General features: G+C 36.9%; 1 pseudogene; it reads left to right on the top strand.

The window, feature by feature from the left end:
• Nucleotides 1-12,118: 12,118 nt before the first annotated feature.
• Nucleotides 12,119-13,198, top strand: LOC112820968 (POU domain, class 5, transcription factor 1 pseudogene; annotated as a pseudogene).
• The last annotated feature ends 38,647 nt before the right edge of the window (nt 13,199-51,845 follow it).

Raw genomic sequence — 51,845 nt, 5'->3', positions numbered from 1 at the left:
CACACACACACACACACACACACACACACACACACACACACACACACCTGGTAAGAAAATAACTTGATGGTAGCTTGAGGGAGAGAAAGGAGGGAGAGAGACCAGCTATATCACCACTGTGAAGTCCAGGAAAGTGGATAAGCTCCTAAATAGCACATTGGTTATAGAGAGGGAAATGGGGTGGATTAATTTGAGAGAAGAATTAGATTTAGAAATAACAGGTCATAATAGTCAATCTGTTTTCAGGAATAAATGAGACAGAGGAAATTGAAGGAGTGCTTTCTGGTTGATTAATATAGAGGATAGTGGTGCTGTATAAACCAGAGTAGAAAACAAAGGCAGACGGGCTGACTGAGGGAAAGAAATTAATAAGCTCAGTTTGTGACATTTTAGGTTTGCTGTATGAACAAAACAGGCTTTTTACATTCAGAGAAATGGTTGAGGGTGTAAATCTGAAACTTAAGAGGGGCCAGGGTTTGGGTCATAGGTCTCCTGGGAACTATTTGGGAAGTGTGAGTAAAATCAGTTAGGAAAGGACTGTCAAATGGAACATCAATCAACTGTAAATCACCTAGGAACACAGTTCCACTGAGCAATCATGACTTCCTTATACTAGCTGTATTTTTTTTAATTTAACTGATAGATGAGAAAAAAGAAACATCAACAGATCCATTCAAGTGAGGTTCTAAAATATGCCCTGCTTTATTTTCAGGGACAAAATTAAAGGAAGGTTTATTTTCCCTTTCATGTATTTGTTAAGTGATGACAAGTATGTCATTGTCAATAGTTTCACTTAAATATTGAAGAATAATTGGGTGCCTTGGTGAGTAAATGCCTCAAAAACCTAAGTAGGGTCACATGTCCATTCCTGAGCTAATCATTGGCAAGGGGAATGGGGTTCCCTCTTGGACCATCATTCTCTTCCTGGAGGGAGAGTGGGATTTACCTCATCAAGATATCTAGCTGTTGGGTGTTTGGTGTGCAGTAGTAGTTACCTGAAAAAAAAAAATCAGGAAAGTAAGAAAAGAAAGGTTATCATGAATGGAAAAAGTAATGTCTGTTATATCATGATGGTATGGTTAAGTGAATAAAGAACAGTAACAGTAGTTTACATCTCAACCTTTATTGTTGAATATTATTCTAAAATGTATTACTTCTTCTTACTTGAATAAACAGAATTTATAAAGGATTTCATCCCCAGGGTTATCAATTTGCATTAGCATGAATCATCATTACAAAAAATAATGTAAAAGTGTAGAGAATTGAACTACTACAATATCACAAAATATATTGGAAGATATTTTAATGAATTTTTATGATATAATATTTTAAGAATTTAAGTCCAGAAGGGAGGGATATTGTTTGTTCAGTTCACTGGTGAATATCCAGTGCCTAAAACGATACCTTATACACAGTAGGCTCTCAATAAATACCTATGAAATGAATAAATGAGGAAAATATGTATGTCATCTTAGTTGTGATTTTTTATCCCTCTCTGAGAAAAGAGAATTCTCTCTAAATATTTTATATCAAATTATTAGGTATTTAATTTGTGCTGATTCTATTATTCCCTTTTGTAATGTTGTTTCTAAATTTAACTATGTGTGACCTTCTCAATTGCCCTTCAACTTCATCCAAAGTGCTGGGTTTAGTCATATTGGCTTGTTTCTCTGCTTGGTATTCAGATATCCTGGCATGATTTGTTTTGAATGGGCAGAAGTATATTCTTTTTGATAGTCAATTTCCTTGAACTCCACTTTCTAAGAGAAACCCAAAGATTCACTGTACTAGTCTTTAAACTTGATACAATTAGCTTCCTAAAGTTAATTTTCCTAATCTTGCTGACATTTCCATTCCCTTCCCTTAGGGAAAGGAATTCGATTTCATCAACTTGAGATTGTTTCCTTAAGGTTTCCTTCTACTATTAGAAGCCCATCTAATTTTTCCCTATGAGCAAGTATCAGACCTGATGTCTGCCCTGGAAAATGTTACCTTCATCACAGGAAACCATTCTATGGAGATCTCATTGCTTCCAAACTACTCTATCATTGAGTACTCTCATTTTGATATGTACCTGTCAACCCCTTATCTTTAAAATCACTATCAGTTGACTAAAGAAAACCTTATTAAACTTCTTTCCTTGTTTAGTGGTTTACACGTTATATTAGATTCAGAATATAGTTATTTTATGTGTTCTTACCATGTTGACTCTAATGCAATATTTTTTCCAAATAATCTCATTACTATACCTTTTTTCTGAGTTAATGAAGGCTTTAATTTCAAAAATAATTATGAATGCTCTCTCCTAAGCCAGTCCTCCAGTTCCAAGTGCTATTCTACTACTTGTCAGGTATTTTAATAGCATCTTCTCTCTGGCCCTGCTATGGTGCTCCATAGACTCATAATTAATTCCTTCATTCAAAAGTCACATCAGACAATATTTGAATAGTTGTGTGATTATTTCCTCACAAAATAATATAGAAATGTAACAGATGAAGAGATATTTTAAATGTATTATGTCATGGTCATTGCAACATATAAATGTCACTGTTCATTGAATATAAAACATTAAAGAAAGTAAGCAAATAACTGTGATAGAAAAAGAATAAAAATCTTCAATTCATTTTTATTAGAAAGAAAAAAGTTATTAAAGATTTGGTGAGAGCCAATGGAGGAGTTAAATGAATAGCTGAATTTATTTAATGGATTAAACAAGAAGATATTGGCTGACTAAAGAAGATAAGAAAATGACCATTTTATAAGCACTGAAAAATGCTTCAAATTAATTTTCATTAGTTCTTTTTATTTCATTAACTAGTACATTTTGAGTTTTACTAGGTACAGGCTCAGAGAACATAGGGATAAATAACATGTAGTCTTTGCTAAGAATGAAATTACATCTTAGAATGAGAGGTAGTTATAAGGCTTTGTTTTCTCTCTTTTACTGCATGTTTATGATGGAAATCATAATAAATACAATGGGAATGCAAAGAAAGTTTGGTTGAGAAGTAAGTTATCCTTAGGATAAGAGAAAATGATTCAGGGATAAGAATATCTATTTATATGTATTTGTAAATCAGATTGTACTGACTACACAAAAGTCATTGTATTCCACTGCTGTATAGACATCCCCAGCATAGAGTGTGCAAGAAGATGGTAAGATAGACAATCACAGGCCAGACTGTGGATATTTTCATTGAAAGTTCAGCCTCTGAAGTACAGAAATCTTTGGTTTCTTATAAAAGGATGCCAGGACACAGAGGTAGAGGGTGGTTAGCATACAACTGGGTCAATGGACCATGAGAGAGTGAAAGATGGATTTAAAGAAAGGCATTTGGAGTTGGAAGACCCCTGGGTTGACAATTGATGTCCACTTGAAGGGCCACAGGTGATAGCATGGATCAGGAGTATGTTTATGGTGGGGGGAAAAGTCAATTGATGTTTCCTTTTGGGTTATTTCCTCTGTTTATAATGCTGGTCAAGACACTTCCTCACTGGTGCTTTTGTCTACCCCAGGATGTCCTAAATGTTCTACTGGGTATCCTCAAGCTAACTGCAATGAAATGTTTTACTTGATTTTAAAGCTGCACACTAAATTTCTTAAAGGGAGAATCCGATGATATTTTTGTTTGCTTCAATCATTTTTGAAAGGTATGTGCTTGACCTTTATGGAAGTTCACTAAGAAAACTATCTTATGATAGACACACTCATACAAGCACACTCCAGTCTCTTCCAAATTAAAAATGAATGCTCAGTGCCCCTGATCCCCACCATCTTTCCACTATACTCCCATCTGTCTCTAACCCTGTTCAAAGGAAACCTTCTCAAAGGAGTTATCTATGTTTGTTGTCTCTCCTTTCTCAACCATTATTCACACACCAATCTGGCTTCATTCCCAAGTACAGCCCACACAATGCCAATTAGCCTACTCTTGCCAAGGTCAACTTACAATCTACAAAATGCTAAATCCAAAGGATATTTTCTGTCCTCATTTTATTAAGTCTCCTAGCAGCATTTGGCAAGATTTACCATTACTTCCTTCTTGAAACAGTTTTTCTTCTTGGCTTTAATGACACCCCAGTGATCATAGCACCCATAATAAATATTGTGGGTGGTAAATTTACCTTTTCTCTTTACCATCATTTTAATTTTCCTTTTCCATTTCCACTGACACCCATGCCTTGTTTGTGAAATACCTTAAGTCCTTGAGGGAAAGAGAACGTATATAATTAAGATAAAATTAAATATGCAATCAACTATATGGGCTATCTTATGGTTAAAGGATGCAATAAAGAATTCAAAGAATCCATAACCATGGACCCAGTGAAATAAAACTGTGTGTCCAAGTATGTAATCTAAAAAGATATCCACTTTCAACAACGTCAAATAGAGAGCATTTGTTTTTATATATGTACTACTTAATGCCGCACGTAATTCTTATTAAAACACACAATGAGGGCAACAATGAAAACCAGACTCAAAAAATTCTAAGGGGCTATATACAGTTGAATTCTCTCCCCAGTAAAGAGTCAATTTTCTTAGGGAAAGGCCTTCATTAACCTTGGGACCTGGCAGCAGTTGTTTTAAAACATTTCTAACCAGAATACATGGAACAGTTCATCAGGATGGGGATGTGATATAATCATAGAACCACTGGATGTGAGCCAGAGGAGGTGGATTAAAAATTATGGTGTTGCACCTTAGCTATCAAGGGGATGATTAGGCTAGGCCTCTGCAGGCAAAGGAAGCACAGCACTTACACAGTTATGCAAATAAATATCTTGCTCTTGAATATATTTCACAGAGAGATTATATTATAAACTAAATAATAAGTGATTGAGAATTGGCAAATGGAAGATTTTACCAAGAGATGTCTCTGAATTAAGGTAAATTCTACTGATTTTCCAAAAGAGTCAAAATGGAATGCTGACAGCTTTTATTATAGCATTTTATTCTTTCTGAGGAATTAGTTGTGTTCCAGTCTGAAAGAAAGGTCAGTGAAATTCTTGGTTGAGAAAAGATTTCATAGAAACCAGAGGCACCATCATGGAGTTTGAAAAACAAATATCTCTTCCTTGGATGGCTTTTCTAAGATTAAAGATAATCCCAAGGATAATAAAATTGCTGTCTTCTGAGTAAATATAGAAAAAATTTTAAGCTAAAAAATAAAAATAAGTCAATTTAGAAGAAGCATGGCAATTAGGCATGGGTATTTTTCTGTTTAACTAAAATGTACCAGGGTGCATCATGTATCAAAATCCTTGTTTTAATTTCTGGCTGTCACCTCACCAATTCTACCTGTAGCAATAAATCCAATGGAAATCATTAGGAATATGCACAAGGAATTATGGAAAGGATACTAGCTGTGCAGCCTGGCTCTCCCCACTCCCCAGGGCAGAGTCTGAGACAAGAACTTGTGTTTCTGTGGTAATACCAGCAAGCAGGAATGAAGGGCAGGAGATGCTGAAGGATGGAAGAAAAAAACCATAAAAAGTACCTGTTGTCAGGGTCACCAACTGGGGCTTCATCCCACCTGGGATCTCCTCAAGAGCCTATAACATGCCTCTCAGAGTTTTACTATTGACAATTAACTGGAAGAAGCATTCATCAATAAGGGCTCATCTCCCATTGGTTGAGGGCTACTCTGCAGGCATTATCTCTGTTCTCCATCCCCCTACACTCTGCGTGGATTAGTGCCAATTCCTGGCACTCTTGGCCTCATAGTGAGAGAAGGATATTGCTTTAGGAGAGATGATGTTGGCCTACAGTGAATTAAAGCCCAAACTGTAGTGTCTACTACGGTTGTTGCTAGAATCAATGGTGCGGTGCAGAGCATGCTGGTGGGACATCAGAAAAATTTGAGGCAATAATTATGGTGGTTATTTTTAAATAATGTTCAAAAATTGAGAAATAACCAAATAAACCAAATATTCACAAAAATGGAATTTGGTTATTATAGTGTATAGCCTATGTGACAAAATATTTTGTAGCCACTTAAATATGTTTTAGGAGAATATTTAATGTTTCAGGAAATTGTTCACAGTATTAAGTGAACAAAATAGATAATAAAAGATATTTATAGGTCTTAGTTATTTTATGTATAAAATAACTTTAAAAAATATATCATATTGGGGCGCCTGGGTGGCTCAGTCATTAAGCATCTGCCTTCGGCTCAGGTCATGATCTCAGGGTCCTGGGATTGAGCCCGCATCGGGCTTCCCACTTGGTGGGAAGCCTGCTTCTCCCTCTCCCACTCCCCCTGCTTGTGTTCCCTCTCTCGCTGTGTCTCTCTCTGTCAAATAAATAAATCTTTAAAAAAAATAAATAAAAATAAAAATAAAAAATATATCATATTAACAGTGGGTATTTGTGTGTAGTAGGATTACAGGTTATCTTCATTTTCCATTTTGTACTTTTCCATATTTTCTAAATGTTTTATAAAGAGCACAGTACTATTTTATAACTAAAAAAAAATGCAAAAAAAAAATCCCATTACACAGAATTCATTCTATAGTCCCACTGTCCAGGAGTCCATCCAGGTTTCGCTCTAAAATTTCTCCACCAAATATTAACGGTATGCCTGAAAGTCCCATTACAAATTTCACTGTCTTTGACTTGGTGATGTAGCCACAGTTCAAGCCTTCCCATCCCTCACTGACTTGCCGCTACAAAGCAACTCTATGCTTGGACTCCATCAGAAGTTTCAGTGTAGATAAAAACATATTCACTTAATTGACTTATTACTCCTTGATACAGCCAGTAGAAACAAAAAAGCCAGAAATTTCAAAAAGTGCTGAGAAAAATTAGGCAGTCGTTCAATACATTTTGTGTGCAAAAAATACTTACAGAATTACTTATTTCCTACGAAAGAACTGGTGTCCTGTCACTTAGTATTCTTTCTGTCTCTGTCTCCCTCTGCCCCTCCCCCAACCCCCTCTCTCTCTCAAATAAATAATTAAAAAAATAAAATACAAATAAATAAATAAATAGATAGATATATCTTTAAAAAGACAAAAGAATTGAGAGTTGAGAATATACACAGTTTACTGAACAGGTTATATTTAAGGCATGAATGACAATTTGGGAAGCAGATAACTTCACAGCTGAATGCAACAAAATGCCAGCTTAACCAGCTCAGAAAATAATGACAGGAAAGAAAAAAAAAAACTGGCCTGGCTTGTAGTCATTGGAAATAGAATGGCTTTTCTTCATCAGAGTTTAGACTGATGGTGAATTTAAGGGAAAAAAAAAGAATTAGAGTTTGTGCCAGACTGAAAATATAACTCAAAAAATTGTCTTCAAATATTTGATAGAAAACAGTGTTTAAATGTGGGTTCCGAAGGGGTATATGCATCCCAATGTTTATAGCAGCAATGTCCACAATAACCAAACTATGGAAAGAGCCAGGATGTCCATCAATAGATGAATGGATAAAGAAGAAGTGGTATATATATACAATGGAATATTATGCAACCATCAAAAAAACCCAAAATCTTGACATTTGCAAGGACGTGGATGGAATTGTAGGGTATTATGCTAAGCGAAATAAGTCAATCAGAGAAAGACATGTATCATATGATTTCACTGATATGAGGAATTCTTAATCTCAGGACACAAACTGAGGGTTGCTGGAGTGGTGGGGGGTGGGAGGGATCGGGTGGCTGGGTGATAGACATTGGGGAGGGTATGTGCTATGTGAGTGCTGTGAATTGTATGAGACTGTTGAATCACAGACCTGTACCTCTGAAACAAATAATACATTATATGTTAAAAAAAAAGAAGATAATAGGACTCTGAAAAACAAACTGAGGGTTCTAGAGGGGAGGGGGATGGGTTAACCTGGTGATGGGTATTAAAGAGGGCACATTCTGCGTGGAGCACTGGGTGTTATGCACAAACAATGAATCATGGAACACTACATCAAAAACTAATGATGTAATGTATGGTGATTAACATAACAATAAAAAATTATTAAAAAAAGAATGAAAAACAAAAAAAAAAGAAGATAGTAGGAAGGGAAAAATGAAGGGGGGGAAATCAGATGGGGAGACGAACCATGAGAGACTATGGACTCTGAGAAACAGGGTTCTAGAGGGGAGGGTGGTGGGGGGATAGGTTAACCTGGTGATGGGTATTAAAGAGGGCACGTACTGAATGGAACACTGGGTGTTATATGCAAACAATGGATCACGGAACACTACATCAAAAACTAATGATGTAATGTATGGTGATTAACATAACATAATAAAATAAAATTTTAAAAAATGTATAAAAAAGAAAACAGTGTTTAGAAAATTGTGTCCAGATAGCAAATGGACTTTTTTCTGCTACATTTTATTACTGTTATAGAAGGCTGACCATTAGTAAATCTCCATTGGATAAGATAGGCATTTTGAAATGTTTCAAGAATCAATACTTTATCTTGAGAGTTTTATTGTGTTGGCTAATTTCACTTCTTTATGGAAACCTTAAAAACTATGTACTTTTGACAAGAATGCCCCTTCCAGGCAAGTGAATTCATTTATTCAATGAATACTTTTGTTCATCTGCAAGGTAAAAGATGCAGTAATTGGCTCTGAAGACAAAGATGAAAAAGATGGAATCTTTTGTTGTGAACGCCAGCGAGAAGAGGAAAGCCTGATGGAAAAGTTAATACTGCAGTGCTGTATAAAACACAAGGGTCAGAAAGAAGCAGTAGAGTGTAGTAGCAAAGGGAATGGACTCTGGAGCCATTTGCCTCTGTTCAAACGCTTCTTTTACCATTCTCTTACAATTTGGGTATCTTTGGACTGATTAAACTACTTCTCAGTTTCCTCATCTATAACATGGGGACAATAATAATGCATTTGCCTTTTATAACCTAAGTGAATGTTAAATGAATTGGTATGATTCGCACATATATAACTCAAGATAGGTAAAGAAGAGTGTCTGGTGTGTGTTAGGCATTATGTAAGTGTTAGCTAAAGCCACACACACACACACACACACACACACACACACACACACACACACACAAATACCTAAGTAGCAGTGCATGAGGAAAGGAGAGAATGTTGCTTGCTGGGAGGAATTTGTCAGGCAAGGTTTAACCAAGGAGGATTTCAAAGATGATTGGGAACTGGTAAGAATGATAATCTTATCTAAAATTATTCCAGGTCAGGGAGGCCTGGGTGCCTCAGTTGGTTAGGCATCTGCCTTCAGCTCAGGTCATGTTCCGGGTCCTGGGATGGAGCCTTGCATCTGCTGAGCAGGGAGTCTGCCTTTCTCTCCTTCCCTCTCTCTCTCTCTTTCCCTCCCCACCCCTCGTTCTCTCTCTCTCAAATAAATAAAATCTTTAAAAAAATAAAATAAAATAAAATTATCCTAAGTCATAGAAGTAATTTTTCAGCATGTATGCATAAATAAACAGAAATGCATAAAAACTTAAAACTAATTTTGTTCGGGGGTGGATATTTGTGTGGGGATCAAGGTTTTTTTTTCAGTATATGTACTAATGTTTATTGCAGCTGGCTCTTATAATGGGAAAATCTAAGGCACAGACTAATTAATGTTTACTACCCCCCTATCTTTACAATAGATTTTTTACCCTTCCTCCAAACGTCAGATTTCCTAGTTAATTTAATCAGATACTTTCAGATACTGGCCAGTATCTAAGTAAATATACTAACTTTGCTTTTAAATATGCCTATGATCACCAATAAACCATTAAGAGACTAGACCGTCTTTTGTTAAATTTGTAAGAATTGGCCCCAAGAACTTCAAATGAAACTTGTTGGTTTGAAAGCTCTTTGAGGGCTACTATTGTGTTTTTCATTGTGGTAGTCCATTCAACAAATGCCCACAAGGTGCTAGTTATTATATTATATGCATTTCAGGCGAACCTGGAGCTAGATGGAGAAGAGGTGTTAGAAGAATGTAGGTCTCACCATACTGCGGTATGGAGTTACGTTGACGGGTTTTTTATTTGAGTCTTTTACTGCTGTTATCTTTCCTCAATTATTTCCAATTATTTCAGGGATCGTGGGATTGGGGCATAGAAAACTGAAAGAAAATGGACCTTAATTTAAACCAACAGCTGGTGGTTGCGCATGTAATTAACGGGGAAGACTGTTTACTGGTATTTATTTTAGAACTGATCCCGTCCCTGCCAACGAAAATGGCAGTGTTGAAACTTCACATTTCTAAACAGCGGGTTCATTTGGCTGCTGTGAACTTGCGGCCGTAACAAATTTATCTAAATTTTTCTAATTTCTTCTTCCGCATATGTAAGAGTCAGAATTTATACAGGGTAGTGAGTTTTTTCATTTGATAATAGCCCTCTGGTTTCGATACAGATTAAATGAAATCCATGGCATATACTCTGGGATATAAAATTGTATGTCTTAAAATATATTTAATTTGTGTTTTCCCATACTGTTGAGACATTTCAGTACCCTAATAGATACCACAAGTTAGTCTAATGAAGTCTGTGGGTAACTTTCATGCCATAGTCTATGGAACTCTGACATTTCATAATTAACCAAAGTCTGGGGATTCAGTTCTAAGTTGGTCTTTTGCCCAAGCATTCAATTCTTGAATATGATTAAGAAGCTGAATTTTATTTTTGAGTCTTTGGCTTCAGTTCCTTGAAGCCATGCTACTGAAATAATTTGGTCTCTGAGCATTTCCTTGTGGAGGGAATAATTTCCATAAAATAGTATGTTTTTTTTAAAGATATTTCAGTTCAGTGTTCTATATAACATGATTCTCGCTACATGACATTCCTTTGCCTTTGCACAACTGGTTCTTTGTCTTCCAGATTTCGGCTTAAGTATTACTTCATAAGAGACCTTTCCCGAAGGATCTATGTAGCTTCCATCACATTTTGCACCTCAAATTATTTTAAGTCGTAACAGATTTTCATATATGATATATAACATTAACATATTTCTAAATGCCCCAAGTACATGGAAACTGTCAACTGCTCTTATTGTTTTTGCTCTGAGGACTTCAGCTAATTGTTTATTAGCATTTTGAAGTTGTTTCCCTTTCCTGACTCTGTGGAATGTTAGGAAAGATTAATGAAAACAAAGCAAATTTGTTCCAATTTTCTTAGCTGAATATATAAGGTCAAAGGGCTTAAACAGCTAGCATTTCTTTATACTTAGTTATATATTAAACTTTATAAGAAGATTTTCAAAAGAACAAATCTTCAAATGCTCTAAGAGTGTTTTATAAGCACTGTCTTTTTTTTCCCCCTTCTCTCACCAGAAACTCAGAGCAACTGCCTACCTTCTCTGCTCCGGAACTCTGGGTCTCTGCTCTTGATTGTCACACAGACCTCTCAAATCCAGCATATTCAAAACTGAACCCCTCCTCTACTCTCCAAACCCTATGCCTACTGAGTCCTCCTCTGCTGTGCCTTATATGGATTATTGGTGCCATCTTCCACCGCTTCTGACCCAGGATCTGAGAATGGTGTGGAATTCTCTCTCAATCCACCACTCCAGAAGTCACCAGACATCTTTCTATATATTTATGTAGATGCAAATACTTAACTATCTGTAATAGCTACCATGTAAACTATCTACAGGTAATATCTATCTATCATGTATTTGTTTACCTATAGGTCTATTTTTCTCTTTAATAAAATTCGAATCAGTTCCTTCCTCTCTATACCCACCACCTTTACCACTGCCTGGGTTTGGGTCATTTTTTGGTCTGAGTTACTGAATTCAACCTCTTGCATTGCCCCTTCCAGTTCATTCTACCATGACAGAGTGATTTTTTTCTAAACGTCCATCCCTTCTGTCTAAACTCCCGCTATGGTTCTTGAATGACTTCAGGATAAAAATTAATATCTTAAGATAATATACACAACTCTTCGTGATTGTCCTTGCTCCCTGTTAGTGTTATTTTTTTTCTCCCCACTTTGAGCTTTACATACAAAAATGTAGATAGAGCAGCTTTAGCAGTTTAGGATAGCAACACCTGAATGTACCCTTCTTTTCCATGTCCCCTGAATGCTTGTTCATTCATTGCTTCCTCTCTAAAAAGACCTCAATGAGGAGGTGTTGAGCAGTTCTTTGGAGAGCCCTCATTTTTCCAGGCCCCCGGCTTGGGGCGCCTCCGTTCCCCATGGCGGGACACCTGTCTTCCGACTTGGCCTTCTTGCCCCCGCCGGGCGGTGGAGGCAATGGGCCGGGAGGGCCGGAGCCCGGCTGGGTTGACCCTCGGACCTGGCTGAGCTTCCCAGGCCCTCCCAGAGGGTCGGGAATCGGGCCGGGGGTTGGGCCGGGCGCGGAGGTGTGGGGTATTCCCCCGTGCCCCCCGCCCTACGACTTCTGCGTAGGGATGGCCTACTGTAGACCTCAGGTTGGAGTGGGGCTGGTGCCCCAAGGCGGCCTGGAGACCTCTCAGCCGGAGGGCGAGCGGGGAGCCGGGGTGGAGAGCAACTCCGAGGGGGCCTCCCCTGAGCCCTGCGCTGCCCCACCTGCGGCTGTGAAGCTGGACAAGGAGAAGCTGGAGCAAAACCCCGAGGAGTCCCAAGACATCAAAGCTCTGCAGAAAGACCTGGAACAATTTGCCAAGCTCCTTAAGCAGAAGAGGATCACCCTGGGATATACTCAGGCCGATGTGGGGCTCACTCTGGGGGTTCTCTTTGGGAAGGTGTTCAGCCAAACGACCATCTGCCGTTTTGAGGCTCAGTTTCAAGAACATGTGTAAGCTGCAGCCCCTGCTGCAGAAGTGTGTGGAGGAAGCCGACAACAACGAAAATCTACAGGAGATATGCAAAGCAGAGACCCTCGTGCAGGCCCGAAAGAGAAAGCGAACGAGTATCGAGAACCGTGTGAGGGGCAACCTGGAGAACATGTTCCTGCAGTACCCGAAGCCCACCCTGCAGCAGATCAGCCACATTGCCCAGCAGCTCGGCCTTGAGAAGGACGTGGTCCGAGTGTGGTTCTGCAATCGTCGGCAGAAGGGCAAACGATCAAGCAGTGACTATTCACAACGAGAGGATTTTGAGGCTGCTGGGGCCCCTTTCTCAGGAGCACCAGTGTCCTTTCCTCTGACACCAGGGCCCCATTTTGGTACCCCAGGCTATGGGGGCCCTCACTTCACCACACCACACTGTACTCCTCAGTCCCTTTCCCTGAGGGTGAAGGCTTTCCCTCTGTGTCTGTCACCACTCTGGGCTCTCCCATGCATTCAAACTGAGATGCTGGCCCTTCCCAGGAGTGGGGGCCCGAGGAAAGGGGAGAGTGAGGGAAAGAGAACCTGGGGTTTGTACCAGGGCTTTGGGATTAAGTTCTTCATTCACTAGGAAAGGATTTGGGAACACAAAGGGTGTGGGGGCAGGGAGTTTGGGGGGACTGATTGGAGGGAAGGTGAAGTTCAAGGATGCTCTTGTTTTTAATCCCCACATCACTTTCTTAAATAAAGAAGCCTGGGACACAGTAAAAAAATAAAATAAAAAAATAAAATAAATAAAAATAGAAAGACCTCAATGCTTTACTTATCCCAGTACCCTTCAAAATTTAGCTAAGCTATAATTTCACCTAAATTAAATTTTCAAGTCTCTCGTTTCAGGTAAGTGCTTCCTTCCTATCTAAATCTCTGGTATATAGAGTAGTGTGTGGCCCAAGATTTAACATATAACATATGTAGATGAATGAAAAAATTCTGCAGCTGGGAAAAGAGATGTAAAAGTGATTGGTACTTAAAATTTTTCCTTGGATTCTGCTTTCTGTGTGTCAGGCTATGTTCTAGGCATTTTTCATGTATGAATACATTTGGTCAGTGCAATTATCCTAAGAGATGAATACTACTAGTATCCATTTCCATGTTAAGAAATTTGAAACATAGAGAAGTTTAGGTACCTAAAATCATACATTTTCTTCATCTGGTTTCCTCTGAAAGCAGAGCCTGAGGCAAAGGGTTATGTGCTAAAATGTTATTAGAGAGTACAAAACCAAGGAAGCAGGAGTTAGGGAAAAGGGACTGAGACTAGGGAGGGGAGAGTCAATATAAGGTCGCATTACTGAGCTGATCACCACTTCGTATGAACTGTTCTGAATCTCTCAGGACCATCTTCTGAGGGGCTTTATAATGAATGCATTTCAGGACTGTCTATCTGTTGAAGAAGAGTAAATGGGAAGAATCATGCATGGGTTCATGTGTCCAATCAGTTAAATGTTTTTGCCACATTTATTTCTGGACTGGTCAAGCACAGCTGTTGAAAGGATCCCCAGGCTTTTTATGTCCTTTCATCAACAGGGATACACCAGAGGAGGCAGGGGAATGATTCAAGGAAGAGTTGATTCACTTCCTTCTGGAGCCATTTTGAAGCTTGTGCATAGATTGTTGCAGCAGGATGGACAGAATGACAGCCAAAGGCCCTGGAGAAGGTCTGGCTGAAAGAATCTGAGGAGGTGCGTAAGAGAAGTTTGATATGTGCCTCAAATAAATGGTGAAATCCTAATTCAGATGCTAGCGATCTGACTCTAGATCTTGTAGTCAGTGTCACCCTTCAATTTGGGCAACAGTGACCCTCACCCAGTGCTTTGGCAGGACGTACATCACAGAGATACACCAGAAACAAAATGATTAAAGAACACGTGGATGCTCTGTTTCTGGCACAGCACTGTCTACAAGCCAAACCATCTGCTCTCTTCACTGTACTGCCTGGGTCCCAGGAAAATACTTCACATCTTTTTCAGAGTCCTTTATCCAAAGCCATAGGCTGCTGACACAGAAGACAGACACTGACTGACTCAGAGTATGGGGGGAGGGAAGGCAATGTGCTGAAACCCTAGGCAAGCAAAAAAGACAAAGAAACTTGCCAAGTCCTTCTCTCAGAGAGCGTGATGCCAACAAATTCTTACCTAGTAAAATATCTCTCAGTGTTCTAATTCGTAATATGGGGAGGGGTATTCATGAAGGAGTACATTTGCAATAATTTTATGTGGCATGTAAAGTTATTCTCTACCCGGCCATCTGGGTTACTACTGAATGTTAGAATTCTAAATAGTTTTATTTTTATAAACTAATTTAGGAGGATTCAATTAAATTTTTTAATTAAATTTAAAAACTCACCTGTATATAAAATCTGGACTTGAAATCATTATATCCATCCAGTATAATTTGTATTTGCCCATAATTTTAGTAGATAATATCAGATATTTAGAGAAAAAATAACTTTTTGAAGTACATAGGAAAGGCAATTAAAGTAATTTAATTTTTAAATTTGCTTTAATGTACACTTCTTGATGAAGATAATTCAACTATTATGAACTCTGAATATAATTAAGTGTTATTATTTTAGTTCTTTACATCATTAGATATCATTAGGATACAAATTATGTGAAAATCTTGGTAATAATATCACAATTCATGATTTTGCTGAAACAAAGGCATAAATAAATGTTTGGAATACATATATAAAAATTTATGAATTATGTGTTATTTTATATTTATCCAGACATCCTCAATCAGCAGAATATTCAGCCATATACATTAATAATTGAATTTAGCAATCTCTGGTATTTGGCCCATTCATTCAAAAACCATAGATTTAAACATGTTTTCTGGTTTGTTATTATTCAGTTGTATATGATAAAATATTTTACTTCACAGTTGGTTAACTAGAAATATAATTTTTTAAATATTTAGATATAATGTATATATATATCTATTTGTACCCTGCCCCCAGACTTCACAGATATTGGGGGTGGTTCAGCCCATGTTTATAATAAATGTCTGTACTCCGTTCTACCGTGCTCTGCCCCACTCCACCCAGGATAGGACGTAACTCTATTTACTCCACTCCAATACTAAACTGCTTCCCTAGTGGCATAGAGATTGGCCCAATTGAGCAATTCATGCTAGTCAAATAGTTATTAAATTGACAAAACTAAGACAACAATTTAGTGCAGTTAAACTATTGATACTATATTTATTGAAATAGATTATATTTAACCATCCACATATAAATATGAAAATAATTACAGATGGTAAGTACTAAATATTCCAACTTCTAGTACGGTAGCCCCGTAATATTTTTAGCTCTTGAGGAAAATCCTGTTCGATCATCAGTCATCTCCTCAGTCCCCTCATAGGATTCCATTTAAGTCATCTTATTTAATTCCTCCTGCAGGGAGGAACCTGCTTTTCCTCTTCCCTCACTGCGTGAATAACTCATGTAAATTGCCTCAGGTAAATTTCATAAGGCATCTGCTTACTATGTTATTTTTGTGTTAGACAAAATGTTTTCTGGACCTGTAGAAATTTTATTGGGTAGTGCTAAAAATATTTCTAAAGGGTTGTCATTTCACTGGTTTTTATATATTCTCTTTTGAATTGATTTCCAGTAAGGAGCTTCTGGGGAGGCAGAAGTAATTAAAAGTTATATCACTTTTACCTCAAATGCTATCCCACCTCTACTTTTGCCTGATAAAGTCACAGAGACTTTTCAAAGAGACTCTGTTGATACCAAGTTGCTGTTTTTATGTTTTTCCTCCATAATTACAATTTTGGCATGTTATACTCAACAAAAATTTGAATATTATAAAATATTCCATTCTCGATTTCCCTATGAAGGCCAAAAGGGAAGACATGACTGTTATATAACCATCTTGAGAGAGTATTCTTATGATAATAAGCTTATCTTAAAACACAAAGTAATTTAAATGTAGTTTTGTTTTTCCTAACAATTATATTTTCATCCCTGACTCCATCAAAGAAATCTCCCATGATGTAAATTTAGATATTTTGTATTTCTGTATGATAAAGATTTTTATTTTTGATCTTTTATATATAAAAGCTATAATAAAACCTATTTCTTTTTGGTTCTTGCAAAATAATATTTGGTTATTCAAAAACTCTGTTTTCACTTATAGGCTATCAATTTATTATATTCTAAGTTAAGTTCAGAAATGTAAATACAGTCTTTAATATATTCTCTGCAGTCTTCTATCAGATGTTTAGCATAATGTAGATTCATTCAAATGAGATAGCAAAGCCATTAATAGGCTAAAGTATTTTAAACATAATCCAAATAGTCACTCTCAAGTATCCATGCAAATGAGACAAAAGATTGGCATAGTAATTAAATATTTATTTAAAAATCTGCTCTACTTTTCGTGATGCACAGATGTATTCTTAACGTTAAACCATGACACAGGAGGGAAATCAGGTGTCCAAGCATGGCAGATTTCTCAATGCCAAGCAAATCTATGTCTCAGAAGATGTTCTAATGAACCTGACCTGAGCCAAATGGAACCAGCGGGACAGCTGGGAGGACAAGCACACTGGTGAGGGCGGGAGTCTCTCCCCCTTCTGGCTGAGTTAGTTCTAGGACTCATACTTGAACTATAATTATTTGAAAGTTGAGTAAGAAGTCATGACATCCAGACATCATTTTTCTTACAAAATCCTCTTTGGTGCCAGAGGCATAGAGAAATTTCTTGCTCCAAGACAGATTGATGCTCATAATCATGACGACTTGTGACACTCATTTGACCTCCTCGAGTTACAAATAATCAGAATATTTGAAATTAATTAATTTCTTTGGAAAGCTTTAGAGTAGTCAAAGTGTGTGTGTGTGTGTGTGCCCATTGATGCTACTCTATACATCCAATCTATTTTTAAGTCATAAGATAGCTTAACTTCTACTGTTAATAATATTTACCTTAAATAGCTATTATTGCAGTTATCTAAAGTGATCCCTTTATCTGTGAGGAAAATGACTGCAGACAAACAGGTTATGGTTCTACGTCTTAGAAGTGGCTTGTTCTTTACAAGAACACATTTTTTTGAGAGCTGGCAATCTCCTGCTAAGGTCAAATGGCTTTTAAAGTCAAGTGGTGAAATTAAATGGCTGTCAAATATTTGGAATGCAAGTTAATACCTAGAAATTTGCAAACGAAATATCTTAGAAGAAATCAGCTGAAATCAAGATGTTTCATTGAACTCAGCTGTAAAAGAGGAGGCAATGCAAAGGGCAAAGTACTGGAAGGAATATGCTGCTGGGGCCAAAGAGCAGGTTTATTTATAAGGCGTTTGTAGAATATGACAGTTTACTCAACTGTGATAGATTATTTATGTTGTCATTTTCAATGTATGATAAATGCAAAGTATTTTCTAATCCAGAGACTGTGGAATGCCCCAGAATCTCTAGCCACTCCATCAAATACTAAGAGTTCCGGCTACACTGAAAATACCCACCAAATATCTTCTTCTATACCTTTGCACACAGTAACCCTCTGCTTGTAGTCCCATTTCGTCTTTTATTTTTCAGCCTACAAAATATCTTCTCATATAGCAACAGCAAACCCAGCATCACCACTGTTTGGATCCTACCTTGACTTCTCCAGGCAAAGTGAATTCACTTTTCCATTAGTTAGATTACATTATCTTATAATTATTTAATTACAGGTATTAAATTCACTTTCATCATACTTTATAATTATTCAAAACCCCAAAGCTCAATGTCAAACCATGTATTCTGTGACTAGAGAAAGCATTTGTGTTCTTTCTTACATCCTCAAAATGTTCACAATGTATTTGTATGTAATGTTCTCGAATCCCATTTGTTGAATCACTGCTGTGCTGTGCCTCTTCATCAATCCATTTCTCTGTGTCCCCCTCTTCTGTCTCCTTTCCTAGCTTTCCATCCACAACTTCACCAATGCCACCACTGGATGTGACTCCTAGTTCACAAACTCACATTAAGATGTCCACTTGGAAGATTTTTTTAAAACTCAGTTAGAGGGGCGCCTGGGTGACTCAGTGGCTTAAGCATCTGCCTTCGTCGGCCTTCCACTCAAGTCATGGTCCCAGGGTCCTGGGATCGAGCCCTGCGTCTGGTTCCCTGCTCAGCGGGGAGTCTGCTTCTCCCTCTCCTTTGCTGCTCCCCATCCTTGTGCTCTCTCTCTCTCTGTCAAATAAATAAAATCCTTAAAATCAATCAATCAATCTCAGGTACAAAATTCTGTTATCTAGCTTACTGTTTAAGGTTTCCAATAAGACAGTTTAAAAAAAAGGCAATAAACCTATTTTTAAGAGGCTATAATCTAAACTACAAATTCAGATAAATATTTTACCATATATATTCCAAGGAAAGAAAGGTGGGTGAATCTAAAGGTGCCACTGAGTTGCTGAACTTTCCACTCTCTTCCTCCAAAATATCCTGAATGTCATCAGTCAATCAGTTCCTGAGACCTTCAGCCCACCCTTGGACAAGAAGGGATGCCCATGCCAATGTGCAGATTAAATTTCCATAAAACTTGACTTCTTTCTTTTTTATCTTAATGTAAAATGAATATAAACAAAAGTTTTATTTTGTTATATCATCACATTAGAAACCATTAGTTAAAAATGTTCTCTTTTAGTATTTGCATTATGCTCTACGAAGAATATGATAGGGCTATGTTGAAAAACACACTTTCCTGTACTAAAGTATAGGAAAATAGAATGGAAGCGAATTCAGAGCAAACAATTTTCCCCAGTGTTTAGTTTTTACTCTCTTGTGGCTATTTTTTAAGACAGCTTTATTTAAGATATAATTCTATGATTTACGAATTTATAGTGTACAATTTGATGGTTTTTAGTATATTTATAGAGTTGTTTAACCATCATCACAATCAATTTTAGAACATTATCATCATCCCACAGAGACACCCTGTACCCATTAATAGCCACTCCCCATTTCCCCCCAACTTCTCCTCTCCCCTGTTCCAACCCTAGGCAGCCAAAAAATCTACATTCCATATGGCATTCCATATAAATGGAATTTAAATATGTGTCTTAAATGAGTTTCTTTTAGCTAACATGTTTTCACGGTTCATCCACACTGTAATATGTATCTGTACTTCATTCCTTTTTAGCCTAATAATATTCCATTGTATGGATACACCATTTATGCAGCAGTTAATGGATATTTGGGTCCTTTACACATTTTAGCTATTATGAATAATGCTGCTATGAACATTCATGTACCAGTGTTTGTATGGGCATATATTTTCATTTCTCTTGGGTATATACCTAGGAATGGAATTACTAGGTTATATGGTAACATGTGTTTAACCTTTGGAGGAACTGTTAGACTGTACCATTTACCTTTTTCTACATTTTTTCCCACCAGCAATGTTTACATGTTCCAATTTCTTCACATACTCACCAACATCTGTTATTATTTTCTTCTTTTATTATAGTCATCTTAGCAGGTGTGAAGAGATACCGCACCCTGGTTTTGACTTGTATTTCCCTGATGGCTAATGGTGTTGAGCATCTCTTCATGTGCCAGTTGCTTATTAGTGTATCTTCTTTGTAGAAATGCCTATTCAGATACTTCGCCCTTTTTAAATTGGAATCCTTGTGTTCTGATTATTAGGTTGTAAGAGTTCTTTATGTGTTATAGATACCAGTCCTTTATCAGATATATGATTTGCAAAATTTCTGCTATTCTGTGGGTTTTCATTCACTTCCTTGATAGTGTCATTTGAATATGAAGCACATAAATTTTTACTTTTGCTGATATCCAACTTATCAATTTTTTTCTTTTGTTGCTTGTACTTTTGGTGTCGTATTTAAGAAACCATTGTCTAATCCAAGGTCACAAAGATCTATACCTAGGTTTTCTTCTAAGAGTTCTATAGTTTTAGGTCCAATAGTTTGGTCTTTGGTCCATTCTGAGTTAGTTTTTGTATACAGGGTGTGTTCTACTTGTTTTAAAATATGTAGTATAATTAAAAATATATTTGGTCTTTATCCCTGGCTCCTGGAACACATCTCCTAAGTCTTAAAATCTCCTGAGTGATAGGAGTGCCTTTTGTATGCTTATAATATGACTAGTGACTGGGGTCCCCTGAGTAACTTTAGAATCAGGACTGGTCTCCAGAAGGACCAAGGCATGATTAGAGAGTTGTAATTTTCAGCCCCACCTCACAACCTCCAGGAAGGGGAAAGGGGCTGGAGATTCAATTCAATCACTAATGGTCAATGATCGATTCAATCATCCTGTGTTATGAAACCTCCATAAAAACCTCTAAGTGATGGTGTTCAGAGAGCTCTTGGGTTGGTGACGTATTGACATGTTTTGAAGGTCATGTGCATGAGAGGACATAGAAGCTCCATGCACCCACACACTCCCCCATACATTGCCTTATGCATCTCTTCCATTCATTGTTCCTGAGTTGTATCCTTTATAATAAACCAGTGAACGTAAGTATATTGTTTTGAACTCTAGCAAATTATTGAACTTAAGGATGAGGCTGTGGGAACACTCAAATTTACAGCTGATCGGTGAGAAGTACAAGTGGCCCCTGGAACTTCTGACTGTGGTGTATGAAGTGCAGGTAGTCTTATGGGACTAAGGCCTTAGCTAGTGGGGACTGCACTGATTCCAGATACTAAGTTTCAGAATTCAGTTGAATTGTTGGACGCTCAGCTGATGTCAGAGAATCAAAGAATCACAGAACTGCAATGTTGTTTCCTTTTTAATTCTTTTTTCGAGAGAGTGAGTGGGGGAGGGGCAGAGAGTGAGGGAAAGAGAATCCCAAGCAGGCTCCATGCCCATTGTGGAGTCCGAGGCAGGGCATGATCCCAGGACCCAGAGATCATGACCTGAACCAAAATCAAGAGTCAGATGCTTAACCACCTGAGCCATCCAGGTGCCCCTGCAATGTTGTTTTGACTGTTATTAGAAATTTCCTTCCTTCCTTCTCTCTCTCTCTCTCCCTCTCCCTCCCTCTCTCTCTCTCTCTCTCACAAAAGTAAATTAAGTAGAAACTATAATGCTTAACAAAATCCATTTGCTCTCCCCTACTTCCTAGCCCCAATGCAATTAAGGGCCAATGGATCAGTGAGCAGCTCAGGCAATGAAAAGCCCATCTACAGTTTCCCAGTCTCTCTCCCCTGCTGCTGAGACTTCAGAAGATCTTTCCTGAGATGTCATACTGGCCATCAGCCCAGTCCCTGAGTGATTATGTGCATAGAGGCCTTTGCTGACCTATGTTAGATATATAGTATGAACAATAACTACACTTCTACTGTGTAAAACCATAATTTGTGTTTAGTTTAGTTTTATTTGTTTTGGCTGTCACAGAATTTTGTAGCCTATCCTAACATAGGTCATTCTACTAATAATTTTCCATTAGCTTTCAACTATCAAGAGATAGAACAGCTTTCAGGGAGTAATTTGGTGAAACTGCTTGCCTCTGCTTACTTAACAGAATGACCTTAAGAGTATGGTAATTTTTAAGTTACAAAATTTCTTATATAAGTAACATAAATTTTCTTCCTGGTATTCCTGAGTTAAGCAGAGTTGTATTCATATGTACACTTTACTGATAAGGAAACTTGGGTTTAAAATGGTTAAGGAAATTAACCACTTAACATTGCATGCCTAGCCAGCAGCAGATTTGCCCTACAAATCTTGGTCTATTTCCTCCTGGTCAATATACTTTTTGAAACCCTGGGGTTTTCAGGACTTCTAGGATCTCTCTTTCTAAAAAGTTTACTTATAATTTTCTGTTTCTGAATAAATTGATTTTCCATGTTTGATCATTTAGCATATTTCAAACAAATAATATAGTCAATCACACTATCAGTCCAGTAAGTAATGATTAGGTTATCCTCAAGTGTTTTTCCAAGGTTATATGTGAAGTCTCAAAGAATCAAATGTGATCATGGGCCACAGGTTGGTTATCATTATTCAAGACTGTTTTTTTTATATAGAGAAATTATGTAATTTCTTGAATCACAGATCTGTACCTCTGAAACAAATAATGCAATATATGTTAGGAAAACAAAAAAGAGGAAGATAGCAGGAGGGGAAGAATGAGGGGGGGGGATCGGAGGGGGAGCCGAACCATGAGAGACGATGGACTCTGAAAAAAAAACTGAGGGTTCTAGAGCGGAGGGGGGTGGGGGGATGGGTTAGCCTGGTGATGGGTATTAAAGAGGGCATGTTCTGCATGGAGCACTGGGTGTTATGCACAAACAATGAATCATGGAACACTACATCAAAAACTAAAGATGTAATGTATGGTGATTAACATAACAATAAAAAATTTAAAAAAAGAAATTATGTAATTTCATTTCTTTCAGTGTCCTTGTCTGGTTTTGGTATCAAGCTAATGCTGGCCTTGTAAAATGAGTTTGGAAGTGTTCCCTTCTCTTCAAATTTTTGGAGGAGTTTGAGAAGGATTGGGTTAATTCTTTTTTAAATGTTCTATAGAATCACCAGTGAAGCCATCTGGTCCTGGACTTTCTTTTGTTAGGACATATTTCATGACTCATTCAATCTCCTTACTCATTATTGTTCTGTTCATATTTTCTATCTCTTCATGATTTAATCTTGGTAGGGTGTATGTTTTTTAGGAATTTATCCATTCTTTTAAGTTATCCAATTTGTTGGCATATAATTGTTCACAGTAATTTCTTATAGTCCTTTGCATTTCTGTGGTATGAGTTGTAAGGTCTCCTCTTTCATTGCTAATTTTATTTAGGTCTTTTTTCTTCTTAGTCTAGATAAAAATTTGTCAATTTTGTTGGTCTTTTCAAAACACCAACTCATTTTCGTTGACCTTGTGAATTGTTTTCTAGTCTGTATGTCAGTTATTTATTTATTTATTTATATTTTATTTATGTATGTATTTGAGAGTGAGAGAGAGTGTTCATGAGCCTGGGGAGGGGCAGAGGGAGGGAAAGAGAGAATCCCAAGCGGACTCCATACCCAGCACAGCGCCTTACCCACAGCCTGACATGGGGCTCTATTTCAGGACCCTGAGATCATGACCTTAGCTGAAATCAAGAGTGGGGTGCTTAACTGAATGAGCCACCCAAGCACCCCTGTGTATCATTTATTTTTGCTCTAATCTTCAATTTTTCCTTTCTTCTGCTAGGTTGGGGTTTAGTTTGTTCATTTTCTAGTTCCTTGAGGTATAAGGTTAGATTGTTTACTTGAGATCTTTCCTTTATTTTAATGTAGGCATTTATGACTATAAACTTCCCTCTGAAGGTTAGAACTGCTTCTGCTGTATCTCATAAGTTTTGGTACACTGGTCCAAGAAATTAGAAGCATCCAAGTTGGAAAGGAAGAATTAAAATTTTCTCTGTTTTCCAGATGACATGATCTTATATATAGAAAACCCTAAAAACTCCACTAAAATACTGTTAAAACTAATAAATTCAATAAAGTTACAGGATATAAAACCATCATACAAAAATCAGTTGCATTTCAATACACTATGAATGAATTAAGAAAACAGTCACATTTACAATAGCATCAAAAACAAAATAATACTTAGGAATAAATTTAACCAAGGAGGTGAAAGGTCTCTACACTGAAAACTATAAAATACTGATGAAAGAAACTGGAGAAGACACAAATGGAAAGATATTTCATGTTCATGGATTGGAAGAATTAATATTATCAAAATGTCTATGCTATCCAAAGTAATTTACAGATTCAATGCAATCCTTTCCAAAATTCCAATGGCATTTTTCACAGACTAGAAAAAAACAATCATAAAATTCATGTAGACCCACAAATGACCCCAGATATTTAAAGCAATCTTGAGCTAGAAGAACAAAGCTGGAGGCATCATACTTCCTTATTTCAAACTATACTACAAAGCTACAGTAATCAAAGCCACATGGTACAGGCATAAAAACATACCAATGGAACAGAAAGAGAGTCCAGAAATAAACTTACACATATTTGGTCAACTAATCTTCAATAAGGGTCCAAGAATACAAAATGGGTAAAGAGTAGTTTCTTCAGTAAATAGTGTTGGAAAAACTGGATATCCACATGTAAGAAGAATGAAATTGAAAACTTACCTTACACTATACACAAAAACCAATTCAAAATGGATTAAAGACTTAACTATAAGACCTGAAACTAAAACATCTGGAAGAAAAAACAGGAAAAATCTCCTTGATATTAGTCTTGGCAATGATTTTTTGGAAAGGATACCAAAAGCAAAGGCGACAAAAGCAAAAATAAACAAGTGGGACTACGTTAAACTAAAAAACTTCTGTGCAGCAAAGAAAACAATCAACAAAATGAAAAGATGCCCAACAGAATAGGATAAAATATTTGCAAACCACATATCTGATAATGCATTATTATGCAAAATATATAAGAAACTGCTACAACTCAATAGCAAAAGTAACCAGATTTTAAAAAATGGCAAAGAATCTGAATAGACATTTTTCCAATGACATACTGATGTCCAAGAGGTATATGAAAAGATGCTCAACATCACTAATCATCAGGGAAATGAAAATCAAAACCACAATGAGATCACCTCACAACTTTTAGAATGGCTATTATTATTTTTTTAAAAGATAGTAAGTATTGGCAAGGATTTGGAGAAGAGGGAACAATGGTACACTTTGGGTGGGAATGTAAAGTAGGACAGTCGTTATGGAAAACAATATGGAGGTTCCTCAAAAATTAAAAATAGAATTACAACATGATCCAGCAATGCCACTTCTGAGTATCCAAAAGAATTAAAATCAGAATCTCAAAGGGATACCTGCACTTCCATGTTCACAGGAACATTATCCAGAATAGCCAAGACATAGGAGCTATGCCTATATTCATAGGCAGACGATTGCTGAAGAAAATGTGGTATAATTATGTTAAGTGAAATAAATCAGACAGAGAAAGACAAATACCATATGATTTCACTTATATGTGGAATCTCAAAGACAAACAACAACAAAACACCAGAAACAGATTCATAAGTGCAGAGAAAAAACTGGTGGTTGCCAGAGGGGAAAGAGTTGGAAGGATGGGCAAAATAGGTAAAGGGGATAAGAAGTACAAACTTCCAGTTATAAAACAAATAAGTCACAGGGATGAAGAGTACAGCATAGGGAATACAGTCAATAATATTGTAATAACACTGTATGGTAACCACACTTATTGTGGTGAGCATTGCATAATGTAGAATTGTTGAATCACTAAGATATGCACCTGAAACTAATGTAACATTGTATATCAACTATTCTTTAATAATAAAAATTTTAAAAACAAAAGAAAGAAAAAAAGAAAATGTGGTATATATACACAATAGAATATTATCAAGCCTTAAAAAAGAAGGGAATCCTGCCATTTGCGACAACATAAATAGACATGTAAGACATAATGCTAAGTGAAATAAGCCAGACACAGAAAGACAAATACTGTATAATGTCACTTACGTGTGGAATCTAAAATAGTCAAACTGAGAAGGGGAGAGTAGAATGGTGGTTGCCAGGAGTTGAGGAGGGGCAAAAGAAGAGGTGACGGTCAAAACATAGTAAGTTTGTTACACAAGATAAATAAATTCTGGAGATTTATATAGTAATACAGCATTGTGCCTTTAACCAACAGTACTGTATTGTATATTTAAAATTTGCTAAGAGAGGAGATCTTCTGTTAAGTGTTCTTATTACACACAATAATAATAATAATAATAATAATAATAATAATAAAGAGGGTGGGAGGAAATTTTGGGAGACAATGGATATATTGTTTGTGGCCTTGATGGTGGTGATGGCTTCACAAGTGTATACTTAATCTCCAAATCCATCAAGTTATATACCTTAAATATGATAGCTTTTTATATGTCCATCATACTTCCAAAAAGTGATTTTAAAAAATAAATTATGCGGGTGCCTGGGTGGCTCAGTTGGTTAAGTGACTGCCTTCAGCCCAGGTCATGATCCTGGAGTCCCGGGATCGAGTCCGGCATCGGGCTCCCTGCTCGGCAGGGAGTCTGCTTCTCCCTCTGACCCTCCCCCCTCTCATGTGCTCTCTCTCTCATTCTTTCTCTCAAATAAATAAATAAAATATTTTTTAAAAAATTAATTAATTAATTAATTAATTAATTAAATTATGCAAGGATGCCTGGGTGGCTCAGTAGTTTAAGCATCTGCCTGAGGCTCAGACATTGATCTCGGGGTCAGGCTCCCTGCTCAGTGGGGAGTCTGTTTCTCTCTCTCCCTCCTTTCCTCCCCCCCCCCCGCTTTTGCTCTCTCTCTCTCTCAAATAAACAAATAAAATCTTTAATAAATAAATAAATAATGCAATTTAATAAATCTAGTAAATACTGCAGTACACTGAAATTTTGCTACAGGGAACCTCATTTTGTATGGCTCATTATCATCTCCATGGAAAACTGATACAAGCTGTCATGAGAGGGTTCTTTATTATAGAGATTGCATAACACAAACATTAGGATGGGTTTGTGGGATCAAGTTATGTATACTAAGGCATAGCACTATTCCACAAAGATGTGGGTTCCTCTTATCCACCCATCCACTCAAATGGCGAAGAAACCAAATGCAATTAGTTTGAGGCAGCCCTTTCTAGGTTGACTATTCATTGTGTAAGTTATATTGTGTCATCACCTACTATTTGAAGAATTAAACTCCTTGTAAAATATTTTAAAATTAAATATTAAAAACGTTAAATCTAATTCTTCAAGACTTTCTCTTCTTTTCCAAAGAGATGAAGAAGGTTGACAAGAGGCGTAGTACTTTATGTATTGCATCGTTCTGAAATTTATTCAATATCGAGTTACCACGTGAAGACTATGAGTGCTACTCTGGCAAAGGTTTTGCCAAGCAAGGAGGCCAACAAGGTTTGACAATTCTCTCACTTATTGGACTAAGCAAATATATTCATGAGCTTAGTCCCTGAAAACACAAGTGTGACACATTGCATCCAAAAACTATATACAGTGAGATATTAATAGTTTGGGACTCACTGAATTAAATAATACCTTTCCACTGAATTGTTTCTCAAAATGTTTAACGTGCTAATGTGTGTTTTGAATCTCCCCTAAGATAAAGCCTAAAACATCTCTAATGTTTGGCAGTACAAACTTATCTTTGTGGAATATCCATAGTGGAACACGATTTGAGAAATGTACATGTATTGAATATAACTCTGAGCTGGGAACAAGGACACCTTATATGCTCACTAATTCTGAAGACCGGCAAGTTATTTGATTTCTGGACTTCAGCTAATAATACTACTCCTGCCTGTTTCATGAAGAGGGTTAAGGAGATAACAATATCCAGATAGGATGGTTCATATCCATCATTATATGCTCATCACCAAGTATAGTGCTGATATATGGTAAATATTCAATAAATATTTATTGGACATTTCTGTAAAACAGCATGTTTATACACATAACACATAACCAGATAATTATAAAGTACTTGACAAATATAAAATAGTATCTCATAATATTAGAATGACTCATCTTGACTTGAAAATAATTTCCAAAGTTGTTTTATCTCTGCCATTATAATTTTGGGTGACTCATGATTTTCCACTTGTGTAAAGAGGCATATAATTAGTCACTCCTAATGACTATTATTAGCGTCAAATATTCCATTAGCAATAATCTTGGAAAGAGAACAGTAGTTGAATATGAAAAAGTATAGGAAAACTGTGATAGGAAGAGAATTACATTATAAAATGCTATTCATATGGATCTTGTTTAGTTTTTCCATGGTTTCTGTTTAGCTCAGGAATAACTATAGAAAACAAGATGGAACATTTTTGTAGCATAACAGGTTACTGATGGTGACATAAGTGTTTTCAGGTACTAAGAATGAATGGAGATAGTGACAGTAAGAAAGCTTATCGTCAAGGGTTACATTTAGGTCTGGATTTCTTCTAACATGGTTTTTCATTAAAACGCTTTATGCTTTTACTTCCTTTGCTACTACTCTAGCTTCTCTTCTTCCACTAGCTACTTAATATATTTATTTGCACCGTTAGGTTTCTCAAATGATATTTATTTCAATAATCTCGACTTGTTTCAATTAAAAAAAATAAGAATTATGAAATATCAAACCTCTAAGACCCTATGTTTTGAACAAAATGTTTGAGCCAGCTAGTGGGTTTTCATAAAGATTCATCATTTCAACCTAAGGAAAACTGCCTTTCAAGTATTTTATATGATGTTCCTGAGAGCTTTTTGATTTTGACCAAATCATTGATTATATCTGTTACCAGTTGAGGAGCAGGTTTGTGAGGGCAGCATGCCTTTATTCCAGATATAAATCCCTGAGGAAATCAGCCATGTGTGCATTATGCCCACAAGGATGTAACTGATTGATAACTCACAAGGAAATAGACAAAAAGGGTCTTTGAAAGTGAGAATAAAAATTAACATCTGATTTCAAAGATATTCATATTTCATTACTTCAAATAAATTATAATTCATGAGAATGGAAACTGAGGATTCCAGAGAAGAGGAAAAATAGTTATCACATTGTTTTTTCTGGTCCGAAGCTGAAGTACACTTGTGCAGCTGTGGAAAAAAAAAAAAGGAAAAAGGGGGGGGGCGTTCAAAGATTCTCAACAGGCATGCTTCAATAAGACATCCTACTGTTCTAGAAAATGCCTCAACAGAAAGGTCAATTTTTAAGAAATCATTCAAAGAATAATCCAAACTTTAGAGAAATTTGTCTGGGATCCTAGGTAACCTTACTCTGCCCCTTCTGAGTTGATTTTGTTTCATGTCACAGATACACTAGACAAGTGGATGTGAAAGGGCAGGGCGATTTGGGCTTTCTGGGCTGATCCACCACAGCCATTCTTTGTGATGCTTCCTCCATTGTCAACACTTCAAACAGAAACCATAATATGAATATCACCAGTGAGAGATTTGGAAAATGCACCACATCAATGACTTACTCTCCTGCCCCTCCAACACCTGGTACCCTCCCCCCAAGAGAACATCAAACCTCATTATCAGGATACTGTAAGAGAAGTTGCAGACAAATGAAGAGTCCCCTCCATGCCTCATTGTTACCTCATTCAATGGCATCTTGGCCTTCCGCAACAAAGCCTTTGATAAGTTTTGACTTCTCATTCCAACTCCAGAAAGCATATTAGAGAATTTTTTTATTTTTTAAAAGGTTTTTAATTATTTAAAGTAATCTCTACACCCAACGTGGAGCTCAAACTCACAACCCTGAGATCAAGAGTCGCATGCTCTGCCTACAGAGCCAGCATGTTAGGGAATTTTAAATAGAGTCATTTGCCTATAAGAGTTCAGTACATTCAGGATTTTCTTTGAATATTCTTCTGTCTACAAATGCAGCAGGTAAGAAACTGCAATTGTACACTGATTTTAAAACATGAAGAAAAGAGGAAAGAGAAATTTTCTTTGGATAACCATACTGTGCTTCAAAAGGAAACACATATTCTGTTTAAGTCCCTGCTATTTCTACTGCATCATGCTTCCCTGTACCACAAGTATGAGTTTCCTCTACACTATTATCGATATTGGAAATGTGCCATCTACTTTGTTCTTTTGGTTCATTGAGCTAGGGGCTTTATATGCATTACTTAATATAGAATGATAAAGACTCCCCATTTTAATTTAGCGCCATGGCTCTCCTCAGGGTTGGCAGACATAGACATATCTGGAATCTATGTATCTACATATCTCTATTCTAGATAGCTCTGCTCCCAGCCCCTTCCTTTCTCCTCTCATTCAGAAAAGAAAGCTGAGAAATTCCAAAAGTCCATTCTGGAAAGACTCGAATGAGATGCCATATCATACCAGGACAACTTGAACAAATTTCCAGTCATTCTCACTGGCTCTATTCTGTATTTTTTTTTTAACTCCAGTCCATTTAGCATACCATTCTCAAACAGATATTTCAAAAATTTCACTTTCGTTGCTTAATCACATGATGAAGAACCTACACTGGACTCTAATTTCCTACCACAGCATGTTCACATACATCAGTCTGACTTCAGCTATCTGCATAAATAATGTAGCCACAATATATGTCCCACTCTTCTAGAACAAATGGCAGTCTTTCTGAAATAAAACATTCCTCACCTTCTCCCCTTATCAGTTATATTTATCCCCAGTTCTGTGATTTAGCTTTTGCTGCCACTCTTCAACCTAGATGCTTTTCTTTTTGTTCTTGAACTAAATAAAACTATTATTAATGACTCACCTCTTCTATGAAGACTTCTCTGAATATTCCTGGAAACTTGAGAGGGAACCCCTCTCTCTGTTACAATTTCACTTAGAGTGAGTGACACATGGTTGGTCACTTCATTTTTGACTAAGTTTGTCCTGACCATTCATTTTCTCTTTCTGTACTTATGGCAACCTATTCGTGGGACTCTGTCTAGCAAATAATCATGTTGCTATTGCTTTGGGTGCTTACCACTGGCTATCTAATTAGAAGGACCTCTGTATGTGTTTTATTTTGGCAAAGATATTACTTATTCAAGAAGAAAAGTAGAGAGAAAATCTCTCTTTACCTCTCTCTCTCTAGACACACTGCACAGATTTGGGTGAGGCAGACAAGAACTACTCATGTAGTTTCCCACTAGTTACTGATGAATTATCAAGACCCATTTCCTCCTGTAGATAACAAGAATAGCATCTAACTCCTGGTTCATGTGAGAAGTAAATAATATAATAAATGTGAGGACATTAGCACTATTCCTGGCATAGAGTCAGTACTCAATAAGTGGTGTCCTTTTTTTCTAATTTAGGAGAGAAAATCAGTCTAATGATTAAAAGAATAAACCATAAGAAACATAAACCTAGCTTCAAATTCTAGCACCATCATCTATTAATTTGCTAAGGTTTCTTAACTTCTGTGTTCCTTATTTTTTTTCTTTTGAACATTTGGTTAGTACTTTCTGCAAAACACTGGGAAGATTGAATGGGTAATAAAGACGTGACCAATATGTTGACAGGCATGATGTACGCGCACTGTGATCACTGAGTAAATTTGATGGGATAGTGGGAGACAATGTAACTTCTCTTGTCCCTGGAGGGGACACTCAGACAGCTTCTCCTGCTTTTCCTCCCATTAAAGGGGATTCGACCATTACTATAAATTGAAAATACAGGCTCAGTTCAGTCACCAGAATGTTTAGTCTGATATAAGAGTGGAAACTACAAATATGATTTAACATGCAACTTAACCCCTCTGACACCTGTTTCAGGCTGGAACTTACAACAGTGCAAGGGCTCTGGTATGTCTAGGTTTGAGTTCACCCTCTCTCCCAGTCCTCAGCTGCATTCTGGAATGCAAGTCGAAGAGAGTGAAAAGAAGTAACATCTGAGGTCTTTGTGCTTTCTGATCTGGCAGCAATCAGTGGAAGGCCGTGCAAATGTTTACAGCTGACCCTCGTCCTCATGGTCCCTTTAGGGGGTTATTTAAATCTTCTCTTTGGCCAATCTCTCTCATGATTCTCTTGGTCTCAGTGGACACGTTACTATTTTAGGGCCTTGGCTCCCGCCTCAGTTACTACTTACCAACTGAACATCCTTCCCCTGGCATCTTCTCATGCCTCCAGAAGCCCCAAGACAGATCTTGGAAGACCTAAGATAATTCTATACCAGGGCTCTCTTCTAGATGGCCCACGGCCACATCTCCAGCATCATTTCTTGCTCCAACAAACTAGATCACCTCCCTTGATCCTCTGTTTAGCCTCTCTCTTAGCTTACAGAAGTAGGAGTTGGATACAAGCCATAGTCCAGTGCAGCTTCCTCAGGCATGAGTCAGAGATCGGTCCTTCGTGTCCCCCTTGACTCCTTATCTTCCCAACCACAAAAGGAGGGTGGACTCACAGCACCGGGACTGGCTACAGAATTTGCTGGGCCAGTACAATGGATATTCAGCTCCTCTTCTTCACAAATTATTAAGAATTTCAAGATGATGCTAGCAAAGCATTAAACAACCCATCTGAGCATAAGGCCCTGTGTGACAGCGCACCTTTCATGTCCATGAAGTCAACCCTAGAAAACAGGTGGCAGATACAGTCCTGTTAGGCCTTTGGTTCATATCCCAAAAATCCCACTCTGCTCAGATGTGCCTAAATGGTCCTAGCAGCACTGGGACTTTATTGATAATCCATTACCGAAGATCCCACTGCGGCACATTTGTGCATGGTTCAGAGCTGATTTCACGCTGAAACAAAAATCAGTCAATTCTGATCAGAACCGACTTCCCCCAAATTAACTGGCTACTTCCCTGATAAGGAAAGGGTGCTCATTAATATCCTTTGTAATTTCTTTTTCCCACCTCCATTCAGTTGAAGAAAGCAAAGATGTGTGTGAAAAGCATATAAAGAATTACTACCTCTACTCATAAGCTCTTTGTTTTAGCTTTGGAAAAAAAAAAATAACAGAGCAACAAGACAAAAAGAGTCCTATAATCAGGAATATTGAGGATGAAAGCACAACGTGTTATCCATCAAAGTCCCTAATGTGTGTCATTATTTCCATTAAACTATTTTGTATTGGGAGAAAATAAGACATTTCTTGGAAGGGGGCGGTTTGTCTTTCTAATTCAATGGCACAGAATCTAGCATCCCTGAGGTAAGGTTCAGCAGGAGCTCATGGAGTCAGGGTTGAGATGTAGCCACTGCAGATATCATCCATCTCCCTGACACATGCGGGGCCTCATTGTGTGGCTGCCAGACACAGTCGGCTGAGATGAGAATGTCACAGAATACAGAAAAGGAATCCATGCCATTGGACCCGTTATTGCTCTTATCTATGAACAGCCCCATAAAACAGTTCTAGGGAGCGTAATTCTGAGATGGGGAAACGGAGATTCTGTCCATGGCCATCAAAATCAATGCAGGCGGTCAAGGAGTTAAGTGAACAACGCCCAGGGAGTGCGGAAACTCTGGGTGTTAGCAGGAATGAGGGGACTGCATCTTTTTCAGAGCAATATTTTTTGGTGCAGACGCTGAGTCAGATCAGCTGCCTCTGGAGACTGATGATCCGCCAGCCTCTCTCCCATTCCTCGAATTCTAAACCAAAATGACCAAGGGTGCCCGATAGGAAAGACATCACTCAGTCATCACTGAAAAGGTAATTAAAATGACAGTGTGTGTACAGAGGCGGGTGGAGTACAGAATGCGAAGCACCAGTTAGAGTTCATGTCTGAGGCTTCCTCCTGGATTGAAAAACAAGAAAAATACAGCAAGTCATCTGGAACAAGGGGACCCAACAAGGACAAAGGGCTTTGCATAGAAAAATATAGCAAAAAGGGATAGTGTATGGTTTTTTGAGGACCTCTGACAAGGAAACAGTTTAGGCCAGTCTCAAATGAAGAGCATCTGGGGCTAGGTCAAACCTGTCCCTTAGCACACCTCACTGCGGTATATGGAGGATTATATGCTTTACTGCTGTGCTTTGGGATATACAATTTGACCTGTGACCTCTAAATGTGCACAATATTGATTCTTCTTAAAAGGATCTCATACCATATAAGAATCCACACCTCCCCCAATCCCCCCCACCTGTTATTTTAAACAGGACTTCTTTCAGGAAAGAGAGCAATTAGTGCAAAATCTATCAGAAGGCGTCTCAACCTGTCCTCCAGTCTCCAGCCAGGAGCTCCCTGGAAGGAAGCCATGTAACTCTCATTATTTGTTAGGCCATGGCCTATTTTTCCAGGCTGTTGTATAAGACAAATCCATTGCCTCATTCCTCATAGCCTCTCTACAAAGGAAAAAAGCAGACAGATCTTCCCAAACTCAGACAGAATATTGTGCACAGCCAAGTGGGCTGAAAAAGCACGCTGCCAAATTGGCTAGCACAGTCCCACGGATCGGTCTCTTTCCAGAGTTTCAGCAACAACAACAAAGATGCTGACCCCCAAGAAATGAAAGAGAGAACTCATATGCTTCTATTTGGACAGAATCAGGGCCCTAAAAAACAAGCAAGAGATGTTGCCATCAAGCTTCCGTGCTCTTCAGAAGTATCCCAGTGAGGTCTGGTAACAAATATTTAAAAACAACAACAACAAAAAAATGGAAACAAAAAATGTGAAGCCTGAACTGTGAGTCAGATAGGTAGATGAATACTGAAATGGCCTAAGTCGTCACTACATAGAGGACAAGGTATTTACATACACAGAAGCGTCATAGGGCAAGTTCTGCTCCTAAAGCATTATCATTTCTCACAAGCATAATATGATCATTATAATCCTAATAAATAATTAATAAGCCACCCTTTATGAGCTGACCAAGTTTCAGGCACCATGATAAATCCTTTGCATGGCTTATCTTATTCTTACCCCAACCCTGAAATTATTCCAACCTTACAGCTGAGAATACTGAAGTTCAGAGAAGTTCAGATACTTGCTCCAGCTAATAGTGGTGGAGCCAGTACTTGAGGTCAGCACAGGCTGAGACAAATGTCTTTCACTGTAAACCATGTCCCATACACTTCAGCTGCCCTGAAAATCATTAACTGTGGCTTTGATCTTCATTGGTTTTATCAGTACTTATGTATGTAGAGTAACAAACTCCATAACAGATGGTATTTTTTTTTTTTTGCCCTCAGTTAAAAATCCCAAAGTGGATCTTCTATACACGAATTTAATTTGGGGGAGAAAATATCTTTGAGATTATCAACAATTAGGGAAGAACTGGAACATAAACTCAGCACTTAAGATATTTCCTTGTCCTCCCCAGTAGTCAATTAACCTCCCTCCCTCCCTCCCTCTTTTTCTCCCTCCCCCCTTCCTCTCTCTCCTTCCCTCTCTTTCCCTCCCTTCTCCCTCTCTCTCTTTCTCTTCCTCCCTCTCTCTCATTCATTTGTTTTTTGATCACAGCCCTCCTATGCCCATGCTACACAATGTGAAGGCTGACTCCCATCTGCCCTCTTTTCTCATGGACCAATGGTGAGGCATTCAGACTGCAGGGACCACACCCCCAGTGGCGGCAGGGCCTCTGGTGGCAGTCAAGAGATTGGAAACTCTACAATCTCAAAACACTCCATCAAGCCATTCAGCCAGTGGCATTTCACATAATGCTACATGATTAAAGACCATGAAGGTTAAACATTCTAACCAGACACATATGTCTAGCAGTGGTCTTTTGAAAACCCCCATTCTGAGGAACCATCTGGACATTCCAGGTGATCTCCATGCCTACTGATGGGGGTCTACTCCATCATACATAATAGTTTGTGTAATCCAGCAGAGAGTGTATTTGATGGCCTCTTTTGTTTTAACTTCTTTAAGAAGAGAGCCAAAGATTGGCCTCACTTTCATCAAAAGAGTATTGTTACACATAGATAAGAATGCCCTGGCTCTTAAGGAGTTTTAGAATTTAGTACTTGTTCTTGAGTAGTGTAAGGATTTAGATTCTAACTGAGACTCTGAAGACTAAGGATAACTCAGAGAATGGATGCTGACAGGACACAGGGCTAAGTTTTAGCTGAACGCAAGGAATACCCTTCTAACAGCAAGACCAGTACAGGGTTTGAACAGATTCCCTGGCTCTCAGAGAGTGAGATATTGATAAAATCCAAGCCAGACAAGATCTTAGTAATTGTCTCTCCAGCACACTCTTTCTACAAAGGAGGAAAAGGGCCAAAGGCTGGGGGCTTGAAGACGGGACCTCAGACTCCTGGACGGAGCATTCTCCTCAAAATGAAACTGGATATGTTCAAACAGAATCTTAATTAAACTTTGTTCAGAATGTTACAGTGATCATTCAATGTTTATATAGGAGAAAAGGGCTCAAGGATTATTTTCAATTCTGATTGTCCATGATATTGTAGCTAACTACCTAGGATAAATGGTATCATGCCGGTAGGTGACAATACACTAGGTAACTTTCTTAAGACTTCTCCAACACCCTAATGGTGTATATAGACAGAAGCATCATCTGTTATTTAAAAAAAAAAGAATACATATAACAAAAATCACTTAAATAGAACTCTATCATATATCTGAGTGTGTACGTATGTGGATATGTATATGTATGTGTATATATATGTATAGACAAAACTTTGTGTGTGTATGTATATACATATTGCATATCCATTTATATATACATTTACATATACATACATAAATTTGCTTTTCTACACAAAATTGTGAATACAGAAGCAAAATTCAATGTTATCCAGATTATTTTATGAAATTACAGAAATCAACATTGTGCTAATAGAGTGCTACCCGAACTCTCTTTCAAGAAATAATTTAACACATTTTTTTTTTACTACATAGTATAAAATCTTCCAAAGAATGTTTAATTTGAGTGGAAACTGAATTGTTAGACACAAAATGGATTTTCATAAATTGTCTCTGAAATGTAATGCCTTGCAGTGGGCCAGAGTGTTCATCGATTTAATATTTGAGGTTTGGAAACTGAAAAACAAACTCTGGAGGCCAATACCATTTTATCATGCTCAATTTTGCTTAGTCATGAACATAAAGGTCAGTATGAAAAAAAGGAATCACTTAAGCAGATAAATGAAGATTGTCCAACAAACACTTTTTCTGTGATTCAGTTGAATTCAGCCACAAGTTTTGAACTTCTGTTCTCTGACATTAATGGCTAAGCAGTATTTCTCATTAAGCTTCTGAAGAATCATTTAAACATTTCAATAATGCTTTATTCCATTATATGTGGACAATTATATGCCATATTAGCAGGCCTGAATTTGAGGTTTCCTGAACAAAAACAAACAGGCCTTGTGGAAGTCCAGGGACTGATATTAATTTTGCAATAAAAGAAAGAAACATTTAGAATCAAAACTTTAGAATCAAATATAATCTTGCGAGTTTTCAGTGTTTTATTTAAACATATACATTATCTTCTACTATCCTTTCCTTGGAAGGTTATTTATATGACTCTATCTTTTTGTCCATATGTTTTGAATGGGCAGCAACATCTTGCCACTTTTAGAATCAAACTCATACTGACACTAGAACATTCATGAAACCTTATATGTTATGTTGTCTATTTTTACTTAAATTTATTTTTCTCCATTAGGCTATATTCTCTAAATTTCACCTTCCCCTCTTTTTTTTCATAAACAGCACAATACAGTCTCCAAGATGTCACTGAATATTAAATTCTGTGTATTTTCAAAAATTTTAATTTCCCTAGCTCTAGTCAGATTTAATAATATTTAAGAAAGGAACTACCATAACCCTGGCAGATGCCCTGGGTTGAGCATAGAGAGAAGGGTGAGAGTCGTAGATTTGGGTCCTGAAATGCCTGATCGCAACGGCTTTGCTCCCTACTCCTGGGTCTTTCTTCGAAGCACTGTCGGTTGTCAAAATCACTAACATTTCCATTTATATTCTCGCTTATCCTGCCAGTGTAGCCAAGATGACCATTCTCTTTATCTTAACTCCCTTCCCTGCTTCCATTTCACTATGCGATGCTCAGATAACGAGTGGGCTACATCAAATTCAGAACGGAAAATCCCTATTATCGTCCTTTTTATTCTCCCCAGCTGAGAAATAGGACCCAGGTCTAGATGTATTTGATATTTCAGAACCCACTCAAAACAGTCTAAAGCTTCAGAATCTGTGTAGTCACTGAAGAAATGTATTCTGTAAGTGACAATTATAAAAACGATGGCAGCTCATTCTCTAGTTTTCTAATTTTAGGAAGGAAAGAGTTATCATTATTTACTGTCTGTAATGACACAATTTGTGCAAAATAACATGTTTTATGCATTTGACTATGCTTATTTATTCTATTATGGCTTTCTTTCTTTTGGTATGCTAGAGAGAGAAGTAAGGATCAAATCATTTGGAGGGTTTTTTCCCCTTATGTTTGATATCAGATGACACAGTATCTGAATAGAGCTGGATCCTGGTTGTTATTCAACTAGTGATCCAAAGGATGTTGATAACAGAAATTTCCCCAATTGGTTTCTTTGTTTTTAAAGTAAAAGGGTAATTTAAAATAAAACTAACTTTCAGTTTTTGATATTTCAAATAATTACTATGTTATAGGATAGAACTCAAAATGATTAATTCAATTGAAATGTTTAAGCCTAACACTACTAGACCTTTCAAAAGTGGATGGCTTACACTGATACACTGATAATGATTTAATAATATGTATTATCTCCCTCGAAGTTGGTATACTTACATAAACAACGGTTCAAAAGCCATAAGCCAAATTGAAAGTGAACCAGTACAGAAAGTGCTGAATGTGTCTATTATGCATTATTTTAGCTAGGGTAATGAATATTGTATTATCTCTTAATGTCGAGGTAGTTTTGTACTATTGTGGTGTCTGTTATTCTTAGAGAATCCTTAATGTAATGAAATGGAGCTAACCTTAAATATTGTTTTGCTGGTTAGGTCATTATTTTTCCTTTTTGCTTGCACTTTGGATTATATAAAATCCTGCAGAGGCAAGAAGACACTTTAAAGATACAACAGAAGCAATGCTAACTTTAAAGTGAATCTTTCCTGGGAGGAACACAAAGTGTTTTCACTTGTGATTTCTAACTACAGTATAGATGACTCAAAAATTGCCACATATTTCATTCATAGAAAAGGCACCATAAGTAAACATTTTATAGATGAGGAAATTCAGGGATCATAAGATTAGGTGACTTGCTTAGAACTAAATATATATATAAAACTATATATATATATTTATACATATATATATATATATAACTAAATATGTATAGAACTAAACTTATAAATATAACCAAAAATACACATATTTATACATATGTAAAAGGGGAGGGAACTAAACATTATCTATTATGTTCTAGGAATTGAGTCAAATAGGTAAATGTTTTATAAATAAAACCTCATTGACCCTCCTCCATGTTTTTCCAAGAATTAAACCCTTATAAAATTCCAAGCCACTGTTACCAAATCAATTCTACCATAAAGATTGTTTCGCACTCATACCTCACATAGTGAGCTATATTCCCTACTAACCAGACAAAAGCATGGAAGCAGCATCTACTTTGACTTCCTTCCATGACTCACTAGGGAGCCTAAAGCCTTTCTGAGGTCATGGAGTTAGGAAGGAATTCCACTTTCATCCTTTCCAGAGATCTAGCAACCCTTCCCTTCTCTCTCCATTGCTGCCCCTGGTTCTTTCTCCACTGTCTCCTTTTGTCACTGCCACACTTATCACAGCTGCTCAAATGATGCCCACTTCAGTTCATTATTTAACTCCCTTGACATCTCCCTGCAATAATCGTGTTCATTCAGGAGTTTCATCTTTGAAGATAGTGGATGACAGATAGATAGCCACCATCTTAGTAAAACTTCCAGTTCATCACTTTGCTACACATGGTTGGACCCTATACCCAACTGGTTATTATGTGTGACCACTAGTGGTGGTCATTTCCTGACTTGATTTTCTACGTTTTCTGGAACTAGTTTGCTTCTTCACTTTTCCCAATATCATCCTTACACAGATACGGATAAATTTATATCTATGCTTTATAGGCAGATTCAAATAGAATTTATAAAAGACCACCTTTGTAGTTCAACATTACCACTTACTTTGAAATTAACAAAATATGTACACATCTCATTAGTCGTTTTTTCCTTATATTACAACTACATTTTATGTGCTTAATGTTGACCCAACCGTGGTTTAAATTTAACTATCAAATCAAAGCTTTAAAAATTTATTTCCTTTTGGCCCAAATCAAACTTTCGACATTCAACTTATCACCATCAGAGCTCTACAATGTTTGGAAATCTACTTTAGATCGATCTCTTTTTCTGTTTTTAGTAGGTGTCATTAAAATATATATATATATATATATACACCTTTCAGGAGACTGTTAGGCAACAGACCAACATCTTGGTGCTAAACTTGTAGGTCGGTAATTCTAGAAGCAGTGTGCTTTACTTGATAACAGTTTTTAAAGTCATAAGCTGATATTTCTCTATGTCATTTGCTTTCTTTTTCCTAATGAGATTTAAAAATATATTCTCATCTTCTTCTTGATCTCAGTGATTTTTTTCTATCTCCCATGCTATATATTGTCACTCTAAGCCATGTGTTTCAATGACGGTGTTCCTCAAAGATCCAGAAACTTTAATTTTGGGGGTATAAGATTAGATTTTATTTAAGTAAACCATTAAGAAACTTCTATGGTTCATTAGTCATCCTCCTCCCCTTTCCCTGTTTCTAATCCCCCTCTAGCTTTGGGGGAAAGTAGTATGATAATAAGGATTACAATTAGATAAGGATACATGGGTAGAATATGCTATTACTGAACAATACTTACATATTATTTCTTTTTGACCAATGGCTAAAGGAGCATAGAGTGACTCCTAGGTGAAAGACCAGATAAATCTGCTAGCTATCATTGTTTCAGTAGGAACACACTCCCTGAAAAAAATAGTCCCAGCCACTTCCTATTGCTGGAAGTGTACTGAAAATAAAGGAACTTATTTTTATAAATCAAGTCCACTATTTCTTTTATATTTTGCTTCTCCTGTTGTTGTTGTTCTTATTAATATTATTTTATCACAGGGTGTTCCAGTATTGAGTTGCAATCCTTTAAAGGAGCTTGAACATAGAGACACAGATATTTAATACCTTCTGTTTTTACTAATCTTATAACTGAAGCTGAAGTGCAACAAGTTTAGTTTAAGAATAATCAAGAAGGAACATATCAGACAATTGGAAACACTCACCCCTAAAGATTATGTAGAACAATGTTTTATATATTCTATAAAAAGTTTATAATATTACTTGCAATTTTAAGTACCAATATACAAAAGATCCAGGCACAACTGAGCTCTAACTTATTCAAATTACAATGTTATAGTTACATTTTGTTGGCCCTTTCATATCACTCCAAATAAATCCACAATTAACAATGTCTCAGTTTGATGTTTGTTTTTTTTTTCAAATAATGTAAATCCAGGAAATTCAGAAAGTTGCACTTAGCCTAGTTTGATTACAAACATCTGTCATTGGTATGCACTAGGCACTGCTTACCTGTGTCTCCAATTTAGCACTCAGTGGTAGCTGTAAATTGCTCCACTAAACAATCAGATAAAACTCAATCATCTTGAAACATTTTCTCAGGTTTTGGTTTTAAATTTTAGTATAAGTTAGCCAACTGTATCTTTTTTTAATAACTTGGCAGTTTAAGCTTAGCAAAAGTTCTGTTTGGGGAAATGTCACTTTAAGGACACTCCCATTCTGATGTTAGCTATTAAATTTTTACTAAGGTATTGTCAGTTCCAGTTCAGTATAATAAGGTTTATATAACTTAAACTCCTAGTTAAGCAATGTAAAACATGTTGTTCAGAATTTGTTTTACTCTAGTAATATAATATTCACGGTCACCCTGAAGAAAATGTGTTCTTTGATCCCCATTATAGAGGTAAAGAGAGGCTTAGAGAAATTAAGTAACAGGCCCCAAGGCAATGCCAGCTGCCGTGGGCTTACCGAGGATTTGATTTCAAGCCATTCTGGCTCCAAAGACATAAATCCAAGTGAAATGCAATTGATGTCTTTGCTTTCTTCTACTCCTCTCTGCCTTTGAGAGAATTGGTCAACCATGCAAGACCTCTCTTATGTACTATCATCTATAGAGATTTTTCTCTTCTAAAATATATCAAGACCTTAGATTATTTTATGGGTTTTTTAATTGAAATATTGTTGACATACCATGTTAAGTTAGTTTCAGATGTACAACATAAGGAATCAACAGTTCAATACATTACACGGTGCTCACCATGATAAGTATGGTTATCATATCTATACAAGGTTATTATAATACAACTAACTACACTCCCTGTGCTGTACTTTTCATCCCCATAAGTTATTTATTTTATAACTAGGAGTTGCTCCCATAGTTTCAAAGTCTAGGCTTTGCACATAGTAGGAACATGGTAAGTTTTGCTATTTGACCAAAATGCCTTCTTAAGCAAGCAACTAATACTTATTTTTCTTAGCAGACACAAAGTGAGTTAAATGCTATCTAACCATTGTAAATGAATTTCAGTAGCACGATAACTCCAGGCCTACCTACTTTTCTCTATTGTTTTTTTCAAAATTTCTTTAGCAAAAAACCCAGCCAAATTAGAATTAAATATGGGGTGCTTTTTTTTCTCCTAGTGCATGAATGTGTCCCTGATTTCTGAAAGAAGGTAAATTATTACCAGAAAGCTAAGAGAAGAAGGAAGTCATCTACCTATTGAAGATGAAATGTAGCTCACTCATTTAAAAGTTTACTAGGAGGTTTTGTTTTGTTTTGTTTTTCATATAAATTAGATGGGTGACTATTTTTGCTTTAGGTGCTATCCTGGTGCTTTCCAGATACTTTTGTTAGAAGGAAGGCAAGGATTTACAATTATGCAGTGCCTAGACCTATCTTTTATGAGAGACATTGGAGGGAAAGCCTGCTAGCACTTGCTGTTGGTTGGGAATCACCACAGACCTTTCAGTTGTGGTTTCTAACTGTGGATACCTTAGCAGAATGCCAACTATTTGGTTCCTGGAAAATGTACTATGAATTTTAATGTTTTCATTTTACCATTGACATATATATTGGAAATTTATTATTTGTGAACCACAAGAAAGAATTGCATTTTATAACTGTCCAGATAAATAAAATTAAAACATAAACCTCATCCAAAAAAAGTGAGACTCTTTCTTAGCCAAAGAATTCTTTCAGCAGTTGGCCTTAGAACAGGATAATGTTTAACCCATAATCATGCTTTGAAAGTTGCCAACTGTCCTGGCCCTTTGATCATTCCAAAGAGAAATACTTTCTTGTCTGTTTGAAAGAGAACAAGATACTGTATACTTTGGTTACAGGTCCTATGCTTGTTCACTAGATTTATAAATGAAGTTGTTTAAAATGCAAAGAAATTACTAAAAAACAAAGCTGTTAGGAATCCAGGGAATAGTGGAGAATAACTGAAGAAGAGACTAAAAAAAAAAATAAAAAGAATACCTCATGGATGAGTACTATAAGATAAAAACTTACAATATACTAGTGAGTCAAAAAAAATAGTTTGGCTTCAGAAATATTAAATGTTAGGTTCTTTTATGACAGTGAGAAAGAAATTGTCCACAATTATTCAGAGGATAATTTTGGTGATTTTGTGAAAAAAACAAAAAACAAAAAACTAAACTTATGAGAGACAATTAGGAAAGAAAGTTTTATAAATACTGAGAAATATTGAAGTGAACCGTCTGTTTGGATGAGCATCAGAGAATTTTTAAGGGCACCAGAGCATCTTGTCAGTGGAGTACAGTACACAGACTTAGACACTGCAAAGAATTTAGTTGATTGAAATCTCACTTCCTGAATAAAACTCCATGAAAAACCTTTGACTTAACTCGTTACTAACTTTTAATACTTTAGTATCATTCAAGTAGAACTTAGTTCTTCATTGGAAAAATATTAAAAACATTCAAGTATTAGGATAATTTTTCCTCAAAGATTAAAAAAACATATTCGTAAGATGAAATCGATTAAACTTTTGAAGTTGACACAAATAGAAGCCCACATTATGGCTTAAAGTAGTAGCATAAAGCAGTCTGTAAGTTAACTGCTAGACATTTTTGTCTCTCTAGTTTTTATTTCATTTCCTCCATCTTTCTCTGACCCTCATCTGGATGGACATTTTTACAAGGTGTTCACTCAGATGTGTATTTAAAATACAGCTATATTGAATTTAGAAACAAAGAGGAAAACCTGTAGGCAAACCTATAGGCAAAAGATGTAGTTAACCAAACTTGCCAACAATGCACTCCAGATTAAGGGTTTGGGAGAGATTTTTCCAGAGGGGGAAAAAATGGGAAAGCTAAATGATTATATTCTTGTATTATCTTAGTGGGTTCTACTACACATGTTTAATAAATTTAGGTGAATTTTGACCTACTGTTATTACACAATAATTAAAGGTTTCAGGATAGTTCTGAGAAAAGCCTCTTTTCTGTTAGGTTCCTGTTAGCTATTGCTACTTAACAAATAACTCTGAAACTTTGCAGCTGAAAACAACAATCATTTTATAATACCTCACAATTTGTGAGCCAAGCATTTAGTCAATGCTCAACCAAGTGATTCTTCCGTTACCTATGGTGGTTGGTGTTGACAAAGGTCACCAGTGCTATTCAGCTGGCTGGTGGGCTTGTCTGGAGGGTACAGGACAAGTTACCTCACATATCTAGTGCCATAAACTGCATGTGTGTGTCCCTTCAAAATTCATATGTTGAAATCCTAACCCTCAATATTATGGTATTTGGAGGCAAGGTATTTGGGAGGTAGTTAGGTTATGAGGATGAGACCCTTGTGAATGAGATCAGCACTCTCCGAAAAGAGACCACAGAGAGCTCCCTTGCCCCTTCTTCCATGTGAGGACACAAGGAGAAAATGGCCGTCTATGAACCAGGAAATGGATCTTGGCCAGACACTGAATCTGCTTGGAACTTGATCTTCGGATTTTCAGCCTCCAGAACTGTGAGAAAAAAATTTCCATTGTTTCTAAGCCACTTTCTCTGTGGTATTCTGTCATAGCAGCCTAAACAGTCCAAGATATCTGGTGTCTTGATTGGGATGACTGGAATATTGGGTTCAGCTGGAAGTACACAACCTAAGCATAGCCTCTCCACAACAGTGGCCTCAGGGGAGTCAGATTTCCTCCATGGTAGCTCAGGGTTTGGAAAGAGAGTGTTCTAAGAGACAAAAGCTAGAAGCTTCCAATTTCTTAAGGCTTCCCTGAACTGGCACACCATCATTTCTACCATACTGAATTTGTCAAAGATTCAAGGGGAGAGGACACAGGTACTACTTCTTAGTGGGAAGGATTTCAAAAATTTGTGATTTTTATTTTGCCATGCTTGTGGTTACTAAAATCAAGTAAATGTGCCTATTCAAAATCTATATATTCTTAGCAAAGCTAAGCCCCTTCCCTCCCTTCTTTCTATCCTTCTTTCTTTTTTTCCTCCATCCCTCCCTTCCTTGAGAAACCCTGGAGAATGACGGATGGAGACTGAAATGATCATGCTTTCAGTCTGAAAAGAATCTTACAGTGTAAAGAGCAGATTTCAGGACAGAGGGAAGGAAAGGTAGATTCAAGGAGGTTGCAGTAGACACAGAGACAGTTTAAGAAGAAAAATCAACAAAATTGGTGATAGATTAAATTTGGAGAACAAATGAGAGGAATTGAAATTGAAGTGCTTGCTGTTCACCAGGATCCATTATCTCTTGCTTAATAACACATCTTTTAACTGAAAAAACACTTAAATGCACCAGGCACAGTTCTAAATACTGTACAAATATCTTTCTCTGAAGTAGCTGAGATCATTCACCTTTCCCAAAGGAGGAATCTGATACTAGAGAGAAGAAGAAGAACTCATGAAAGATCACACAGTTGGTGAGTGGGATTTGAACCCAGTCAGTCTGCCCTAAGAATCTACAATTTTAATTCCAAAACCTTGCTAGCCCATTCCAATTGTAGTTAGGCTCATAGCCAATCAGCTAGAGATTACATTTCTCAGATTACAACTCCCTTGCAGTTTGATGTATTCTTGTGACTAAGCCCTGGCCAGTGGCATGTGAGCAATAGTGACACAGGCTACTGTTTGGTCATGTGTTTTATTTCCCTGCCTTTCTCTCTTTCCATTGAGAGATGGTCAGCACTGGAAAAACTGCCTTGAACCCAGAAATGGAAGTCATATACAGATAGCAAGTCTGCCCCACAACCCAGGACCACTTATTTAGAAACCATGTGAAAGAGAAATGTGTTCTTATGTTACCTAACCTATGCTACATTAGTTACTATTTATTGCAGCAAATTAACCTGTCTCCTATTTAATGTAAAAACTGTCATAGATAACTTCCCACTTTCTGGAGTGCAGAAATGGAGGCATGATGAGACTATCCACTAAGGGAGGAAACAAGCAGGTTTGGAAAAGGAAAAGATCACATTATAATCATATTCGTTATAAACATGTTAAATTTGAGATAACTTTAAAGCATTCAAGTGGAGATGTTGAGTAGGTAGCTATATACATGGATCCGGAGCTTTGAAAAAAAATAGAGATGGAAATAAACATTGATACAACTCTGAAACCAGCTGCACAACCGTGAAAAAATATATATATACATGTTCTTCTGAAATAGTTCCTAATAGTCTCAAGTGCTATAAAAGAGGCTTTTTCCTTCCATTTTACTAACTTCCAAAATTTATGTTGGAAAATATACTTTTAAATATGAATGTTGGGAATAGATGATTCATTGAATCTTATATTTGTGAAACAACACTTGTCGATAGCCTCTGGAAAGTTAGCTTAGTAATCCTGTACCAGAAAAATTACCTGGTTTAGGGAGGTTGAGGTTATTGGAAATTCTATTAGTTGTCTACTGCTACATAACAAATTACTCCTAAACCAGCACCTTAAAACAACAAAACATTTATTACATTATAGCTTCTGTAGGTCAGGAATCTGGGCACAACTTAACTGTGTGCCTCTGGCTCAAGGTCTCTCGTGAGGTTGCTGTCAAGTGGGAGGTCAAGGCTGCACCTCAGAACTCAACTGGGACTCAAAACATCTGCTTTGAAGCTTGCTCTAGCGGTTCTCAGAAAGCTTCGAGACCTTGCGGTTTGCTGAATAGAGGACCTCATTTCTTTACCAGGCTACCAAGGCCTCCCTACAGGACTGCTGACAGCATGGCAGTTTGTCTCCCCCAGAACTGCAAGCAGTGAGAGAGAGAGAGAGAAACTGCAGATGGAAGGCATGGTTTTTTCAAAACCTAATCTTGGAAGTGCTATCCTGTCATCTCTAAAACAGTCAAACTCATGGAAGCAGAGTGGGATGGCGGTGACTAAGGGGCTGGGGAAGGTGGGGGGGAAATGTGGAGATGTTAATCTAGGGGTTAAAAACTTTTACGCAAGATGAGTAAGTTCTGGAGATCAAATATGTAACAATAAGACTACAGTTAAACAGTGCATTACACTCGTAAAATTTGCTGAAAGGGTAGATCTTGGGTCCTCTCATCATATACACGCACCAAAAGTAACTATGTGAGATGGTGGATGTGTTAATTAGCTTGATTGCGGTGATTATTTCACCATATGCATATCAAAACATAAAGTTATACACCTTAAATAAATACAATTTTTATTTGTCAAAAAAAAAGTGAATTAATTAGCCCAACCCACTCAGGGAAGGGGATTAACTCAGGGAAGGGGACAACAGAGGGCTGAGAACTAGGAGGCAGAGATTATTGGGGCCGTTTCCGAGGCTGTCTAGCACAGTACCCAAGAGTGATCCTAATGACATTAATGTAGATTTTGTGAGGGTACTTAAATTTTCTCATTTCAGAGTTTTTTGAACTTACATTAAATTAACATTAAATTTAAAAATTCAAATTTATATACACATACACACATACACATCATGGAAAGTACTCTATGGAATACAGAGATAAATATGTTATGGAGCCTGAACTCTTTAACAGTTTCTAAATAACATGGGTGTTATTTACACCTCAGTTGGAAACTTATATTACTTTTGGAGTTCTGCTAAATAGATATGTATACATATAGTCTTCATATGGCAAAATGGGGTATGAAGAAATACTGTATTCTTTCTTACATGGAAATAAATTTTAAAAAGCCTCTGTATTTAACATTGTCAATGACCTAGAAATAATAAATATTAATAGCAATATCATGTTTAAAATTGATATTCTTAGCTTTCATCAACAAAATATTTTTATTCCTAAGAAACGGAAATTGAAAATTTTCTAAAAAATATGCAAAGGTGAAGAATGTAAAATACTTTTACATTTCATATTTATTATAATCAAATGCAAGATGAGGGGAGTGATGATAAATCTCTGCAAAGCTTCTTAAAAAATTCATTGCAGATATATCATTTGTTAAGTATTAAGATTAATAAAAAGCAATTAAATTAAGATAATTAACACAAAATACAGTGTTCATGCTCAGTAGGGTTACTTTATATGGGATTTTAATTGAAAATTGACATCTTGTTACCCAGCATACTAACCAAGGGCTTTTATTTCATCTTGAGAAGATTATATATCATTATAAACCCAGAGATTAGAAAAGTCTTTGTAATTACACAAATTGTCTCTCATATATCAATTTAAATGTTACATAAAGATAGAAGAAAAAAACTAAAAAAGTTAAAACAAACAATCATTGAACTGCTGGGGAAAAGTCCATATGAAGGGCATGTTGTGTCCTCTACTAAGAAAATATCAGTTTCAATTCTCTATTAATCAGCTCATTTCCATAGTGTGAATCCATGTAAACAATTGAACTAGATGAAAAGAAACAGATAAATTCAAATGTTGCAAATAAATGATTATGCTAATTCTCAGATTCCGATATAATTATAAAACATTAGTTTATACCATTGTTTGGTTTATTCTGCATTTCAAATTAAATTTCTACGGTGAGGTAAATGCATTTCTCATAGCACATGGGAGTTATCCTGATATGTCAGCACTACTGTTGACTAAATCTGTGGTCTATCAATGATTATATTTAAAAATATATTTAAACAAAAATCAATTAGGAAATACTTGGGTAGATACAGTGTTGACTGGTTAGGTAAATTTGCCTGCTAATTGAGTAGGCAAAATTTTCTTGCGTAGGTAGAGAATTTCTCATATTTTGTGTGAGATGAGCCTAAAAAATTCATCATCATTTTGATATGTAATATCCACTATTCAGTCATCTATTAGATTCCAACAAATATCAGTTAAGCACTTATTATGCAACAGATATTATAATAAACACTCTGAGGAAGAAAGAAATAAAAAGATAAAGATAAATACAAAGGTAATATTAGAAGTGATCCATGAAGTTCACTACAGATAATGTCATAGAACCTAACCTCATGTACTGTATAATAAAATATGAAGGCTATTTATTTCCCAAATTAAAACATATTACTTTTTGGAGCTCAGCTAAGGAATGATTAAGGGAATCTCCCTGTATAAGTCAGCATGTAAGTTCCCTTTCTCCTCCTAGAAATCATGCAAAAGCCACAATGACAATAAAGACCCTTCTAATTGCATTTTCAGAGAAACTAGGAAGCGAAATTGAAATGTACATATTGAGGAGAAGCTACATTGAAGAAATTGTAGAGAATAATATGGGAGTTATAGAGTTGCTTAGTGGCAGCATATATCAGAAAGCCTCAGCAAAAGTGTATTTCCTGAGGTGACTGGCTCATTGTGAACTGTGAAAGTATACCCATTCTTAGCAGTAACAAGAGTAGGAACGGGTCTGAGCAGCATTCACGGCCAACCTGCCACCAGCCCCAACCTGCAGTGGTTTGGATGAGAGAAGCAGAGGAGCGAGAACTAACAAAAATTTCCTGGGAGAGAAATTTTAGCAAAAGGTAGTCCAGAAAGGTATTTGTCAGGGATTACCTGGGTGGCTTAGTCAGTTAAGTGTCTGCCTTCGGCTCAGGTCATGATCCCAGTGTCCTGGGATCAAGCCCCAGGGCCCCACGTCGAGCTCCCTACTCAGTGGGAAAAATGCTTCTTCTTCTCCCTCTGCAGGTCCCCCTGCTTGCGCTCTCTCTCTCTAATAAATAAATAAGATCTTAAAGCAAAAAAGAAAGATATTTGTCAGCAGAAGAGAGAGAATCCGGATTTTGAAATTTTAAAGAAAACCCTGGAATATCTAACCCTACAGAAACTTTCTTATAATAGCTTGTGCAGAAAAATTTCAACTCATTCAGTGATGAGTTGTACAAAAGGAACTGGAAGAGCATCTGTACAAAAATAATATAGAAAATAAAGCATAAGACATGCCACAGAGTAAACGACATTGCCATGGTGCCTATGAAAATTGTGAACAAATATTTCAGCATGAATTGAAAAAAAACCCAAAACTTCATGAAACAAGAGCCTTTATAACATTAGACTAGAAACACAAATAAAGAACGCAGGTAAACGAAAATTTGGATCTGAAATGAACTATCTTCAGAAAAGAAGTAGAAAAAGATCATTGTAAAATAAGGGGAAATATGAAGGCCACAAAGAAGGACGGTCGCTAAAAAAGAAAAGAAAAATAGTAAAAAGTAAGATGAAGTGAAAAATGAAACATGAAGAGTTAAAAATAACCTAAAATATTAGCTATTTAAGTTAGGTAGAGTTCTCTCCAACATATGCATAGTGTCCCTGATGAAGTCCCTTTGAGGAAATAATGTTAGACAGTGGCAAAATATTTGGTAAAACTGTCCCTTACTAGGGCGCCTGGGTAGCTCAGTCCTTAAGCATCTGCCTTCCGCTCAGGTCATGATCCCAGGGTCCTGGGATCGAGCCCCGCATTGGGCTCCCTCCTCAGCGGGAAGCCTGCTTCTCCCTCTCCCACTCCCCCTGCTTGTGTTCCCTGTCTTGCTGTGTCTCCCTCTGTCAAATGAATAAATAAAATCTTAAAAAAATAAACCAAAACTGTCCCTTACTATAAATGGAAAATTTTTAAGTGGACCCAATGATCTTGTGATCCCAGGTAGAATGGAAGGTTGGGCAAGATGGCTTCATGCAGAATGGCAGAAACATATACTACCTTTTCAAAAAATTAAAACATGATAGAGAACTAGCATGATTTGGAAAAATAAACTGAACCATGAGACAGAAGATTTGGGCTTTGGTTCAGGTTCATTTACTATCTTGTCTGTGATTGTGGATGAGCCACTTAATCCTCTGGGTTTCCTTTCCAGATCTGGAAAAAAAAAAGGTGGCGCTAGATTAGGCGATCTTCAAATTCCTTCCTCCTTTTAATGTTCTGTGGGTCTATGATTTAATACAGTGTTCATCAAACTGTGGCCTAGGAAAACAGCTTTGGAGTCTAGCCATTCGTCAACCTGCTTATCAGCACCCTGTCCTCAGCTTCCCTGCAACTCGCAAATAATGAATAGCTGTTTTTCCAATTCTAGAATTATGTAATTCAAGTCATGTAAAGAATAAATATTAGAAAACTCAAGAAATACCACTTTTTCAAAGGGATTCAAAACTCAGTGACAACAGGATAGTTCCCTAAACACAGACACACACACACACACACACACACACACACACACACACAC

This window comes from Callorhinus ursinus, unplaced genomic scaffold (genome assembly GCF_003265705.2).
Source record: "Callorhinus ursinus isolate GAN/ISIS: 27379988/994484 unplaced genomic scaffold, GSC_fseal_2.0 scaffold1, whole genome shotgun sequence".
Classification (NCBI taxonomy): domain Eukaryota; kingdom Metazoa; phylum Chordata; class Mammalia; order Carnivora; family Otariidae; genus Callorhinus; species Callorhinus ursinus.
The sequence above is the reverse complement of the archived record's forward strand: the minus strand, read 5'-3'. Positions and strand labels throughout refer to the sequence as shown.